The sequence below is a fragment of the Equus asinus genome, chromosome 3 (genome assembly GCF_041296235.1).
Source record: "Equus asinus isolate D_3611 breed Donkey chromosome 3, EquAss-T2T_v2, whole genome shotgun sequence".
NCBI lineage: Eukaryota > Metazoa > Chordata > Mammalia > Perissodactyla > Equidae > Equus > Equus asinus.
This window is the reverse complement of record NC_091792.1, coordinates 84,033,426-84,105,514: the sequence shown is the minus strand read 5'-3', so window position 1 is coordinate 84,105,514 and position 72,089 is coordinate 84,033,426. Positions and strand designations below refer to the sequence as shown.

The 72,089-nt window shown below is 37.6% G+C and overlaps 2 long non-coding RNA genes across 2 annotated transcripts; both read right to left on the bottom strand.

The window, feature by feature from the left end:
* Positions 1-33,913: 33,913 nt before the first annotated feature.
* LOC139044980 (uncharacterized) lies at positions 33,914-44,800 on the bottom strand. Its single transcript, XR_011502467.1, has 3 exons — positions 44,710-44,800; positions 40,274-40,427; positions 33,914-37,911 (listed from the first exon to the last, which is right to left on the bottom strand). It is a non-coding gene; the product is annotated as an uncharacterized lncRNA (long non-coding RNA).
* Positions 44,801-66,270: 21,470 nt separating this feature from the next.
* Positions 66,271-69,518, bottom strand: LOC123284381 (uncharacterized). Its single transcript, XR_006525249.2, has 3 exons — positions 69,371-69,518; positions 67,217-67,324; positions 66,271-66,409 (listed from the first exon to the last, which is right to left on the bottom strand). It is a non-coding gene; the product is annotated as an uncharacterized lncRNA (long non-coding RNA).
* Positions 69,519-72,089: the final 2,571 nt, after the last annotated feature.

The following is a 72,089-nucleotide window of genomic DNA, read 5'->3' as shown; positions in this document are numbered from 1 at the left end:
TCCCAGTTTACTAATTCTCTGTTCAACTGTGCTTATGCTGCTGTCATACAAATCCATTGTTTCGTTTTTAATTACTCTTATTTTCATTTTTTGGGTATACAATTTTTCTCCTTGATAAATTCACTTTATTTTTCAAATGTATTAAAATACATATTTTACATTTATTTTGTACTCAATAACCCCAGTTTTTGATATCATTTAACTGTTGGCTTTGTTGTCTGTTTTATCTGCTGGTTATTTTTTCTGGTGCTTTGTTTCCTTGTGTGAATTTTGGTTAACTGTTTACCATGATCTTGTCATTTTCTTTGGGATTTTATTGCCATTTTTATTAATTTCTATGGAATTCTATCTATAAGAACTATCTGAAATAAAGGGAGGTTTTACTAGAGATGATTTTGTTTGCTTCTGATACTCATGGGCATTCATATTCTGGAAATATTTTAATGTAAATTTGTAGCTTGCTATTTTTTTGGATCATCCAAGTAGTATGAATATATCTGTACAAGAGCCTACTTTTGTTATGTTTTCTGGTTATTTTGTTATGTTTTCTCAGGAAAAAATGTTTTTGCTCTCTGGTCAGTGTTAATATTCAAGATAACATTTTTTTTTAACGCTAAGGGTTGTGGAGAGTACTCTAGCTCATGCTTACACTGAGGATTGCCAGGTTATGGGGATTTCCTGTTAGACTTCTCACTTCAAGCAAGAACTTAAAGGCATCTGGTAAATACCTTTAAGCTTTAGTGCTTAAAGTGCTTCATGGTCTCTTTTTGTTTGGTATTCACCTTTAATTTTTAAAAAGAATAGAAATACACCTTTCTATCTCACCAGTTCATGGATACATCGAGAATATTTTTAGTATATATTTTATGTGTTATGAGCCGTTTGTAGTGGAAGAGTTAAAATAGTGCTCTATTATCCAATGTTATCAGAAACAGAAGTCCTTTCATCTGCTGTCTTCTAAAATTTTGTTGAAGTCTCTTGTCCACACATAGTCGTCATCTCATTTTTCTCATTCACTTTTTCTTTGCTTTATTACGATGTGAGTGATTTCGTCTGCCATTTTGAAGGAGAGCCCATATTAAGGTTCTACGGCTTATTAGCTCTGGCCTCATAGCCGCTAATCTGCTTCTCAGCCGTAAATTCTGAATCTAAACCGTGATATGTCCTCTAAGTATTCTTTTCCTGACCTGGGCTTAGAAAATGATTACTCTAGTCCTCTGTTTTTCTATGCTTACATTTTCCCAATTACTTTTTTAAAAAGTGATACTTGGTGAATAAATGATGAAAAACCTGAATGAACAAATACATGCATGAATAAAACTCAGAGCTTATTTCTTGAGAATGAGCTTCCCTCCTACTTACTTCTTCTGTTTTTCTCAATTCATAATGCTAGGTTTTGACCACAATTTGGGAGCCTGACTTCAAGTCCCTGTCGATATATTTACAGTCATGCATTGCTTAACGACAGGAATACATCCTGAGAAATGTGTCATTAGTTGATCTTGTCACTGAGCACCGTAGAGTGCACTTACACTCTATACATGATGGCACAGCCTACCACACAGCTGGGCCGTAGGGTGCAGCATGTTACTGGACTGAATACTGCAGACAACTGTAACACAATAGTAAGTACTTGTGTGTCTAAACATATCTAAGTATAGAAAAGGTAGAGTAAAAATACAGTATAAAAGATAAGAAAATGGCACACCTGTATAGGGCAGTTACCACGAATGGAGCTTGCAGACTGGAAGTTGCTCTGGGGGAGCCAGTGAGTGAGTGGTGAGTGATGTGAAAGCCTAGGACATTACTGGACACTACTGTAGACTTTATCTACACTGCGCACTTGGGCTACACTAAATTCATTAAAAAAAATTCTTTCTTCAATAATAAATTAACTCTAGCTTACTGTAAATTTTCTATTCATATACTTTTTAATTTTTAAACTTTTTGACTCTTTTGTAATGGCGCTTAGCTTAAAACACAAACACGTTGTACAGCTGTACAACAACATTTTCTTGATTTATATCTTCGTTCTGTAAGCTTTTTTCTATTTTTAAAATTCTCCTTTTTTTCTTTTTACTTTTTAAACTTTTTGTTAAATACTAAGATACAAACACACATTAGCCTGGGCCTGCACAGGGTCAGGACCATCAATATCACTTGTCCTCCACCTCCACATCTTGTCCCACTAGAATGTATTCAGGGACAATAACACACATGGAGCCATCATCTCTTCTGATAACAATGCCTTCTTCTGGAACACCTCCTGAAGGACCTTCCTGAGGCTCTCCTTGAGGAGGTGTCACTCTTTTCAGAAACATGTCCATGGTGGTTTGCTTGGTTTGTCTCGCTTTTCCATCTTAGATTTGCTTGTAAGCAGATAATGCACCATGAAAATTCCTCTCTATTAATGAAAACCTTTCAGTGTTGGGGTCCATGTTTTCAAACTTTTCAAGGAATTTGTTGAGGTCTGCAAAAGATTCTGCTAAACCCTTCACTGTGATTTTCTTGGGGGTTCTTCTTTTTCTTCGTCTGCAGTTTCCTTTTCTCTTGCCTCTTCTTTAGCTATGCGTTCCTGTTGCAGTTCCAACAACTCCTCATTAGTCAGTTTCTAAAGAACCACCGCTACCAGCTCCTTAATGTCATCTTCATCCACACTCAGGTTAAAGTTGCTTGCCATCTCAACCACACCCTTGTTGATTTCTGCAACTTCCTCATCCTTGGCAAATCCTTTGAAGTCATGGACAAACCTTTTGAGTGTCTTCTTGCAGATGCCATTCATACACTCCTTGGTGACATCACCTCAACTCCAAGCAAGGTTCTTGATACAGTGATAGATGTTATAATCCTCCCAGAATTGCATCAGTGTCTTCCTCAGTTGCAGCGATAGCCTGAACAAAGGTCCTCCTCGGGTAATAGGCCTAAAAAGCAGCTATAACTCCCTGATCCATTGACTGGACCAAGGAGATGGTGTTTAGAGGGAGAAACATTGATTAGGTATTGAAATGAGCATCACTAATAAAAGGAGGATGTCTGGGAGCGTTATCAACAATAAACAAAATCTTGAAATGTATGTTCATCTCCAAACAGTACTTCTCCATTTGGCTGATGTAGCAATTCAGGAGGGTGTCTCAGAAGAGAAGCTGGGTCATCCATGACTTCTTACTACTCCTTTAGCAAACTGACAGTGTGTGCTTATTGATGTGCTTGAAGGCCCTGGGGTTCTCACTGTGCCACATCACAAAGGGTTTCAATTTGTAGCCTGCAACATTGCCTCCAAGCAGGACTTTTATCTTGTTCTTAAAACCTTTGAAACCTGGCATTGACTTGGCCTCCTTATGGTTGGAAGTTTTTTCAGGCATCCATTTCCAGAATAGGGAGGTTTCATCCATATTGAATATTTGCTCTGGCAAGTAATTTTCCTCCACAATAAGCTCATCTAGAGTTTGCAAAAATTCTCCAGCTGCCTTCACATCAGCACTTGCAGACTCAACTCTCACTCTCACATTTTGTCATGAATAATGATTCTTGAATTTTTTTAAACCACCAGAGATGGCAGTAAATTCAACAGCTTAGTCAGGTCCAGCTTTTATCTTTCAATAAATGCAAACAAACTTTTTGCTTTGGCATGATCATCATGATGCTGAGAGGGATATGCTTCTGTGTCTGGTCTTAAATCCAGGTCATTAGAAGTTTCTCCAGGTCTGATAGAGGCCCTTCTTGATTTTTTGTTAGTCTCATTGCATTCGGTGAAGCAGATCCTTTAACAGCTTCCATCGCTTTGTTCTTCTTCTTCAAGATCATAGCCATAGTGGAATGGGACATGCCGGATGGGTAAGCAGTAACCATCACTGATTTTCCACGTTCGTAGTCCTTAATCACTTTTAATTTTATTTCCAGGTCAATCACTCAATGTGGCCTCTTACTTGAAACATTAGCAGTGGATTTTGTATGGTTAGGGGCCACAATGAACAAAACAAGAGATTAAATCAAGCACAAGAGAAAATGATACGATCAAGAGATGCAGCAAACACGAGGTGTATGAGGCTGCTGCCAACATCACACAGTATATTGTTTTAAAGTTAAATTTTCTTTATAAGTAGAAAGAGTACCCTCTAACAATAAAAAGTATGGTAAAGTAAATGCATAAACCAGTAACTGGTCATTTGTTATCATTACCAAGTATTATGTACTGTACATAACTGTATGTGCTATACTTTTATATGACTGGCAACACAGTAGGTTTGTTTACACCAGCATCACCACAAACACATGAGTAATGCACTGTGCTATGACGTTAGGATGGCTATGACGTCACTAGGTGATAGCAATTTTTCAGCTCCGTTATATTCTTGTGGGACCACTGTTGTATATGCAGTGGTTTGACTGAAACGTCCTTATGTAGCACATGACTGTACCTGCCTGTCTAATGTGTTGCTCTGGGCCATAGACAGTCTCTCAATTTTCATTAATTCTGACAATTTGGATCAACAGGAGGAGCCTAAAATCCTTTTGATGACTATAAACTTTCTTTACTATCTAACTGAAAAATACTTTTTTCCCAATGCCAAAGTTTAAATAAACTTTTATGCTCTGGTTATTTCTTGAAGTTCCCTCATCACTCATTAAATTTTTCACTCATTTGTGTTGTTTTTTTTCACTCAGAAGAATATATTAATTACCTTCTATGAATGTGCTTTATGAAATGCCATAATTGCATGGAGAAACACATAGCCTTTATGGTCAAGTAGTGCAGAATAGATTTAGGAAGAATATAAGTACTACCAAGATATCCTCTCCAGACTTAAAAATCATACTTTGTTTGTTATACGTTTTGCGCTTTCATAAATTTTTATGAAGGATTATATCTCATTTTTACACGTCTTTGACTCAGAATCTTATAATGTAAAAAGTACATTGTTCAGTTCATAATTGAGTGAGTTCTTTGTCACTTAGAATTTATTTATGAAACAGCCCCAGGAGTCTGAAAAAACTGACAAGCTACTGCCCAACAGCGAACGCTTTCAGTACTTTCCCAAGATTGATCCATTTCATTGCTTTTGATCGTTTTCCATTTAAATCAGTTATCTATTCATTTATTAATATATTCACTCAAGAATTATGCTTTTAAAGGTCAGACTAGATATTCTTATTAAAAATAAAAAAGAATCAGACCCTGTCTTCAAACACTATAGGATTATTTAGAGATATAAAAACTTGTACACACAACCACCAGGCAAAGTAGAAAGCGATCTGTGGGAAGAGATCTATGAGTGGCTTAAGCTAAGTGCTACATGATTATAGAAGCATGAAGGAGGGAAGGAGGAAGTGACTTTGGTTGGTAGGACTAGGAGAAAAATAGCAAAGAAATTGACCTTTGACCTGACTATTTAAAAAAAGAAGCATTAAAGAAAGACAGACAACATAAACAATCACAGAAACTGGAATACACGATATAGATTTGGGGAGCAGATTGGCTGTGAAGTTGAGTAAATCGAGCAGAGCAATGTGAGATGAATCTGGGACGGTTCCTACCTGCCCGATGACAACACCCATGACTGCCACACTGAGGGAGAAACATAGCAAGTGGTTAGGAACATAAATTCTGAAGCCAGACCACGTGTTTGAAACTCAGTTCAGTTATAAACTCTCTCTATGACCTTGGGCAAGAGCCGTCAATTCACTGTGCCTCAATTTCTTCCTAATAGGAAGTATCTCATAGGGTTGTGTTTTAAAAGTTAAGTGATATAATATGTGCCAACTGCATATAACAGTACCTGAAATGTAGGAAGTGCTTGAGCTCAATAAATATTAGTTATTATGATTATGCAGGTAATACAGACCTTGATATTCATGAGCAAGTAAATCATACATATTTTGGTGTGGAAGTGAAATTTCAGAGACTGGGTAGAATAATTCTCCTAACATAAATAATTTCTTTGTTTTTTTCTAGTCCTATATAACATAAACAGATTCAAATGCAGCTATATATTAAGTGAAATTTAGATGTAAGTTATATTACTAAAAAAAAACTCATGAAGTATTGTTATTTTCAATTCCAAATCTTCACAAGAAATAGTAATGATATTTCCCTAGATTTGGTGTATGAATAAATTATATTTTTCTGTTTCTACTTTGCTTTCTCTTTTCTTGAAGACAGAGAGAATTCGAAGCATTCACAAAATTTAAATTTGCGGTGAATTCTTTTTAGAAGCCAATAAACATTTTTTTTTTTTAAAAATAGAATAACAGCAGTATGACTTTTACCAGAAAAAAAGCAGAATTACTGTTCATTTATGTTCTAGTGCTTTAAAAATATTATATTATGCTGAAATCGTATTCTGTCTTGACATATTATACTATGGTTTAATATTTCAATAGATAATTTGAAATAGGATGGATAATTTGAAGCATGTAAACATTTGACACATATTTCCACTGAGGTTAGGATATCATTTTTTCCAATTTAGACTTTAAAATATGAAATCATAATTTAATCAAAGGGTCTTAATATTATGAATGCAAGATTTTATATAGTTCAAAAGAAATATCAGTGTTCAATTTAATTTTCTTGTTTCTCTTTTCCATTTATCCTCCGAGTTTTCCTCATATTTCAGATTTGACCTCTAACAAAATATTCCCTTACCCCTTACTATTCACAATTTTTCTTTATCTACTCAAGAATCTAATTATTTTCTTTCCACACATATACTGAAAATTATGTATCTCCCTTATATTTTCATACTGTTAACAGTGAGGTGGAGAATCATGGCCTCTAGATATGGCAAAAATTTCGTGAATGTATACAGTGATTAACACAAGATGAGTCTGGTAACCATAGTATACTTCTTGGTTCAGCTTTCTTCAACCAGCCCATCAGTGAGTCCCATCACAAAACCTGTCCAATAAACCAGCTCCTTTTTATTCTTGTTCTCCTGATTATGGAAACTCTTCTTGATCTTCCCTGTATCCGTAAGCCCTCCACAGGCCATCTCTCAACCAGCCCCATTCCATAACTAATTTTGGATCTTTTTCCTAAATGTGACTGAACAGACTTGCCAAAACAATGTGTGTCCTACACAGCTTTGGAAGGCGTGGGCACCTAAGAGTTGAAAGCTGAGTAAATCAAAATCTTCATTCATAGGACAACATCCTCCCTTGTCTTTAGAAGGCTTCTTTCCTTGCCAGTTTATTTATATTCTTTTTATGCCCATTCACCACTCTCTTTCTCTGATAATTTTAATATATACCTTTTGATTATAAGTGTTCTTTAAATTGCAGATTGTTTTGTCTGCATATTTTTTTCATAATGGCTTGCGTATAAACCGTATTGTTTCTTATTTCTTCATTCAATATTATCTTTAAAAACCTATCATTATTGTTGAGTGTACAAGGGGCCCATGGCTTACAATTGATGTTGCTGTGTGCTTTCCACACTCCATGGTATGTATGTATATATAAAAATTATATATACACACATATATATTTATATGTGTATGTGTGTGTGTGTGTGTATATATATATATGGTATAAATTTGGTGTTATGCCCACGCACACACACTTTTTAACCTATACATTTTTCTTTTCCCCTTAGCTTTAAATGTTATATTTATTTATTTATTTTCATTTCATTTATTTATTTTTGTTTTAAGGAAGATTAGCCCTGAGATAACATTGACTATCAATCCTCCTCTTTTTGCTAAGGAAGATTGGCCCTGAGCTATCCATGCCCATCATCCTCTATTTTCTATGTGCGATGCCTGCCACAGCATGACTTCATAACCGATGCATAGATCCACACCCAGGATCTGAACTGGGGGACTCGAGGCCACCAAAGAGGAGCATGTGAACTTAACCTCTACACCACCAGGCTGGCCCCTTTAAATGTGATATTTAAATGGCAAGTCTATAAAGTTTCCCTACCCCATTGAAACAGAATTTATGGTTCCCTCTTTTGTGTTATATTAAAACGTTGTACATTTTAGCTTACGGTTATTGTTTGTCTAATTCTATAAAATGTATGCATGTGATTAGAAAAAATGAACTATCATTCCCCCATTACTATAAAATACAAAATTCAGTATCCTGGCATACTGTTAGGAGCTCAGTGAGTCTGTTGTAAGTAAGAGGTACTTTCAAACTGCAGGCTAGCTTATTATAGCTAAAGAGACATTCAAAATTAAAATGTTCAGAGGTGGGAGGGTGTCAAGATAGCAGCATAGGCTGACTCTGAACTCACCTCCTCCTATGAACAAATCCAAGTTACAAGTATTTTTGGAACAATCACTCCTGAAAGAGAACTGAAACTGGATAAAAATAACCCTGCAACAAGGGACACTCCTGACCAAGGCAGAAGAGGCAGAAATTCTTCTCTGGAGAGAAAAAAGCTACATTTGTGAAGCATAGAGCTTCCTGACCCACCAGCCAGGAACAATCCTAAGGTACACAGCCTTCCCTGGAGGAATGTTGGACCTGAACAAGGGCATGTTGCCACTATAAGCATCCTTCGGACTCAGCATAATTGAGAGGAATCTCATAATATCTGGCTTTGCTGGATATTAACTACAATGGGGAATACCCCCAGAAAAGCTATAAGACATAAGTGGAAAAAAGCCAGTTTTTAAAGGGTCCACACACAAATTCATCCATTTCAGAAAGCAGCCTAAATTCACCAGAAAGAAAGGTGCACAGGGACCAGCCTGGTGGCACAGCAGTTGGGTTCTCACATCTGCTTCAGTGTCCTGAGGTTCACCAGTTCGAATCATGGGTGCGGACATGCCACTGCTTGTCAAGGCATGTTGTGGCAGGCGTGCCACATAAAATAGAGGAAGATGGGCATGCATGATAGCTCAGGGCCAGTCTTTCTCAGCAAAAGGAGGAGTATTGGCGGCAGATGTTAGCTCAGGGCTAATCAACCTCAAAAAAAAGAAAGAAAAGTGCACAATCCTTCGGTAAAAAGAGACTCATCAGTAGGCTTCTGGGTGCATCTCAGTGAGAGATGAGACTTCTCCAGGGACTGAGACATTGGTGGCAGCCACTATTGTGACCTAGTATAGGTGTGCTGACACAGAGGCAGGCAGATGCCATTGGAGATTTTCCTCTAGCCTGTTAGCCTAGGGTGTGCCCCAGCCACTAGAGCACCAATTAAATCCAGCTCAGCCAGGGTAGGCAGTCTGCCCTAGGGACTGATCACACCCAACAGCAAGCCCTTGAGCAACTTGTGAACTTGCATAGGCTGGGTGCCTGGATCCTCTGCAGGCAGGCGAGTGTGTCCACCTCTGTGGGGCAGGGCCTGCATAAGGAGCAAGTGGAGAGTGCGAGGTGTTGGTGGAGTGTGTGGGGCCCTCTGCAGGGGGTGACTGGGTCCACTCCAGAAGATTAGGCCATGTGCATGAGCCAGTTCTGTGTTGATGGTGGGTGTGGACGTGTGGGCCATGGGGCTATCAGAGGCAGAAGAGCTGTGCTCCTCAAACAGCCACATAGGGGATCGGCCCACTTTCCAAAACCTGAAAAAATTGGGTACTCCTGTGCCTGGGGCCAGACCTACTTAGCTGCAATCCTGAGAGAGCTGACAACAGCCTTGCAGGCTGGAGGCCTACAGCAATTGTAAGACACAGAGCCTCACAAACAGCCACACTGGGGGCTTACTTAACAGAAAAACTGCAACATGAATGTGCTATTTGACCTTGCAGCCAACTGTGCTGGGGTTTCACAAACCCAATAAACTGACTGAAGTGTCCATAGCAGCCACACACAGCCAAGCACTACAACTAGCTGATCAGGGGGACAGCCTAGACTCCCTGGGCACCTGCAGCAAGAACAGCCCTGCCACCACAGAAGGACATATGTAGCCCACACAGGGGTCACTCCTGGTGTGAACTGGTGATGAGGGGGAAGCATACTACTGGGCCTCAAAAGGTGTCTCCTACATAGGGCCACTTGTCCAAGATCAGGAGATGTAGCTGGCTCACCTAATACATAGATATAAACACAGAGAAAGAGGAAAAGTGAGGAGGCAAAGAAATATGTTCCAAGCCAGAGAACAGGACAAAATCCCAGAAAAAGAACTAAATGAAACAGAAATAAACAGTCTATCTGACAAAGAGTTCAAGCAAACAGTCATAAGGATGCTCACTGATCTTGGGAGAAGAATGGATGAACACAGGGAGAACATCAACAAAGAATTGAAAACATAAAAAAGAACCAATCAGAAATGAAGAATACAATACTGGAAATGAAAAATTCACTAGAGGGACTCAATAGCAGAGTAGATGATACAGAAGAACTGATCAGCGGGCTGGCAAAAGACTAGAGGAAATCACCCAAGCTGAACAGATAAAAGAGAAAAGAATATGAAAGAAAGAGAACAGTCTAGGGAACTCTGGGAAAACATAAAGCACACTGACATTAGTGTTATAGGTGTCCCAGAAGGAGAAGAGAGAGACAAAGGGGCAGAGAATCTATTTGAAGAAATAGTAGCTGAAAAGTTTCCTAACCTAAGGAAGGAAACAGATATGCAGGTACAGGAAACATAGAGAGCACCAAACAAGGTGAACACCAACCGGCCCAGACCAAGACACATTATAATTAAAATGTCCAAAATTAAAGATAAAGAGAAAATACTAAAAGTGGCAAGAGAAAGGCAACAAGTTACATACAAAGGAAACACCATAAGGCTATCAGCTGACTTCTCAGCAGAAACATTACAGAATAGAAGGGAGTGGCATTATATATTTAAAGTGCTGAAAGGAAAAAAACCTACAGCCAAGCATATTGTACCCGGCAAGGTTATCATTCAGAATGGAAAGAGAGATAAAGAGTTTCCTAGACAAGCAAAAATTAAAGGAGTTTATCACCAAGAAACCAGTTTTACAAGAAATGCTAAAGGGACTTATTTAAGCAGGAAAGAGAAGACCACAAATAGAAATAAGAAAATTATTATTTAAAAAGGAAATAAAATCATAAAATCACTGGTAAAATAAAAAATACAGTAAACATAACATATCAACCACCTTTCAAGATAATATGAAGGTCAAATGGCAAACGTATTAAAATTACCTTTTTCAGTGATAAGATGGTAATGGATACACACACAAAAAATAAGAGGTTAGATATGATATCAAAAACATAAAATGTGGGAGGAGAAGAGTAAAAGAGAAGAGCTTTTACAAATAGGTGCAACCAAAGAGACCACCAACTCAATACAGGTTGCTGTATACCTAGATTATTATATATGAACCTCATGTTAATCACAAACCAGAAACCTATAATAAATACACAAAAAATTAAGAGAAGGGAACCCAAACATAATACTAAAGAAAGACATCAAACCACAAGGGGAGAGAGCAAAAGAAGAAGAAACGAACAGAGAAGAACTACTACAACACCCAGAAAAAAGTAACCAAATGGCAATAAGTACATACTTAGCAATAGCTGCTTTAAATGTCAATGGACTAAATGCTCCAATCAAAATGCATAGGGTGGCCAATTGCAAAAACAAAACAAGACACATATATATGCTGCATACAGGATGCACACCTCAGACCTAAAGACACTCACAAACTGAACATTAAGGGATGGAACAAGATACTCCATGCAAATGGCAAAGAAAAGAAAGCTGAGGTAGCAATACTTAGACAAAATAGAGTTTAAAACAAATACTGTAACAAGAGACAAAGAAGAGTGCTATATAATGATAAAGGGGACAATCCAACAAGAGGATATAATACTTATAAATATTGATCCACCAAGCATAAGAGCATCTAAATATATAAAGCAATTATTAACAGACATAAAATGAGAAACAGACATAACATAATAGTAATAGGGGACTTTAACACTCCACTTTCACCAATGGATAGATCATCCATAAAGAAAGTCAATAAGGAAACATGGGCCTTAAACAGCACATTAGACTGGATGGTCTTAGTAGATATATATAGAATATTCCAACCAAAAACTGCAAAATACACATTCTTTTCAAAAGATCATGGAACATTTTCCAGGATTAATCACATATTAGGATATAAAACAAGTCTCAGTAAAATTAAGAAGATTGAAATCATATGAGATACCTTTTATGACCACAAAGGTATGAAACTAGAAATCAACTACAGAGAGAAAATTGGAAAAGCCACAAATATGTGGAGATTAGACAAAATGCTACTGAAGAATGATTGGGTCAATGAATAAATCAAAGGAGAAATCAAAAATACCTGGAGACAAATGAAAATGAAAATATGACGTAACGAAATCTATGGTATACAGAAAAAGCCTTTCTAAAAGGGACGTTTATAGCAATACAGGCCTACCTCAACAAACAAGAGAAATCCCAAATAAAAAATCTAATAGTGCACCTAATTGAACTGGAAAAAGTATAAAGTAAGCCCAAAATCAGTAGAAAGAAGGAAACAATAAAAATCCAAGAAGAAATTAATGATATAGAGACTACAAAAACAATAGAAAATAATCAGTGAAACCAAGAGATGGTTCTTTGAAAAGATAACCAAAATTGACAAACCCTTAGCTAGACTCACCAAGAGAAAAAGAAGACTCAAATAAATAAAATCAGAAATGAAAGATGAGAAATTATAACAGAAGCCTTAGAAACACAAAAGGTTATAAGATAATACTATGATAAGCTATAGGCCAACAAATTGGATAATCTAAAAGAAATAGATAAATTCTTAGAATCATACAACCTCCCAAAACTGATTCAAGAAGAAACAGAGAATGTGAACAGACCGATCACCAATCAGAAAGGAGATCAAAACAGCAATCAAAAACCTCCCAAAAAATGAACGTCCAGGACCAGACGGGTTCCCTGGTGAATTCTACCAAACATTTAAAGAAGACTTAATACCTATCCTTCTCAAACTCTTCCAAAAAATTTAAGAGAAAAGGAAGCTTTCTAACTCATTCTACAAAACCAACATTATCCTGATACCAAAACAAGACAAAGATAACACAAAAAAAGAAAATTACAGGCCAATATCACTGATGAACATTGATGCAAAACTCCTCAACAAAATATCATCAAATCAAAAACAACAATAGTAGATTAAAAAGATGATGCATCATGATCAAGTGGGATTTATTCTAGGGATGCAGAGATGGGTCAACATCCCCAAATCAGTTGACGTGATACACCACATTAACAAAATGAAAAATAAAAATCATATCATTATCTCAATAGATGCAGAGAAAGCATTTTAGAAGATACAACAACCATTCTGAGAAAAACTCTGAATAAAATGGGTATAGAAGGAATGTACCTAAATGTAATAAAGGCCATAAATGACAAACCCACTGCTAATATCATTCTGAAAGAAAAACTGAAAGCTATCCCTCTGAGAAAAGGAACCAGACAAAGATGTGCACTGTCACCACTCTTATTTAACATAGTATTGGAAGTCTTAGCCAGAGAAAAGAGGCAAGAAAAAGAAATAAAAGGGATCCAAATTGGATAGGAAGAAGTGCAACTGTCATTATTTGCTGATGACTTGATTTTATATATAGAAAACCCTAAATAATCCACTAAAAAACTTAGAAATAATAAATGAATATGGTCAGTTGAAAGATGCAAAATCAACATACAAAAATCAGTTGTGTTTCTATACGCTAACAATGAAGTAGCAGAAAGAGAAATTAAGAATACAATCCCATTTTTAATTGCAACAAAAAGAATAAACTATCTATGAATAAAGCTAACCAAAGAGGTGAAAGATCTGTATACTGAAAGCCACAAAATAATGTTGAAAGAAATTGAAGAAGACGCAAAGAAATGGAAAGATATTCCATGCTCTTGGATTGGAAGAATCAACATAGTTAAAGTGTCCATACTTCCTAAAGCAATCTACAGATTCAGTGCAATCCCTATCAAAGTTCCAACAACATTTTTCACAGAAATAGAATAAAGAATCCTAAAATTTATAGGGAACAACAAAAGACCCTGAATAGCCAGAGGATTCCTGAAAAAAAAGAACAAAGCTGGAGGTATCACACTCCCTGATTTTAAAATAAACTACAAAGCTATAGTCACCAAAACAGTATGGTACTGGCACAAAACCAGACACAGAGATTCATGGAACAGTATTGAGAGCCCAGAAATAAACCCACACATTTATGAACAGCTAATTTTCGACAAGGGAGCCAAGAACATGCAATGGAAAAATGAAAGTCTCTTCAATAAATGGTGTTGGAAAACTGGACAGCCACATGCAAAAGAATGTAAGCAGACCACTATCTCACACCGTAGACAAAAATCAACTCACACTCAAAATGGATTGAAGACTTCAATGTAAGACCTGGAACTATTAAACTTCTAGAAGAAGACAGGGGCAGTACACCCCGATATCATTCTGAGCAGCGTATTTTCAAGTACTATGGCAAGGGAAACAATAGTAAAATAACCAATGGGACTACATGAAACTAAAAAGCTTCTGCACAGCAAAGAAAACCATCAAGATCAAGAAAAGACAACCTAGGCAAAATGGTGGGGTGAGCTGACCTGGGATTCTCTCCCCTCCAAACTACAACAAAGGATTGGAAAAAAACTGAATTTCAGCTAATAAACCTAATGCCAGACCGTCAGAGACCTACTGCACCAATAAGACGGAGGACAGAGATGCTGCAGCAGGCCTCGGAGGAGCTGGAAGGGGGTAGGAGAGAACTTCGCTCCCTCCCATAGAGACTGGGATCAGTGCCGTGGGTGCAGAAAGGAGGCAGGGAGGGGCCACACGACTGGGGGATCATCCAGGACTCCCACTACCAGTACAGTGGAAACCCGCTGATGGGGGAAAGCTTACGTGCGCAAGTACCCAATAAAGCCAGGGCCCTGGGAGTCCAGGGAACAGAGCTGATCTGAATCCAGATTGGCAGGCAAGAGAAACCGCCCCTCCCCCCCAGCAAACCGCGCTGGGCGCTGCCATATTGCCTGAAGGTGGAGAGCTCAGAACGTGTGGCTCTCGACCCCCATCTAGTGGTGACAGGCTGTAACTGCCACTGAATTCTATCATCATGTGACAAAGCCCCTCCTCTACCATCCAGCAATTTATAAAAGCTCCAGACAAGAAGGAAAACAATTAAAACACAGAATTAAGTCCTGAGGATGTGGAAATAGGTAAACTAAGAAAATGAGTTCAGAGTAGCTATAATCAAAAAACTCAATGAGGTAGAGAGAAAGACAAAGAAACAAGCCAATGAGTTCTGGAGTTACTTCACAAAAGAGATGGAAATTATAAAGAAGAATTAAATAGAATTACTAGAGATGAAAAACACAATGGACCAGATAAAACAGAATATGGATTACCTGAATGCCCGTGTAGACACCATAGAGGAGCAAATTAGCATAATCAATGATAGGCAGGCTGAATGGCTCCAGACAGAGGAAGAAAGAGAACCAATAATTTAAAAAAATGAGGAAAATCTCCGAGAGATTGCGGATTCAATGAGGAGAAAGAATTTAAGGAACATAGGAATTCCCGAGAATGTGGAAAAGGAAAATGGAGCAGAAAGTGTGCTTAAGGAAATTGTAGAAGAGAACTTCCCAAATCTAGGGATTGAGGGAGAAATGTGTGTAGAGGAAGTTTTCGGATCTAGATTTGTCAATGTAAAAAGACCTACTGCAAGGCATATAGCAGTACAAATGGCAAAAATAAAAGACAAAGAAAGAATACTCAGGGCAGCAAGACAGAAGAAAATAACCTACAAAGGAACTCTTATCAGAATTTCAGTGGATTTCTCTACAGAAACCTTACAAGCTAGGAGAAAATGGAGTGACATATTCAAAACTTTAAAGGATAAAAATCTTCAGCCAAGAATACTCTATCCAGCAAGAATATCCTTCAGATATGAGGGAGAAATTAAATCTTTTCCAGACAAACAAAAGTTAAGGGAATTTGTAACCAAAAGTCCTCCACTACAAGAAATCCTCAAGAAGGCTCTTATACCTGAAAAAAGAAAAAAGGGAGAAAGGGGTCACAAACCACATAGTAGGGAGACAGATAGATAGAACCAGAACAGGATAGCAAATATTCAACTATAGCATTAGGATAAAGGTAAGGAAACTACCAAAGCAAAGACGATCTTATCACTCTAACTACAAACTCATAACACAAGTTGGAATAAGAAATGAAAATAATAATTTAGGAGGAGAAGAGCAAAGGGACTAAATTAGTCTAGGCCAAGTAAATAAGAGACCACCAGAGAATAGACTATATTATACACGAGATTCTAAATACAAACTTCAGGGTAGCCACTAAACTAAAAAACAGAACAGAGTCACAAAACATAAATAAGGAAAAATCTAAGAAACCCAGCATAAGAAATTGCAGTATTCAATGGGTTGGCTAAATCACACAGGACGAGAAACAAAGGTAATGTAGGAAATCCAGATAACGAGCAAGAGATTGACAGGATTAAGTCCACATGCATCAGTAATTACTCTCAATGTAAACGGATTGGACTCTCCAATAAAAAGACACAGAGTGGCAAAATGGATTAAAGAACAAGATCCAACAATTTGTTGCCTCCAGGAAACACACCTCAGCCCCAAGGACAAACAAAAGCTCAGAGTGAAGAGGCAGAGGACAATACTTCAAGCTAATAGCAAGCAAAAAGAAAAGCAGGTATTGCAATTCTTATATCAGACAAAGCGGATTTCAAAATAAGACATGTAAAGAGAAACACAGAGGAACAATATATAATGATCAAAGGGACACTTCATCAAAAAGAAATAATGCTTATAAATATCTATGCACCCAACATAAGAGCACCAAGGTTAATAAAGCAACTATTAACAGGCCTAAAGGAAGATGTTAAAAACAACACAATAATAGTAGGGGACCTCAACACCCTACTCACATCAATGGATAGATCATCCAGACAGAAAATCAACAAGGAAATAGTGGAGCTAAACAAAAAACTAAAACAATTGGACTTAATAGACATATATGGATCATTAATCCTAAAACAGCAGAATACACATTCTTCTCAAGTGCACATGGAACATTCTCAAGGATAGACCATATGTTGGGAAACAAGGCAAGCCTCTACAAATTTAAAAGGATTGAAATAATAACAAGCATCTTCCCCAATCATAATGCTATAAGGCTAGAAATTAATTACAAGAAATAAGCTAAGAAAGGCACAAAGATGTGGAGACTAAACAATACGCTACTGAACAAGCAATGGATCATTGAAGAAATTAAAGAAGAAATCAAAAAATACCTGGAAACAAATGAAAATGATAATGTGCCATACCAACTCATATGGGATACAGCAAAGCTGTATTAAGAGGAAAATTCATCGCAATACAGGCACATCTTAACAAACAAGAAAAATCCCAAATAAGCAATCTTAAACTACACCGAACTCAACTAGAGAAAGAAGAACAAATAAAGCCCAAAGTCAGCAGAAAGAGAGAAATAATAAAAATCAGAGCAGAAATAAATACCATTGAAACGAAAACAGCGGTATAAAGGGTCAATGAAACAAAGAGCTGGTTCTTTGAGAAGATAAATAAAATTGACAAACCACTAGCCAGACTTACAAAGAACAAAAGGGAGAAAGATCAAATACACAAAGTCAGAAATGAAAGAGGAGAAATAACAACAGACTCTGCAGAAATACAATGGATTATAAGAGAATACTACGAAAAACTATATGCCAACACAATGGATAACCTAGAGGAAATGGATAAATTCTTGGACTCCTACAACCTCCCAAAGCTCACTCAAGAAGAAGCAGACAATTTCAACAGACCAATCACAAGGAAAGAGATTGAAACAGCAATCAAAAACATCCCAAAGAATAAAACCCCAGGACCAGATGGCTTTCCTGGGGAATTCTACCAATTTTCAGAGAGGATTTAATACCTATCCTTTTCAAGCTATTTCAAAAACTTAGGGAGGATGGAACACTTCCTAACACATTCTATGAGGCCAACATCACACTGTTACCAAAGCCTGACAAAGACACCAGGAAAAAAGAGAATTATAGGCCAATATAGCTGATGGACATCAATGCAAAAATTCTAAACAAAATTTTGGCAACCAGAATTCAGCAATTCATCAAAAAGATCATACATCATGATCAGGTGGGATTCATACCAGGGACACAGGGATGGTTCAACATCCGCAAATCAATCAACGTGATGCACCACATCAACAAACTGAGGAATAAAAACCACATGATCATCTCAATAGATGCATAGAAAGCATTTGACAAGATCCAACAGCCGTTTATGATAAAAACTCTGAACAAAATGGGCATAGAAGGGAACTACCTCAACATAATAAAGGCCATATATGACAAACCCACAGCCAACATCATACTCAATGGGCAAAAACTGAGTGCCATCCCCCTGAAAACAGGAATGAGACAAGGATGCCTTCTATCACCACTCTTATTAAACATAGTACTGGAGGTTCTGGCCAGAGCAATCAGGCAAGAAAAAGGAATAAAAGGAATCCAAATAGGGAGAGAAGAAGTGAAACTCTCTCTGTTTGCAGATGACATGATCTTATATATAGAAAACCCCAAAGAATCCATTGGAAAACTGTTAGAAGTAATCAACAACTACAGCACAGTTGCAGGGCATAAAATCAATTTGCATAAATCAGTAGCATTTCTATATTCTAATAACGAACTAACAGAAAAAGAACTCAAGAACACAATACCATTCACAATCGCAACAAAAAGAATAAAATACCTCCGGGAAAATTTAACTAAGGAAGTGAAGGACCCATATAATGAAAATTACAAGGCCTTTCTGAGAGAATTGGATGATGACATAAGGAGATGGAAAGACATTCCATGTACACGGATTGGAAGAATTAACATAGTTAAAATGTCCGTTCTACCTACAGCAATCTACAGATTCAATGCCATCCCAATCAGAATCCCAATGACATTCTTTACAGAATTAGAACAAAGAATCCTAAAATTCAGATGGGGCAAAAAAGACCCTGAATTGCTAAAGCTATCCTGGGTAAAAAGAACAAAATGGGAGGCATCGCAATCCCTGACTTCAAAACATACTACAAAGCTACAGTAATCAAAACAGCATGGTACTGGTACAATGACAGGTGCACAGATCAATGGAACAGAATCGAAAGCCCAGAAATAAAACCACACATCTATGGACAGCTTATCTTCGACAAAGGAGCTGAGGGCATACAATGGAGAAAAGAAAGTCTTTTCAACAAATGGTGCTGGGAAAACTGGAAAGCCATTTGTAAAAGAAAGAAAATTGACCATTCTTTCTCACCATTCACCAAAATAAACTCAAAATGGATCAAAGACCTAAAGATGAGACCTGAAACCATAAGGCTTCTAGAAGAAAACGTAGGCAGTACACTCTTTGACATCAGTATTAAAGGGATCTTTTTGGACACCATGTCTTCTCAGAGAAGGGAAACAATAGAAAGAATAAACAAATGGGACTTCATCAGACTAAAGAGCTTCTTCAGGGCAAAGGAAAACAGGATTGAAACAAAAAAACAACCCACTAACTGGGAAAAAATATTTGCAAGTCATATATCTGACAAAGGCTTAACATCCATAACATATAAAGAACTCTCACAACTCAACAACAAAAAATCAAACAACCCGATCAAAAAATGGGCTGGAGACATGAACAAACATTTCTCCAAAGAAGATATACGGATGGCCAATAGGCACATGAAAAGATGTTCATCATCGCTGATCATCAGGGAAATGCAAATCAAAACTACACTAAGAGAACACCTTACACCCATTAGAATGACAAAAACATCTAAAACTAATAGTAACAAATGTTGGAGAGGTTGTGGAGAAAAAGGAACCGTCATACACTGCTGGTGGGAATGCAAACTGGCGCAGCCACTATGGAAAACAGTATGTAGATTCCTCAAAAATTTAAAAATAGAACTACCATATGATCCAGCCATTCCACTACTGGGTACCTATCCAAAGAGCTTGAAGTCAGCAATTCCACAAGTCCTATGCATTAGGACACATCATTGCAGCATTATTCACAATAGCCAAGACCTGGAAGCAACCTAGGTAGCCATCAAGGGACGAATGGATAAAGAAGCTGTGGTATATATACACAATGGACCACTACTCAGCCATAAGAAATGATGAAATCTGTGACAACATGGATGGACCTTGAGGGTATTATGCTAAGAGAGATAAGGCAGAAGGAGAAAGTCAAATATGATCTCACATATAAGTAGAAGACAAAAACAACCATAAGCAAATACATAGCAATAGAGATTGGTTTGATGGTTACCAGAGGGGAAGTGTGGAGGAAGGAGGGTGAAAGGGATAATTAGGCATGTGTGTGTGTGGTGATGGATGGCAATCAGTCTTTGAGTGGTGAACATGTGATCTACACAGAAATTGAAATATATAACAATCTACACCTAAAAGGTACATAATGTTATAAACCATTGTTACCACAATAAAAAAAGTATAAAAAAATTTAAAAAATAAATTTATTTAAAAAAATAAATAAAATGTTCAATTATCTTATTCTAAATGCACCTAAGGAGACGTAGGTTAAGAGTGTATGGAGGGTGGGCCAGATGAGGATGGTATCAGTGAAAACAAAAATAACATGACTGTTCGAAATTAATTATAGGCCTTTCTCATTTGGAGATGGAGTCAGCGTTGAAAATTATAGGACGATTTCACTATGTACTTCTACATTAAGAGTCAACTCTCAGGATTAATATTTATCCTCCAGAGATGTTTTAATCAGAATATAGTAGGCTGTGTTCTAGTGACAAATAACCCCAAATGATCAGTGACTCACCTACGTACACAAAAGTGTATTTCTTGTTCATCTTCAGTACTCTCAGTATCAGAGTGAACCTTCAGGTCAACTTTTCTCCGTGCTGTTGGCTCAGCATTGCAGGCTGCTTTGACTTGAGGCCATTTTCACATCAATATGTGCTATGAGCATGGGTGCTGGAAAAGAGATCGCTGGAGATCTGAGTTCTGGCAATTAAATGCTTCTACCTGGAAAGGACACAAATATTTGCTCTCATTTCATTGCCTAAAACAAGTCCATTGGTCATGTCTAATTTCAAGAGGGACCAGGAAGTGCAGGCTTGCTGTGTGCCTAGAAATAAAGGGATAGTAATTGCCCCACCATGAGAGAAGTGGGATGTGTGTGTGTTTGTGTGGGTATCTGTGTGTGTGTGTATAGAGAGACAGAAAGAGAGAGAGGGAGAGACAGAGACACAACAGACATGACAAAATACAGAAACACGGGAGTTACATTTGGCATTTACCCGAGATTTTAAAAAGGACTATTTGATGTCAAAGGCCTCTTGGCTTAAGTTGTGTATTTTGTGGATGTTTATATCTCTCTTGCTCTTGAGAATTTCTCAGTACTGAGGAACTTGTTTTCCTTTGTTTCCTCAGTGCCTAACACAGTCCAGCCACATCTCTTCTTAATTCCCAAAAATCTTGAGGCTTGTACTGGTTAAAACTTGAAATTGGTATTAAAGAATGCGCATAGGAAGAGGATTTAAAAAGCAGCTTCTCGGCCTAGATAAGGCTCTTCACTCTTTGGAGCTAAGTTCGGTCTTTTATAAGATAAGAAATAAAGGCTCCTTTACAGACTGCCACATTATGATATTAGAGTCTCGGTGTGCTAATTCTTTGCTGTAAGAACTCACACTTGGTTCACTGCAGACCACAGGAAGTGCGATGATTTTATCCACATGGTTTTCCAAAGGTGCTCCTGAGCAACCTGCCTGTGACATTCGAGAGTCGAACAGACAAGCATAGTTAAAGCAGTGAGACTGTATTTCTCATAAGTTGAAATATATTTTTAGCAAAAGTGCTGTTTTTTGTACTCTTTATGTCATATAAACCGTAATGCAGAGCTCTCCAACTCTGTTTAAAGTCATGACATGCATAGTAAGTAGTAACAGGGACAATGGGTAAATACGTCTAGTGGTAACCCCCCCGGGGGCTCTAGCCACCCTCGACCCTGCCAGGTAGCACTGAGGGGCTCTGTTGATGTGCCTGTAATTCAGCTGAAGTTCTGTCTCAAAGGATCCAGTCTTGAAAAAAGCTAGTGATGGGTTTGCCTACTTTATACTTTAGTCAATCATTGGGAAAGATTTACTGAGGGACCTGTCTGTATCAAGCACTGTGCTAGCCACTGGGTACAAACAGTGGAGATTAACACTAGAGGTAGTTCTTGTCTTTAAATTGAGCTTCAGGAGAAAGTGAACTTGAAACTTTGAATCTGCACTTGGAATTTACAGCCATTTGTAGCCATCTCTGAAAAGTGAGGTTACTTCTTGAGTCACCTCGGAATTGCCAATTTCCATGGCAGGTCTGGGTTATTTTGGGTTTGCAAATACTTCAGACAGATTTTTTTTTATATGACTCCCATAATTCTTAGCTGTTAGCATGATCTCCCCATAGTTGTGACGCAATTTAAAATAGGTCCTTTGAGACTTTTCAAAAGAGAGAATTACCAACGTTAAAACAGGAGAAGTTCTTAAACTCTCAATATTTTCTCATAAATTCTTAATCTGTGAGGGTCTCACATGTCCCGTATTTTTTTGGCTTTTTTTTCCATTTTATTTTCAGCCATAAAATAAGTGCATATTGTATTTATTTTTGCATCATAGTGAAGCTGAAAACGTACAAGCTAAGTTGAAAAGACACAACTTTCTCCCTACTCTCAGTTGGTCATTTTGTGGTATTACAGTAAAAACCTTGGAATGACTGGCCTTCCAAAAACAACCCTTTCTTAGAGGATAAAAGAATGTTCTGGTCTATATCCATTCTAAGTATTTGAAGTAACTCCAGCTTATAAAGGCAACAAGGTACAGCGAAACTTTCTCAATGTTTATAATTAATAAGCATTAATATGTATAAGCATCACTTCAGGAGTTTGTGAAAAATGCAAATCCTCAGTCTTTATCTCAGGGATTCTGTTTTAAGACGACAGCTGTCAAACCCAAAAAATGATATTTTTTACTTTTTTGTGTGTGTGTGTGTGAGGAAGATTGGCCCTGAGCTAACAACTGTTGCCAATCCTCCTCTTTTTGCTTGAGGAAGATTGTCACTGAGCTAACATCTGTGCCAGTCCTCCTCTATTTTATGTGAGATGCCACTGCAGCATGGCCTGACGAACAGCGCCAGGTCTGCACCCGGGATCCAAACCTGCAAACCCCAGGCCACCAAGGCAGAGCATGCAAGCTTAACTACTAGGACACTGGGCTGGCCCCAAACGATATTTTTTATAAGACCTCTACATGATTATTATGGAAGGGATCCTGGGGCTCAAATTTGCAGAACACTAGTGTTATAGAAAGAGAATTGGTTTAAGTGTCAGGAGGACCTGGATTTGAATTCTGCCTCCATCCCAAATACTATAGGTTTGTTACATGTTGCTATTTACCAATAATTGCTAATTGCCAACTTAAAAAAAAAAATACGCATGCATTACTTCACAGATTCTGTGGGTCAGGCATTGGGACCTTCTTGTCTGGGTCCTCTACTTATGGTTTCACAAAACTAGAATCAAGGTGGTGAGCAAAGCAGGGCTCTCGTCCAGAGGCTCAACTGGGAAACAGTCTAATTCCAGGTTCCCTCAGTTTTTTTGCAGAAATCATGTCTGTGCCGTTGTGAGACTGAGAACTTCAGTTTTTTGCTGCCAGTTAGCCAGAGGTCACTCCTAGAGACAGCACCCTGTTCCTAGAGGCCACCCACAGTTCTTAGAGAGTGCACACACTTCTTAGAGGCCACCCACAGTCCCTAGAGGTCACCCATGGTTCCTAGAGGCCACCCACAGTTCCTAGAGGCCTCCCACAGTTCCTAGAGACCAACCACAGTTACTAGAGGCCGCCCACAGTTCCTAGAGACCAACCACAGTTCCTGGAGGCCAACCACAGTTCCTGGGGGCCAACCACAGTTCCTGGAGGCTGTTCACTGTGCCTGGACACAGGGATCCTCCAATGTGGCTCCTTACTTCAGCAAGCCAGCCAGGTGAGTTTCTAGTCACAATCCTCTAGCCAGATAGCTTTACATAATGTACCACAAGCACAGAAGCAACGTCTCAGCACACTTGCAATATTCTGTTAGTTGGAAAAAGCGAGAGGCTCTACTCATTCCCCAGATGAAGGGATTATACCAGGGTGTGAGCATCAGGAGGTGGTGATCATGGGAAGCCACCTGAGAATGTGTCAGCTACAGTGTGACCTTAGGCAAATTGTTTGGTATTACGGATTCTTAACTCCCTCATCTAAAAATGGACTTATTAACACATGCCTTGAAGAGGTACCACATGTAAAGGCCTTGGCATGTAGTAGCTATTTTCTTAGTACCTTTGACATAGAAGAACTACAAAAAAAGAACCACAGGGCTTTCATGGCATATTTGCAAAGTCCCTTGCAATTCTGTGCTTTAGTGTTCAAAAATGATGTTTACTCTTTTATTGACTATGACAGATCTCTGGAGCCTAACATACGGTCTACATCATGGCAGACATTCAATAAGTGTTAGCTCAATATTCATAGTATTCTAGTAAAGGCCCCTTTCTTTTATTTCTTCAAACGGCTTTATTTTAGGATATCCTTTCCAAAGACAGATGAGAGGATGACCTCTTAGCTATGTTTTAGTGAAGAATAATTTCATTTTTGGAGTGAAAACTATGAATGCATCCAGTGCAAATAAAAGCAAAGACTCCCAAAAGACCATATAGGAAGTGTTTCCCTGGGGAAAAGAGCGAACCGAAGGTTCTGTGCCCCAGAGCAGCGACTGCTTCAGCTGGAGCTCACCACTGTGACCTGCCGTAACACCGCTGTGGTGACAGGCGCCCACGGCAGAGGGCAAGCAGTTAGTGGTGCTCCGAGCATGTTACTTTCTGCTCATGTTCCGAGACTTCGCATTCCCCCCGCTGGCTGTTCTCTCAGCACTTTTACTCCACTTTTCTAACATATCAAAAAAAGTGTGTAGAGATCTGCAGATAGTTATTTGAATGTGGAAAAACTGAAGAAAAATTACTACCAATAATCCTCTTCTATTGTCTATGCATCCTGTTTCATTAATTATTCTATCAATATTTGTTTTTTCTGTTGGAGTCTTTTTTTTTTTAGAGAATTTAGTAGGTAGAGATATGAGAATTAGAATGTTTAATGTGTACAGATCTTTCCACCTCTTTCGTTAGTGCAAACTGGTGCAGCCACTATGGAAAGCAGTTTGGAGTATCCTCAGAAAATTAAGGATGGATCTACCATATGATCCAGCTATTCCACTGCTGGGTATTTATCCAAAGAACTTGAAAACACAAAGGCATAAAGATGCTCGCACCCCTATGTTCATTGCGGCATTATACACAATAGCCAAGACTTGGAAGCAACCTAGGTGCCCATCAAGGGACGAATGGATAAAGAAGATGTGGTATATATACACAATGGACTACTACTCAGCCATAAGAAATGACGAAATCCAGCCATTTGTGACAACATTGATGGACCTTGAGGGTATTATGCTGAGTGAAATAAGTCAGAGGGAGAAAGTCAAATACCATATGATCTCACTCGTAAGTAGAAGATAAAAACGACAAAAAAAACCCCCACATAGCATTGGAGATTGAACTGGTGGTTACCACTGGGGAAGGGGGGAGGGGGGAGGGCAAAAGGGGTGATTAGGGTCACATGTGAGGGGATGCACTATAATTAGTGTTCGGGTGGTGAACATGATGTAATGTATCCAGAATTTGAAATATGATGTACATTCGAAGAAAATAAAAATTAAAAAAAAAGAATGTTTAATGTGGTAGTAAATACTATAGATGAGAAATAAAATATTCTCTTCTTATCCTATCAATGTATACAAGTAACAGCATGATAAATCTTTAGAAAAACGCAAGGGAAAGGATAACAAGAGATTTACTTTTAGAGCAGATAAACCCACAAATTCTAAAAAAAAATTTTTTTTCTTAATGTGCCATCATTTCTTAAGTTAACCAATTCAGTCTCTGACCCCTCTGTGTATACTGGGCAAATCTTTCTTCTTTACTTCAGTTGTTTTAGCCAGTAAGCACCAAATTATGTTTAAATAACTGACTCAATTTGGTACGTTTTTTCATCATGCTGTGCATTACAATTTTGGAAATATTTTTGCCAGCAGCCAAGAGTCTTTTTCTTAACCACGCATTTCTAGATTACCCAGTACATGGGTAGATTTTGGAAATTGGTACTGCTAAGCAAAAATAAAGTATATTCTATTTAAAAAGTATTTCCTAAAAAATCGGACACTAGATCAGTAGGTAGGTAGGCAGGCAGGCAGGTAGATAGGTAATATGCTGTGCAAAACCCTGTAAAATGGTATAATAAAAGGTTAAATCTAAACCAAATATGAAAGATCATTAGCTCAAACTCTGAGGTGCTGAGTGCTGTGTGAAAGCATGGAGCTGGGAGTGGACTACCCAGCCCCGTTGCTCCTGGTCCAGTGTTCCTCATACCGAGGCGTGCTGACTCCATGTAGGTTTGAAAAATGGAGCTCAGAGAAGTGGGTAATAAAAATTCATAACCTTTTCCCACATTATCCACGCTCTCCTTTTTATGCTTAGCAATCAGGATTTTTCATGCCTTTCTAAATATTCTTATAAAATACTCAGAATAGTCCAAGCAACTGCCAAAAGGGTAGATTGAATGGATAGAAACATCTACGCCTTCACGCCTCGCAATCCGGGGGGAATAAAAAGGGAAATAATTTAAAAGTAAATACAAAGCTCTTGGGGATTAGCTCAGATAATTTTTCTAAATTTATGAAAGAAATAAAATTACAGCTGCCTAACTTCACATTTCTTTTAGTCACACGTGTAAATGACTTCAAAACAGTGTAGTTTTCTAAGGTAAAAAATTAATGTAGCTCTTTGGAGTTTCTAATCCCTTGATTTATAGGAGAGGAAATTCATACTCAGTGTGTTCTCTCAATATGTGCTCTAATGTGTGTGCTACATACATTTTCTGCAGCATCTCAGTAGAATGTTCTGCCCGAAGCTCTATGCTCTCCCCTAATAAAAATGAACCACATTACATTCAGTGAAGAATATAAAAGAAGGATCTTTCAGGAATCAGAACAAGCAATTTATCAGTTTCCCCCTCAAAGTAAACCATGAAGCCCTGTGGGTCAGATTGGGGCCAGTCATGGTACCTCGGCACGTTCAGTTTAAAAGACCTGGCTTCTAGGTGTCATTAGGAGACTGTTCAAGGTTTCTAGTACATAAACTCTCAAAATTTAATTACAGGCCTGGATAAGGCAGTAACAGTTTCAAACTCCCTAGTATTTATTTAGCTAGCCAGCCCTGTAGCAATGTATTTTCACTCATTCATTTTCAGAATGAGATGAGCGTGGTAAGCTCTGCATCTGATATATAGCTTCTAATACAATGCCAGTTGGTTTAGACTTTATTAGTTAGACCCTCAGTTGAGTCTGTCATATATTGAAACAGATACACAGTGGGCTTAGCTTTAGGAAATTTTAAACTCTGTCTCTTTCGGGAAATGTTATCCATAAAAAGCTAATTGCACCAGGATTTGCTGAGTGGTGGTGTCTTCTGGCGGAGATGAAGAGCTCTGTATCCTATTGTCTGCTGTTCTGCAGTGCTGTGGGCTCGGATGTCATTGGTAGGCTATTTCCTCTGGGGAGCCTTCGAAAGCTGGCAGTCCACCTCCTGTTGCTCCCTCTATGGGTTGTAAATGAAAAGATAATTTGCAAGGTGATGACTTTTTTAAACGTAAGTGTACAGTAATGCAGCCTGCAGGATTAGCATCAGTCAGACTAAGATATCACAGACAACGGATCTAATATCCTTTAATCTGACAATCTGTGCACTGGTTAGAAATATTTTCTATACACAGAAAGTCTCCTGAAATGATGCTGTGCATTGTATATTACATGGCAAGTGTTTAATTAGAAGTTAAAAATAGCAAAAAATAATAAATGAAAAAATAATCCTAACTTTTAGTACTGTAATTGTTCCAGGTTCCTTTTACCAGAATGAAGCCAATCAAGTATTTTTCTAATCTTAGCTATTTCTAGTCAAACTTATATAATTTACACAAAGAAAAGTACATGGTATTATAAACATTTATAGAAGCATTTTCCTGCTCACCAGGAGTCTGAACGATATAAGTGAGATTGTAGATTACACATCCTTTTGTGAGTTTTTAAGCACCTCGATTTACATAAGAAAGCATATATTTTAAATTACAGCAACTGCTTTTCCCATATTCTGTCTCAGTAATACATCAACTTGGCAGTCAGGCAGGGATAAGAAGACTGACTTATCAGTGTCACACAAATTGCTCCATAGACTTGCTTACCCTCTGCAGAGTATGTAGTCTATAGTACAGCATATGTAGCCTAGCAGTTAAATGCGGTAAATTTGCGAAGAAACCCATGCAGGACAGCATTTAGTAAAAGCTTGGATCAGACAGACCTGAGTGTAAATCCTGGATCTGTGTGACCTTGGGCTAAAATCCTAACTGCCTAAACCTCAGTATGTACAGTAGTGAAAGGGATACTAATTATACTTAAACTAGCGGTGATTGGAAAATTCAAAAGAAACAATATACACGGGGGCTCAGTCATTTACTCAGTAAATGGTAGCTGATTATTGTGTTATTTATAATAGTATTGTTAATATTAACCGTAGTAGTCATATTAAGTAGTAATTAAGTCAGGAGTTAAGAGGAGACTCTACTAACTTCTCGAGGAAGGTTTCCCAGGAAGAATGTGATTTAGATTATTGAGGAGAAGTAGAAGTTTGCTAATTTAGGACACACTGTAAGAACATTGCAGGCAGAGCAGAAAGTTGGACAAAAGTATACAATAGTCTAGAGCTGCATATTTAGACACTAGTCAGAAGTGCAGTCTAGGGAGAATACAAGATGGAGATGCAAAAGGGTTAGCTATGTGAAAGATTTGGAAGACTTTTCCTCGCTAAGCTAAGAAGTTAGAAGTTACTCTGACAATGAATGGGGACCAACAAAGATTTTAAGCAGCACTATGGCACAGTCAAATCTACACGCCTTCTGGCCTTTTCCTAGGAGAGTGGAGATGGGTCCCTATCCTCACAACTGTCTCTGCAAGCCCTCATGCTAAAATGCAGTTTAGTTCATTTCACGAGTATTTTTTGAGCGAAAAATGCGCCAGACGCCTTTCTAAATTTTGTGGATAGGAGAATAAGAAATTAAGGTATTTTGTGCTCTTGCTTGGGCTCAATGATTTTATGGAAATGAGAACTTAATTTATCTACTGAGAAATGGTGAGGATTGAGAATGTTCGAGGTGAAGGGTAAAAAGGATTTTCTTGGTTTTGTTTTGTTTTCTTTTAATAGACATTAAAACTGGAAAGGGACAAGTAAAATTAAAGTTCCCTCAATGCAGACTAAGTTAGGTTGGAGACCACTGTGGTGTGGGCCTCTACTCTGCAGGAGCAGCAGTGCAGTGAGAGAAGAGAGAGCGAATGACTGATCCAGTTTGGGGGCTGGCTGGGCAACAGTATGACAGTAAAATAAATTGAAGAATCGGGGGAGAGAGTAGTTCAGATAATCAAATTACGGTAAACATAGAGTAATGACAGAAGCAAGGCCAGGAAGAAAATGAAAAGATCAGATAAATGGATATTGCTTAGAGTTCAATGAGCAGATTTAATAGGAATGAGAAAATGGAAGATATAAGACTGGGCTTAGAGAGCAGGATGCGGGAATATAAAAGATCTGTTACGTGGGATTCTCTAGACAGAATAAAGGCCCCCAAAGATGTCCACATTATGGTCCCCAAGACCAGTGGATATTTTACGTGGCAAAAGGGACTTTGTGAATATAATTAAGTTAAGGATCTTGAGATGGGAAGATTATCCTGTATTATCCACGTGGACCAATATAATCCCAAGAGTCCTTACAAGAGGGAGATAAAGTTCCAAGTCAGTACGGTCATGCACTGCATAACAACGTTTCAGTCAACAATGGACCGCACTTACAGTGGTGGTCCCACACGATTAATACTATATAGCCCAGGTGTGTAATAGGCTACACCATGTAGGTGTGTGTAGATGTACTCTATGATGTTTGCACAATGATGAAACCCCCTAACAATGCATTTCTCAGAACATATCCCCATCATTAAGCAACACACGAGTATAGTAGGAGATGTGCCAAAGGAAACAAAGGGTTGGAGTGATGTGAGGATAAGACCATGCGCCAACAATTGCAAGCAGCCTCTAGAAACTGGAAGAGAGAAGGAACAAATTCTCCTTGGGAGCCTTCAGAAGGAACAAGCTCTGCCGACATCTCAATTTTAGTCCCATAAGACTCATTTGGGACTTCTGACTCCCAAAACTAAAGGAGAATAAATTTGTGTTGTTTTAAGCCACTAAGTTTGTCATAATTTCTTATAGCACTAAAGGAAAGTAGTACAGAGGACTCTGAGTGACAAGGCTTAAGATCTGGGTGAGCAAATTTGGAGTTGAATGATAAGACTTGAAATTGAGAGGTTTACTGAGTGATCCAGGGAAACAGAGGAAAATGTGATCTTGCTGTGAAACTTCCATAAATAAGCAGAGATGCTATCTCTACTATAAAGCTCGAGCAAAACTGTTTTTTCCTTCTCTATGCTCCTAAAACATTTTGATTATCATTGTATGTATTGGATAGGTAGAGATGCCGTAACAAAGTACCACAGTGGGTTAAACAACAGGGGTTTATTTCTTCACAGTTCCAGAAGCAAGAAGTCCAAAATCAAGGTGTTGGCAGGGTGAATTCTTCTATGGGCCTCCCTCCTTGGTTTGTTGATGGCTGTCTTCTTCCCGTGTCTCCATATAGTCTTCCTTTTGTGTGTATCTGTGTCCTAATCTTCTCTTTTTATAAGGACACCTGTCATATTGGATTAGGACCCACCCGTATGACCTTGTTTTACCTTATTTACCTCTTTAAAGGCTTTTTCTCCAAATACAGTCACTTTCTGAGGTACCAGGGTTTGGGACCTGACCATATGGGGGGGGGGTACTATTCAGCCCTTAACGCTGTACTATAACATTTATTACAGCAGTCTGACTGTATTTTGAGTTTATTTTTTTCTCTTATGGGATCCTAAGCTTCTAGAGAACAGAGATACCCTCTTACTCAAATTGATATCTTCACAATGTCTATCACTGTTTTTCGCCTATTATAGATGCTTAATACATAAGCAAGTAAGTTATCACTTTGACAATCCAGCTTTCAAATGTCTAGAACTAATTCTCTAATAAAGGTAATAATCCCCTTAGGATTAAGGGCTAATAATTTTTTCACATTCCCATACATCAATTCTATCTGGGAACCTTCCCCTTTCTCCACGATAGCGTATAGAGGATAGATGATAATGTAATATGCTCTTTCTAAGTGACATACACGTAGTCCTATCTCAATTGGAGAACATCTCAACAAGCAACTTAAAATTGAATATATAGCTGCTCTTCATTTCCTTATAAACTGTATCATTCAATTCATTTTAATAAAAATTCATTCTATTCTGCTATATATCCAATACTATGCCAAAAATAAAATTTTATATAAATGAGACATGCAATATGGTAATATTGCTAGTGGGGGAGAATATTACAACTCTACTTTCCAGATATTTGTCCATAAAATATTTAGGAAAATGACAGTGATGAAAATTGTTATGCAAACTGTAGTTGTATTCACTCACTTATACATTCATTCATCCAATACAGATGGAAGATTTATTATGGGCACTGTGGAACAAAGTAGACCGATGAAGCTTAAGTAAACAAGTAATAAAGAAAAACTTTAATGAAATATTTGAACAAATAATGTTTGGTTGTAATTTGTAGTAAGTGTTACAAAGGAGACGTAAGGTACTATGGTACTTAAAATGGGAATTTTACCTAACTAGAGTGAACAGGGAAAGTTTTATCTAGGAAGTTTGCCTTCTCGTGGAAGATCTTAAGCAAGAGGAGGAGTCACTAAGTGAAGAGAGGAGGGAAGTTCATTTCAGCAAGAGGACAGTACGTGCAAAGGCCCTGTGGTAAGACAGAGCTTGAACATCTAGGGGCTGAAAGAGATGAGAACAGTAGGAACAGAGAGAACGAGGAGAAATATGAGGGATAGGCTATGGAAGGCTCAAGAAGACATGTTAAAGGCTTTTATATTTTTCCTGAGAAAAATGAGAAGTCATAGCTGGGTTTTAAGTAGAAGGTGCCATGACTGGATCAGTTTTTGAAACACTACTTCACTTGAGGATTGGAGGATGACTTTGAGAGAGACCAGAATGGGTACAGGAGGTCAGTTGCAAGACAGTTGCAGAGATCTGGAAGAATGAAGATGGCAACTTGTATTAGGGGGTAAACTGAAGAAATGTGGAAAGATTTTCAAGATATTGCACACAGTTTCAGAAAGACAAAAGGTGATATTAATATTACATGTGTGAATGCCATTTTATACATATTTAAGCATATTTATATGCTTATTTCTCAAATCTCCTTAACAGTGGAGAAAAATAAACATGCAAGCTTGGTAGGAGGGTAGGTGATTGAGACAAAGAGAGGAAGGTGACAGAAGGGAATTTCAGTGCCAGGAGAGGCCTTCCTCACTATTGCTTTTGAATATTTTATCTTAAACATTCATGCAGGTTTTGAATTTCATACTGTAATACATTTGTATAGGTTTTAATATAAAATTACTTCATTTTTCTTGCCAAAATCTTTCAGTGAAATCCTTGCTATTGGAAGGTGCACCATCTTTATTCTAAGAATTCTGCACCTCCTGATTACTGCTTTTTCTTCCTGGGAATCCTTGTTCCTCATGTTGAGAAGCCAAGTCTTACCTTGTCATTCAACCCTCCCAGCCATCCACTGAAGGCAGGCTGAGTCACTGCCATTTTGAAGACCAGGAAGCTGAGGCTTAGAGTGACCGTGACACCCCCACGGTTGATCTCTGGAGATGGACAGAGCTAAAACTTCAACCATCATAAATACAGTCAAGTGTCTGTTTGTCAGATCTTAATGGCAAGGCTGAAACACATCAGAGGTTAGTTAATTTATGCCATCACAGTATCAGGAAAATTAAAATGTAATAAAACTCAATTGACTTCAAGTGAGAAGTCCATACAGACTTTAAAATATAAATAGGCATTGCCAAGAGAAAGCTGAGAAGGTCTATTTCAAAATGTAGTTATTACACAGAATCAATTGCAATTTTAATAGAAATCATACTTTATCACAGGCAACATAAGGACTATGAGCTGCTACATTAAGGTAAAGCAGAAATAGTAGCATCATAGAAAATAAACTAAAAGAGCTCATTCTTGGGAATTATCAGGGACCTTGATAATTCTTTGACACAATTTTTTTATTTACTCATTTCATATAACTCCAAATAGTGTAAATGGTGAGCAAGACATGAAAGCTTCCTCTATCAATTGGAAATAAAAAATAGTTTTGCAAAATATCCAGGCTAGAGATCACTGTGGAAAAATGAGTAGTAGGTAGCAGCAAGCTCTAAAAGCTACAGTTAGAAACTTGCTACTCTCTCTTTGGCTACAGAGAAAAGTCTACTTTCTGGAGTCACAATTGTTTATACACAATAGGTATTTGCATAAAAATAACCAGCATTTTCAGGATGGTGGATTTGCTGACTTCTCAAAGCATAGAATTTGATTATGAGTAATTGCAAGTAGTATGTAGACATTTAATAGTTGATGCCAGAAATGAAACGTAAGGACAAATTCTCTTTTATTTTCTCTCCAACGTACTCTTCAAATCCCATTGTTGCATATGCCACCTCGCCGGGCTCTCTCCCCAGCCAGAAGAAAGTGAAGCAAAATTGAAGCTTTACTGACCTTGAAAGGTGTGCCATTGAACAAATAAAGTAAAGCCATATTATGGTTACTGAATATATTTCCTTTAATTATTTCCTGAAACAAAGAACCAAATAGACTACCATGTCAAGCATGGATAAAATTAAAACAAAGTGTGAAAACAGAACAATAAAATTAAAGTGACAAAACAAGAAAGAGTTAGTTGCTACATAAAAGCAAAACTTCTGTATTTCATTGCCCAGAAAGAACCAAAACAATTTCTAAAATCTGGTATCCAAGTTGTCTGAATGCCAAATGAATACTATTTAGTTTATAGTGTATCCCAGAGGAAGAGAAGACATGAGTGAGAAAATCACCAGCCTTAGGAAAACTAAGGCATTTCATGTCCTGATGGAATTTATAGAGCTTCCGTCGTTTTTGCCATTTCAGTAGAAAATGATTACTCCATGGTCTTACTTGGAAGTATCTACAGTTTTTTAAGTAGCGTAGTAGCAGGTCATTGACAGAGACAGAGACTCAGACATCAAGAAAGATTATAGTTCTAGTATGAGTGTATTTTTAACACCTCTTGAAGTAAATCTCAGAGGCAGAGAATGATGAGGAGTGTCCAATGGCAGGGTGGCTAAGAGCCTGATCTTTAAAGCTGGACTGTAGACTAAACTCCCAGCCTTGCCTTTTAATAGCTACGTGACCTTGAGCCAATCACTTAATTTTTCAATGTCTCAACTTTTTCATCTGTAGAATGAAGAAATAATAGTAGCCACTTCCCTTTTATTATTGGAATAACTGAGTGAAAGGGAACTCTTCAAATAGTCTCTAATGTATTTTAAAAAGTACAAAGGAGTTTGCAATTGTGACATAGTAAACAAACAAACAAACAAAACACCATTATCAATAAATAGACGCACACTTTTAAATTATTTTGTGCCGAGCCCTGTGCTTGTGATTTCTGGCACATCAATTTACTACTTAAAACACTACTACAAAGTACATATTAAGTTACTTGCATATGAATGATGGAAAAAGCATAGATGTCGCATAGTTTGTGGAGCCCTTCATGACTTTCTATGACGAGTTTGGTTGCCTCTCCTTTGTTTTTCTATAGTACACTCTGCGGCTCCATATTTTTCGATTGTCGTGCAGCACTGCAATTGCCTGTTTAATTGTCTGTCTTCCACACCACACTCTAAGTTCTGTGAAGGCAGGGTCTGTGTTTTGCTCACTCACATATCTTGAGTGCTTGGTAGAGTGTCTGTCGTTAGTAATGGGTCAATAAATATATGTTTGTTAACTATTCGATGAAATTCTCTGGAACACATTCTGTAGTTCGAGCGGCTGAAAACTCATTTTTAATCATCCTTTTCCTTGTCCACTTTGCTATTGATACTAAAAAATCCTTTCACTTGTCCAGCCTTCCCTTGAAGCTAGGAGTGACCACGTGACACAGTTCTGTCCAATCTTCTATAAATGGGTCAACTACATGAGCGAGGGATGGTGGTATGGGAAGCTTTTGTTTTTCTCCTAAAAAGGAGATAAAGATAACAGGCCCTGTTCCTTTCTCTTCTCTTTGTTTGTTTGTTTAATATACATATGTTTAGTAAATAGGAGTTGTAGAGCTGCAGCAATCATCTTATGACCACAAAGTGATAACCACAGTGGTACAGGCTGAGTTGTGTCCCCCCACCAAAATTCATATGCTGCTGTCCTAACGTCCAGTACCTCAGAAGGTGACAGTAATGGAGACAGAATCTTTACAGAGATAATTGAATTACAGTGAAGTCATTGAGGTGGGCCCCAATCCAGTATGACCGCTGTCTTTATAAGAATAGGAGACTGGGACACACACACACACACACACACACAGAGGGAAGAGCATACAAAGACCCAGGGGGAAAACGACCATCCACAAGCCCAGGAGAGAGGCTTCAAAAGAAACCAACTCTGTGCCGACAACTTGACCTCAGACTTCTAGCTTCTAGAACTATGAGAAAATCAATTTTTGTTGTTTCAGCCACTCAGTCTGTGGTACTTTGTTATGGCAGCCCTAACAAACTAATAAACACATGGACACAAGCCAACACATAAGGATGACAAAACAGGCAGATAAAAAGGCCTGGGTAGGTAAAACAACACCATTAACTGCCAAGCTCCAGACTTATGTGGGATAAATAACCTCCACTGGTTGGAGCCATTTTAAGTCAGAGTTTCTGTTAACGTCAGTTGCTACCTAGAGCACTCTTCCTTTGTCTTTCACTTCCTAGTGAGTTTGACCTGATTTGTAGCTTGGCGTGAGAAGTATCCTGTTACTAAAACCTGGACTGGTGTGCTTACCTGTCTGGCTAGGTGAAGTAAACCAGCCAGAGTTGGGTCAGAAAATTCCAATGGCAACTGTAAAACCAGCATAAGGATAATGACTAATTTAAAATACACTTCAGTAGATTTCTTTTTTGGAATGAGTCTGTTAACAACCGACATTCTCTGTGGGAATGTGATTAAATGGGTCTTTATCTGTAAATATCCCAACATTTCAGCATTTCTTATAGCTTTTGATAAAGAGTATCTGTCTGTCATTAAACAAAGCCAACAGTCTGAGCAAGGATTTTCACGGACGTACCTGAAAATATAAGAGGCAGAGAAAAAAGAAACTCTACAGGGCAAAAGTGTAATAAGGGTCGAGAGGAGACTGAAATTAGAATGATGAGCAAAAACACCAAATATACCTAAATTCTACTAATTTTTTTACCGCTAAAATTTTTAATAATGCTACTACTATCGCGTTCCAGGGATTTTTATCACCCTATTTCCCACCCGCAAACAACTGGGTCTTTATTACTTTCAGGCAGGTTGGAAATCCAACTCCAAATTTCCTCCTGAAGTTCCTCTCTCCATGACCATCCTTGGTACTAGGTTTCTAAGCGTAGATTTCTTAGCAAATATCTCCTGAGGCAAAGCTTCACGTCAATGCTGCGTGGAATGTACACAGTGCACTCACAGGGAAACAAGAGCCAGGGTGACGGGGAGTGAGGTGGTGAAGGGGGCAAGTGAACTGAAAGTCCTATGTTACTGAACTGTCCCAGCTTCTCAGGACGTGCAGTCGGCTGCTTGGTCTTGTGAAATATCTGCAGAGGGGCCGCGTGACAAGCACCATCCCAAAACTCTCAGGAGAGGAAGGGAAAGCAGGCATTCAGTGTGCTTTTTCCAGTCTTTTGTCTTTCTTTGGTCCAAGATCATTTCACGTGATATTTCCTTTTTCACTCTTCTGCATTTTGCTAATTGGCCCCTTTGGGTCGCTACTGGGAACCTGGCACTTTCAGGAGTCCTGTTGGGTCACACTGAAGGGTTGGAGCTGCTCATCTCATACCACAAGTGTGCACTAGAACTCTTGCTGAAACCCGCCTCTCACTCTAGAGGTGGTAAGATAATTTGAAATGTTAGAAAATGTGGCAAATGCAGTGGTTACAGAGCTCGCCTTTAAACCCATGGGAACAATGACAGCCATCATTCGGGCTACTCCCATGGCCCAGGGCTGGAGTGGAGCTGAGCAGATCTGGAAGGCTCAGAAACTGGCCTGAATACAATTCAACTTTCAGTTCTTTATCTGTGAGCATACACTTTCCTTTTTGGTTAATTGTGCAACATCGTTACACTAACAGATTTACTTGCTTGAGTACAAACAGAATCATATTCTATATATGCACTATTATCATTCTTACAACAATGTACATGTATGACATTAACATGAGCTTTAATGTTTGCTTTAATTTCATCATAACTTTATGCTTCAAAACCACTTTTGAACCATTTGTAAAGTAATCGTTAAATTCTTCCAGTTTTCATCCTTTTGGTTGCATGTTACGGTGGTACTTTTACTTCTTTGAGGTTAGAAATGTAAGCCAAAATGGTGGGTGTCACATCCAGGCAGAAGTAGAAGGCCCTGTGCGTGAGTAGCCATATACTCCTCCTTTGGTTCTGCTGGTCACGGAAGAGTGAGCTAAGCTGAAGCCTATGATGCTGAGTGACTACGTGAACAGAGCTCCCTGCCCACACCTCTGGAACAGGTAGCCTAGGAAAGAAAGGGAATTTTATTACGTTAATCTGCAAAGATTCAGGGATTGTTCACTACTGAAACCTGACCCAATCCATCGTAGTCCTAAAAGGAAGCCCCTCAAACTAGATGATTGAGGAGATTTAAATGAAGGGTGTATTTATGAAGTTGTGGTCATCAGAGGTTAGGGAAACTGATCAGGAATGATAGAGGAGCCTGGGGCTTATAACATTAGAGAGACGCCATGACCCCTATACCTGAAGGGGCAAGATGAGGGAGAGCTCATTACTGGAACCGGGAGAGTATCGTTATGTGGGAAAGCCCTGACAAAGGCTGTCGCCTTCAGTAGAGGAATCCAGCCAAACAATAGTGACCTGAAGGGGAAGAATCCAGGAGAATGAACACCCTATCACTGCTTTCCCTTCACCCTCCAATCTCCTTCCAATGACTTCTATTGGTGAACACTCTTGGAAGCTGGAAGACAACAGAACCCAGTGATGCAGATTATAACATCAAGTGCCCCACTCCTACCCCAGGGCACAAAGTAGTGAAGAGAAGTGTAAAGTGTAGATCTAATAGGGCAAATGGAAATATCCGTCAATGTAATCTATCCTGATTGATACTGGATACTGCTGTGACAACAGAGCTAAAACATGTGCTGTTGATACAAGGCCTAGACAACAAGTAGGGAGACAACTGATATAGGAGCCTAAAAGGATGGTCCACATTACACAGGGTCAAAACATTTGGTAACATTTCCACCTTTGCTTGGAAGACAATTCACGTACCTCATGAATTTGTAGTCCTAGGAGAAGTGGTAGGAAAATAGAATGTTAATGATATGTGGTGGTTGTTATTGGCTATATCTGGCAAGACATCAGAAGGAAAAAGTGAGCTCAAGGAAATAGATTTTCAAAGAAATAGGAAAAGTCTACAAATACAAGGACTTGTTGATTTGGAAGTAGAACTGCTTCTCAACTCTAAAAAGTAAAAAGTAAAATGGAGAAATGCTTTGCATTAAAAAGGCCAATTAAAACTCAGACTCTTGGCAGCATCAAATCAATGGCATGGCCATCAAGCTCATTATTAAACCTCTGAATGGTTTATAGCAACACATGGGGAAAAAATACTTTCAATTAGTCAAAATCGCTCCAGGAAAATAGATTGAATGTTTGGATTTTCTACCCAAACCTGTTAGGATCATGGTACCTGAAATTAAGCCAAGGGACAGACTCACTGGGCTTTAGTCAATAAAATGTGGACAGATGGCACACATCCACTCTGCGAGAGCTTTTAGAGCCAGTGCATGAGTTGCCAGGTTCTCTTCCTTCTCTCATGGCACTCTAAGAAACAGGGATCAAGAGGAAGCCTCCGAAGGTCTTTAGCCCTGGTGACCATCGTGAGGGAGCCCCCTGCTGGTTTTTTAGACATGAAACGAGTATAAGACAACATTTGGCTCTATTTAGCCACTGAGTTTTGTGGTTACTTATTAGCATCTAATATATCTTGAATAATAAAAGTCAATAATCAACTTTTAGAATTGAAGATATTATGCAATATAGTAGTAACTATGGAAATGCAAACTGAACAAGTGAAATCATAACAGGCAAATAATATACAAATAGGAAAGCCATGAATAACTGCAGCCAAGATGAAATGACTAGTGTAACTTGTTAGGCTGACTTACAGACTTTCAGAGCGTAATGGTCAGTTAGAGCAAAAGAGAATCATTGCAAAGCTCATGGAGAATTTTACATGTTGATTTTATAAAATATATGAATAAACTGATTTTTTTCATCAAAAAGTACTAATCGGTCCATGTAATTTTAAATAATTTTCAGAGACATTGTTTTGATCTGTCCAGAAAATAATGAAGACCCAAGAATAGAGAACAATGGTGACATGGAAGTTTTAATTGATCTGGAATTTCAGAGCGAAATTCTTGGTACAGTAAAAGATATATTTGACTCTGTTCCAGGTTTTCCATTTGGCTGTTCCTGACTTGTGTCCTTTATGATAAAACTGTAATCATAAGTATAGTGATCTTTTTTTGTTCTGTGAGTTGTTCTAGTGGATAATAGAAACGGAAAGGGAGGTTGAAAGAACTCCCAAATTTGTAGCTGGCTGGGCAGAAGTGTCGATAAGCTGAGGACCCCATTTTTGCTGGTTCTCCCAATCTGCAGTGGGGGCAGACTTATGGGACTGAGTCCTTAACCTGTGGAGTCCTAACTCAGGGGAGTTAGTGTCAGAATTGAATTGATTTGTTGGACAACCAGTTGGTTGTTGGAGAACTGTTGGAAAAAGACTTAGCTCTAAACCCAGAAAATCGCAAGCAAAGTTTCATCTCAATCTTCCTTGAAACCAAAGGAAGTTGTAGTACCTGGAGTAGGAACTCCAAATGGGGACAAAGCGGTTGTCGGGAAACACACCATGTGCCTGGTGGAAAAATCAGATGCTGATTGGAATACAGAAAAGCATCCTTCTTCAGAGGCTGGGAAGTCTGAAGCAGATCAAATTTCCACACGTGGAAGAAGCTGGAAAAAAGATTATCAGAAGTAGCAATGAGTGAGTTTCTTATTTTCTTTCTTTTAATTTTGCATAGTATATATCTCTAAATGTGTTTGGGTCCTTTTATCCCTGTAGATCTTCCTTTACCTTTGACCACCTTTTGTTGTGTGGCTCTTCCTTCTAGATTCAACTGTTTCCATGATTATTTAACTCTTGGTTTCTTTTCATCCAAATTTCAGGGTACCAGTTTTGCCCTCCTTCAGAGCTTGCTCTCAGCCCCTGCCTTTTTCAGTTGAACATCTGCTTGTTCCATGTTCATACCCTTCAGTCGTGGAACTTAGCCATGCCCAGAGATTTCCTCAGGCCCGTCTGTTAGTTGGGAAATAATCAACATATCCTCCAAAGAACAGTAGCCTCAGAATGCTGGAAGTCCAGGGAAGCTTCAGGCAATTGGAGGTACCAAAAATTCAATATCAAGCAGAGCACAGCACTAAGGAATCACACGGAGACTGTGGATTTTGAAAGAAAATATCTGTGCATTCAACAAATCTCCACTTCCAACTCTCCAGGGATTAGGGATTATAGAAAGCAAGATGTAGCCCCAAAGGAGGATCAAGGGATGAAATGAGCTAAGAGAGGACACATATTTAAATCCTCAGTGAGAACCTGGCTATTAATCAAGACATCACTCAATACTACTGGGAAGGATCCATAAGCCCCTTCAGGCACTCTTTCTCACCTGGAGCTACCAGACTAACTCCTTTGGCTGATGTATACCATAAGGAAGGAAATGCATCCCATTTTCATTTCAAAGTTACAGAAAACCCTGTTAAAACTGTCCAAAGGAAAATGTTAATTTATTGCTTTACAAAACTAAGTCCAGGAAAAGATCTGGTCAACTGTAGCTTGATATGAAGAGCTAATGGGTATTTAGACCTGGTCTGTTTCCACTTGTTGACTCTTCTCTCCTCCATTTTGACTTAATTGCAAACTCCTCTTAGTAGACAGATTGCTACCATAAGGCCTATGGCTTTATTCTTCCAGGGTCAAGTCCAGTGTGAAAGAGTAGGATCTTTTATCTCAAAAGTCTGACTAATACCTCAACATCCCAGTAGGTTACATTCCTATCTCCAAATTAATCAATGTAGATAAGGGAAAAATGGTATGTTTAGAGATGCCGAGACATCTGACAGACAAAAGATTAGAGCTACTGGTCCCATTTTATGACCGTCACACTAGCCTCCTATATCCTTGACCGCCATTAGAAAGGTCAAGAAGACAAAATAGTGGTGAAAACAGTTTTCCTCTAGCATTGGATAGGACATAAATTAGAGTTTGTAGCGTTCTACAATTGCATGAAGGATTAAGCACTTTCGTCTACCTAAAAGGTGCTGAACAGTAGACCAACATTTGTGGATAATATGGTTGAAAAAGTAAAGATCAGAACTAGGAAGCTCAACAGTTCTCCTTTAGGCCCAATATAGCCAATAGAGTTCAGGATGCAGTCTTGCCTATATCCATGCTGGGGAGCCCAATACCTGGGCCGGGCACTGCTCATCTATAGTGTAGTGCATGATATGATTGTGAAGGGATAATACACAGAAGAGATAGAGCTGGACAAACTTCTCACCCTTCACTCTCAATCTCCCTGAGCTTGCACAGCTTGGGCCAGTGCCTTCCTGAATTTATTGTTATAAAGCTAAAATGAAATCAGTTACCCTGCACTGTCTACCACCCTGTAATAATGTCTCTGTGAATCAGGTTAATAAGTTCTTGCACTAGGTGTAGCATCTATCCTTCCCTCTCCATCTGACAAAGACACGTACCTAGAGGGGTCGGATGTACTCAGAGATAATTTTGGGGAAAGGAGAAATAACTAGTATCTATTAAGCCCTTACCATGTGTAAGACTTTTATTATTCACTTTACATAAGTTATCTCTTGTAATTCTTCCAACAGACTGAAAAAAATTATATTTTTTTGGCTTGGACAACTCAAGTAATTTGCCTAAATTTACACAGCACAAAGTAATGTTTCAGCTTAATTTCAGGGCATTCGGTTTCCACATGTTATTTCTTCCCTTATTCCCTCCACTCCTCCCTACTTACCTCCCATCTTTCTATTTTCTTTCTACCTTTTTTTTAATATATGTTCACTTTAGAATTTTAAAAATAAAAACCTAAAACATTTCAGATCTATTTTAAGGTGTCTCTGGAATCTTCTTCAGATTCATTTCCTGTCCTATCTTCACAATGGCAACCACTATAACAAATTCGATGGGTAACCTTCCAATGAACTTTTACTGACTCTAAGTTTCCACATACAATATGCAGTGTTTACAGCTTAATAAACAAATTTCATAAATGGTATGAAAGTTTACTTGTTGTTGTATAAGTTGTTTTGCTCATTCAATATGATATTTTGATATGTTGATACATGAATATTTGGCTTATTCTGTTTTAATTGATATATAGCATTTGAAGATAAATATGTGATCATTCATTTATCCATTCTCTTGTGATGGGTATTTAGTTTGCTGTTAAGATAATACTATAATTATCACATATAGGTATATAATGGCAGCATTCTATCTGCCTGTCTATCTACCTATCTGTCTCCTTTGTCATATTCGTTTTCTATTTCTGCCATAATAAATTACCACGAACTTAGTGGCTTAAAACAACAGAGATTTATTGCCTTATAATTTGTGTGTGTGTTTCTAGCATAACAACGTATCTGGAACAGTTTTCCTTCATTCTATATATTCTTCTAAGAATGAACTTCTGCTCTTCTATTTAGTAGATGTATGTTACCATTTACCTTATTGTCTTATTGTTGGACACAGATTTTTACCACTACTTTGCTACTTTTGGTTGACATGTTTTAAGTTATCTGCCCATCTTTTGAAACTTTTCTCCCTCAGTCTTAATTGCTCACTATTTTATTTTGGTTGTAGTGTCCTCTCTCTGTTAAACAGCATATGCTCAATATATGTTGTAAATGAATTCATGGGTAGTTAGGGTGGGACCATGTAACCATGTTTTATTTCATAGCCCTGTCTTATTTGCCGTAGCTCATTGGACAGAGGGTAGGCATTCAGTCCAAGTGAGCCAATGAGAATCCCTTCCCTAGAAATGTGGACTTGAAGCCAAAAGAGTGTAGTCTCAGAGGTGGCTTGTTTCTTGAACAGAGATATAGAGACAGGTTTTGTGATGTGAACATCTTCCACCTGGTAGACTATAAAGCAGACAGTCTGCAGAGAACCGTGAAGCAGAAATGCTAAGTTAAAAAGGGAAGAAGAGATGGAGAAAGTAGTAAAGATAAGTGCCTTGATGTTTTTTAAAACAGTTTTTATTATACTTATAAAAAATTAAAAATGTACTTTTTCATTAGCAATGGTTCTCAATTTTTAATGTGCCTCAGACTCACCAAAGGTGTCTGTTAAATTCCAGGTGCTTTTGTCCAGCACTGAAGGATTTGCCCCAGTGTGTTTTCAGTGGGCCTGGGAATTCACATATTTATTAAGTATTCCAGTTAATTGCAGTGCAGATGGTATGAGGACCACTGCTGGGGAAGCGCTGCATTGTGTCAAGGTCCCTCTTTACTACTTCCTCTGGACGCCTTTCTTCCAGGATTCTTTCCCCACATCATTATCATCTAACTGCTTCCCAAGAACCAAATCTCCTTTTTAAGCACTATATACATTTACTTCATATGATATTATTTGAAGGAAGCACAAAATTCTCTCTCTGCTCTCCTCTATCTAGTCACCTATCAAAGATATATCTAAATCCCTAAAAGATAAAGTAATACTGGAATATATTTTATTTAAATTGGAGCTACTTATTCAAGCAAAGGGCTACGTATTTCAAAAATGATTGCTCTCCAAAAAGAAAAAAATAAAATAACTTTTTTTTCATCTTTATTAGATATTTCCCCTGAAGACGGAAGGAAACACTGTGAAACTACCTTTAAAGAATCACATATTTAAACTCCTCATTGTAAAAGGCAAATGCACAGAACAAGTACACACAAAATTCTTGGCACTGCAATTTATAAAGTTTCATGACTTTGTGCTTATTCTAGAAGATAACTTTGATGCCTTTAGGAAGTACTAATTGCCTGATGCCATTAGGATATGATGGCAAGGCAATAGAATTAACCCAAATTTCAATCTAAAAAGCAGAATATTTTTATTTTATTAGCAGGTAAATCCTAGTAATGGAATATGTTCAGCCTCCTAAACATGCTGGGATATTTAATTTCACTTACAAGATTGCAAAGGAAGTTAATGAGGAAGCATAATTACCTGATCTGTGTTTATATTCTCTTCTTTTCATTTTCATTAGCTCCTTCATGTCTTATTCTCCAGGATAGATGCTAGTCTGCCTAACTGTTCTACTTTATTATAACCCTCATGTGCCATAAATAAACATGTTACACAAGAAGGAGAATTATTTATTCTTCTCTCTGAACCATTCAACTTCCTTCTGTGACAGGCAACAAAGTCAAGCCAAATGAATGTTGGGAGGCACTATGAATTCATCAGACAAAACACACATTAAGGCCGGATATTATAAACTAGAACTGTATTAACATTTTGGTCATTAAACCTGCTTAATTAAATTTAATTGTGTTTCCTACACATTACAGCAATTGCACACTAACCGCGTTGCCTTTCCTGTCCTAGAAAAGAAAGCTTCATTCCAGGATAAGTCAACAGTTTAGACTTTCAAATGTATCTCTGAGATGAATTAGATCATCCTCCATTACCAAGGAAAGAAATAAGGAAGATCAGTATGTCTGTTCGATAGTGCTGGACTAAAGGTTGCTACAAGATGTTAAGGAGTTTCCTATAGACCACTATTAATTAGTTATTACCACGTAAGTGCTGCTATCTCTCAGTCTTGTATTATTTTTCTATAAAGTAAATGATACCACTCAAGAATAGTCCAATTAAACCAATCAAACAAGAAATATACATTCAAAGATTAGGCAACAAAAATCTGAATTTACAAATTTAGGTAAGTGCTTTGCATTTTATTTTGGTCTGGGCCTGGTAGTTATAAGTGTGTTTAATATAGTGGACATCGTGTGTTGGAGAAAGGCAAAGATAATTCAGACACACAGTTCACTACAAAATGGGAACTGAAACATACAAATCAACTGCATTTTGTGATTTTATAGGAGGGAAAGAACTACTTTCTCTCTGAGGATTTAAGAAGACATCACTGAAAGGGTAAAATATTTGCTGGACTTTTGAGGATGGTTATGATTTGTTCAGGAAGAGAAAAGGATAGTTCAGATGGAAGGAACCCCATGAGCCATGACACAGAAATAAAAAGAAGAGTCTGACTGAATTTGATTGAAGTAAAGAATTCACGACAGAAAGTACTAAAAAATAATTTGTTTATTTTTTTTTGGTGAGGAAGATTGGCCCTGAGCTAACATCTGTGCCAATCTTCCTCTATTCTCTATGTGGGACGCTGCCATTGTATGGTTTAATGAGCAGTGTATAGGGCCGCACCCGGAATCCAAAGCTGCAAACCCTGGGCCGCTGGATCGGAGCGTGCGAACTTAACTGCTACACCACCAGGCTGGCCTCTAAAACGTAAATTTTTAAAGAAGCAGTTGTAGGGAAATCATTAAATGTCAGACAGAGGCTCAAACTGTTGTAGAGAATAAGGAACCCCTGGAGTTTGTGAGCAGTGGACAGAAGGGGCCACACTGAGCCAGAGTCTCTCACTTTGCATGTCATGTACTCCAACCTCTTTTCAAGACTGTGCTGGTCAGTCACATCTTCTTATGATCATGGTCAAAGCAAAACCACAGTGGGGGCTTGACTCAGCCTTCCAGCTGTCTTTAGTCTAGACGTAAATTTAGGACAAGGATACGCTTGAAGGGTAGCAGACCCTGGCAGCTGTATCCTTAACCCGGAATTCCCTGGTCTGTGTGGCAAAAGCGAAGTGCTAAATATGCAGTCAGGACCAAGGGGTTACATAGCTTATTTGAGGGCAGTGATTGGGGTGTAGCTATGTAACACTGTGTGCTTAGAGTAACTTTGAGTAATGACAATTCTTGGCTTTAGTATGAGGAGCTATTTTTTCAATGGGATATCAGCTGTCACTCTTGTTAGCTTAAAAAATATATGGTGATTTTATTATTGCTCTGAATCAGGCAGAAGCACAATTATATCAGTGTTTATTTCCTTACCATTCAGTTTGCCTTTATGTACTGGAAATATATCAGTTGTGTGCAGTATAAATAATGCTGTTTCTCCAACAGGACAGGTCATAAATGAAACGTACTGGCTATTCACAATGTGCACTGGTTGCTTACAGTTCCATTTGTGGAAAAATGTGTGCCTTCTGTCTGTGACAACTCCATTGATTTATTCATGAAGCACTTTTGTTTGAGTGTGAAAAGTTACAGGCACACCCACCAGCATCATAGGCTTTCCTTTGGTTGTATGTCAACCATTCAGTGTAAGATATAACTTGGCACAATGAGTCAGCCTGAAGGGAGCATAACTTACCAAATATGGAGAAAGATAAATCTGGCTCCTCAGGTATTACCATAGTGAGATTAATATGCAAAATTTCTTTAGCTCATTTGCATGTTTTATTACCAGCTTTTAGCTTACCTATATAATTCAAAATGGACACATCTTTAGGATTAATAAACTTAAAGTATTATTAATAAACTTAAAGTATCATAATTTTCTTTCTGGGACATTTCTAAAGAAAAAGATGTTGTGATCCTTCAAAAAGTGAATGATAACACCGTTGATTTTACAATAGGATTCCCAGAAATGTATTTAAAAACAATTTCCTTTCAGGTAGTAGACATCAGAAGTGGTGTGTGGAGTATGAGATGTAAAGTCTATTGGTTCAAGGTACCGTAATCTGCTTTGGTGTGTAGACCAGGGTTTCTCAACTTCAGCACTATTGACATTTGGGGTCAGAAAAGTCTTTGTTGTTGAGGGCTGTCCTGTGCATTGCAGAATGTTCAGCAGCATCTCTGACCTCTACCTACTAGATTCCAGTAGCCCCACTCAGGTTGTGAAAGCAAAACTATTTCCAGACAGTACCAAATGTCTCCTATTTGAGAACCAGAGTATATGCCAATGCGTTAGTTATCAACGGCTGTGTGTAACAAATTATCCTCAAAATTAGCTGCTTAAAAAAACACATTATTTCACAATTTCTGTGGCTCAAGAATCCAGGTATGGCATACCTTCGCATTTCTGGAGGGCTGAAAGGAAAGTAAGAAAAAAAAGACTAAAGTATATGTTACATATTTTTAAAATCTTAGAAATTAGAAAATGTAATGAAGAAATTTAGCCTTTATGTTTCAGCTTTTAAGTATCAGTGCGTAGTTCCTGCTTTGAAGGCAGTATTTTCCCATATAGATACTATCACTTTAATTAGACCGGGTGTTTTTATTGTTTCTCAAATGTTTCTATCCTGTCACCACTGTCTTCATGGGGGTCTGCAAACTCTGTTTCCCAAGGTAGTTTTCCAGTTGGCTAACCCTTTGAATATCATCAATAGGAGACACTACCGGGAGACAAGAGACAAATAAGGAAGAAAGGAACAAACGTAGTCGTCTCTCTCTCTCTCTTTCTTTCTCTCTAGCTCTATTTCTTCTCCTTCTGGCATTGCTTCTGGAGCATTAGCCACCAAAGGTGGGGGCCTGTCCTCTGCTCCAGGTTCTGGCACTAACAACACTACTTCCCTGTGTTCCCCAGCCTTCTCACAGTTTCTATATTCTGAGTTAACATGTATTCCAGTTTTCTGGTTTTTCCATTTTCAAAAACCCACACTACCAATTCTTTGTGTTAAATCTTTTCTATCTGAAATACCTAGAGCGGTTTCTGTTTTCCTGATTACGCTCTCTGTACAAACATAGGTTTAAATATTGTCCTTGGCCACTAACTAGATGGATAATCCTGGATATGTTATTTAAATATTCTGAGCTTCATGGTTATCTCTGATAAGAAGATGGAATGAATAATATCCACATTGCAGGTTTACTGGGAATTTTGATAAGATGGTAAATTTAATGCACATGGCACATAGTAGATATTCAAAAGCTGTTATTATTCGGAAGTGTCTTTATAATAGATGCTTCTATAGCACTTTCTTTTGTGTCTAATAGATTGATACTGCATATGATAAAGTTAACTGAATTAACACTTTGTGTGAAATGACGAAGAGTTAGCTCAGTTGATTAAACACTGGCTTAGAAATTATTACTCTCACTTTGAAATTTGATTTGATCGGTGCATTTCACCTTGACATATTATACATGTAAAGATCAGGTTGAATGATGCCAAGTCTATCCTGTGTCACATCTGTAGGCTGCGATCTCCCTTTGGAGATCTATATCAGGACGTGGTCTGGATATGAGCCGGAGTGAGCAGTCCTGGACAGCCCTTCCCAGTGTGTGGCATATGGAATAGATTTGTTTTTCAAAGAAAAAATATATAACAAATATATATACCAAAATACATGCACAGCCTATCTTTTTTTTTTAAACGTTTTTTGGTAATAACTATAGATTCACAGGAAGTTGTAAAAGTAATACAGAGAGGTCCTGTGTACCCTTCACCCTATTTTCCCTAACAGCTACATTTTATATAACTTTAGCACAATATCAAAATCAAGAAATTAAGATTGGTATAACGTATGCGTATAGTTTCACGACATTTTATTGCATGTGGAGATTCTGGTAGCAACCACCAAAATCAAGATACAGAAGTTTCATCACCACTGAGAAACCATATCTTCCTCTAAGTCCCTTCACCCTTTTCAGTTGATAATAGCATTGTCTTAAATATTTCCTGTACGTGGAGAACCACACCAAACAAATGTAATCATTTTCGCTTCAACCAAAAGACACAATTTAGAAACTCTTGAGGAGAAGGAACATTTCTTGTATTTGCCATTTTTTTTCTCTTTCAGCTGTTCTTTCTTCGTGCTCCAAGATTTGTTGGTATTTTTTTAATGGTACTCATTCTGTTTCAAGAATTTCTTTTAGCCGTTCTTTTAAGGCAGATGTGCTAGTGGCAAATTCTCATAGTTCTATTTCACTTGAAAATGTTTTATTTTCCCGTCATTCCTCAGCACTGTTTTGCTGGATATAGAAGTCTGGAGCATTCTAAATTTTTTTCTACTATATATAAGGTATCATTTCTTTTGTGCTTCTTTCAAGATTTTTTCTGTGTCTTTAGTTTTCATAAATTTATTATAATTTATTTTACATGACTTTCTTTGGGTTTATCCTGTTTGTGATTCGCTAGACTTCTTAAAGCTGTAGGTTTATCCTTTTTGCCAAATTTGGAAAATTTTCAGCCATTATTTCTTTGAATAATTTTTCAGCCACATTCGTTTTCTACTCCCTTTCTGGGACTCTAATGATATGAAAATCAGATGTTTTCTTATGGTCCCACATGTTCCAGAGGTGTTTATTTTGGTTTTCAGTTCGTTCTTTCTCCCTTGTTCATACTAAGTAATTGCTATCATTTTATCTTCAAGTTCACTGATTCATTTCTCTGCCTTTTACATTATGCTGTTGAGCTCATTCATTGAGGAATTTTTGTTACTTTTTTGTTGTTGTAACATTTCCATTTGTTTATTCCTTATATGTTTTATTTCTTTGTTTATACTTTCTATTTTTTTAATGTGTTTAAAGCAAGTTCATAATTGCTCTTTGGAGCCTATTTATGATGCCTGCTTTAAAATCTTCATCAGATGATTCCAGCATCTCTGTCTTCTCAGTGTTGACATTCAAGCTGATATTTTCCTGGTTCTTGGAATGACAAGTGAGTTTTGATTGTATTCTGGACATTTTTGGGATTATATTTTTAGACTCTGGATCTTATTTGAATCTCCTGCTTATCAGGTCTCCTCTGACACTGTGCCAACAGGGCAAGGGGGTATGGCCTGGCCTAGGAGAGGAAGTCTAGGTTCCCCATGGGGGCTACACTGACACCATGAGGGTGGGGGCTCATTACCCCCAGGCAGGTAGGAAAGTCTCAGCAGCCCTCTCAGTCGTCTCTGACCCCACCCTGGTTGGGGAGGGGGAGGAGGGAGAGCCGTGTGAGAGGCGGTCTCATTACAGATGGTGATGGCGCACATTTACAATCCCCACTCAGCTTCTGCTGACAGGGGTGAGTTGGGGCGTGGCTTTTATCCATGGTTTTGACTGGGATTGGAGAATTACTGCCAAAAAGTTTTCTTTTTTCATAGTTTGACCTTTGTCTGGTCTTTTGGCTAGAACAAGACAATTTTTCATTGTTTTTTATTTGTTTGCATTTTGATATGATCCTTTGGTGTTTCCAAGTTGCGGGCTTCTTCAGTTCCCAGTTCTAGATAAATGAGCTAAAAGAAAACCCTGAGGACTCTCACCAAGTCTTCTTCAGGCCCCTAGGTTTCTAGTTGGTCTGCCTTCTTCTCTCTATCTTTCAAAGTTCTCTTATGTCTTTTATACATAACCTCCAGAGTTCTTAGTTGTTCTTATCAAGAACAATAAGAAAAAGTGAATCTATTCCATTTTGGTCCAGTATAGGAAGTCCCTAGTGATTTTGGTTGCTTTTAAAGGTATAATCTATTTCTAATAAATACTTCATTTATCAAAAATTTTAAAGGTATTATTTCAATATAAAAAAGTAGTGAGTATTGGAATTTCAATAATAAAATTTAGTTGTGATGTAAGTAAAGAATAAAAAGTAAGCATTGCAGGACAAATCCAGCATTTAAGGCTTCCAGTTTCTGCTCAGGAATAATGACCTCGCTTCTCCTATCCCCAATGGCAATGTCAGAGCCCAGGGTTTCTGACAGCTTCTTATCAACTTTGTCACCTTTATCAGGCATTGGTATGATGAAATAGTATCCAGGAGCTTTCTTTTCCAGTCCCTGAGGTACAGAGTTAGCTCTAGATTACTTGTACATTATAGCTGATAGTAAATGCATGCTGTGAATGCTGTTCTATCAAATGAGTTACAAAAGTGTACATTTGAAAACTCATTGTGTTGGAGATATGACTCCAAACACTAAATGTACACACATTCTTGTAACTCACATGTTCTTACACACATACATGCAAACTTACAAACATTTTGTAAGGACTTTGTTCTGATTAATATATCTTTGCTGCATAGATTTTACTGTTGTTCCTTATACTCACGATTCAAAGATAATTGACAGGTCATAGTCAAGCAATACGGTGTAACGTACAATATACAAGAGTTAAAGTTTACTTGTTCATTCCTATTCATTTATTCAGTAAATATTTATTAAGCAGTAACTAAATGTGAGACACTGAGGATATAATGTTAATAAAGCATTTTATCTTCCTTCCAGGCATCAGGAGTGTGAACTTCATTTGGAGAGACAAAGAAATACTTATGAAAGCATGTCAAAGGGTATATCCAGGAAAAAAAGTTACAAGAACAGCATTTCCAGCAATCTATAATCTCATTTTGACATTTCCTCAAGCCGTTTCCTAGAATCATTTATTCCTTCATTACGCCTGGCTTATTCTCTCTCTAAAACTTCTATTCACATGCCAAATGTCAAGTATAAAGGTAAGTTTTCAAAGAAAATAAACTCTTAGAAAAGTAATTGATTAAGAACTTTTGCCCACAGAATTCTGATTGTTGGGTTTTATACTTCAAAAATATCCATTTAAAACTATCTTTGAAAAAGACTTAAATTTCCCATTAAATAGTCCATTTCCCAGACTAATTGAAGAGGTCAAGCTTAGTTCACAATCTATTAGCAAATTAAATGATGTAATGTGCTGATAATCTTTGATCCATCCTAGACAGAACCAGAAGTCATGGTAGACATGGTTCCTGGCCTTGGGAAAACTCTGGACATTGGCATGTGACAGCACATACTCACCAGGCCTTCACGCTGCCACCACTGTGATCCACTATGGAACAGGGCGGGTTGAATACCACCAGCAATTCCGCTTCATAGTTGTATGACTTTGAGCAAGGTGCTTAGCCTCCCTAAGCTGTTTCTCTGACAGCTCCAAATGCAATTGTGGTGAATATTAAATGCTATGGAATAGAGACCGTCGCCTGTGTCCCTCCCACTGATATTATTGCCATCCAGATCTCTTCCAGACCCCAAGTGAGAACTCAGAGAGAGGACATGCTCAGGAAGGGGTGGGGATAATAGCCAGAGGACAGGGTGTTCTGTCATCTCAGATCACACATGAGGATGAAAGTAGAAGAAGAGGATCGTATTTTAGTGAATACTGGAGTCATGTGATCCAGTTTGCATGAATAAGCAGAGGATGGCATGGGGTTCAAGTCTAGACAATAAACCAGACCCAGCCTCCTGGTAATGTTGTTAATGTGAAGTCTAAGGAGGGAATTAAGAGTATGGCCTTAAAAGAAAGATATGTACAACTTTATTAGGTAAACCTAGACCACAATTGGGCTCAAGAAGATTGTTATCCTAGGCTTACTCTAAAGTTTATTTAAACCGTAATCTATGCCTCTAGGTACTATTAAAGGAATATATTCATTATTTACTATTCTTTCTCTTTCCAGTGCAAGACAAGGTTTGTGATACAGGTAAAACTGAAATATATGTGAAACCAATGTACCAATGGCCTAGATTAGTTTTACTACTATATTCTTGTAAACATTTACTTTGGTGCTAAAATTTATTTCACAGGGGTATTCTAGACACAATTGAGATGAAATTTGTTAAAAGCTTTCAATATGTTGAAGAAGTTCATAACATACAGTAGATACATGGCAATACAAAAGAAGAAATTTTTTACCAATTTTGTTTTACAATGTCTCAATTTCTGATAATTAGTAGGACAAGAGTGAGTCAAAAAAAAGCTTTTTAAATGTCCTAACATGTGGCATAGTTTTCTAATACCTGATATAGATCTCTTTAGATTTGGATGTCTAGTGTGTGTAGCAGTATTTGGAAATCCAAGACAAACACAAAGGCCAGGGGCTGGCCCAGTGGTGTAGTGGTTAGGTTCCTGCTCTCTGCTTTGGTGGCCTCAGTTCACAGGTTCAGATCCCGGGCACAGATCTACACACTGCTCATTAAGCCATGCTGTGGCAGGCATCCCACATATAAAATAGAGGAAGGCGGGCATAGATGTTAGCTCAGGGCCAGTTTTCCTCAGCAAAGAGAGGAGGATTGGTGGCAGATGTTAGCTCAGGGCTAATCTTCCTCACCAAAAATAAACCACACAAAGGTCAGAGTAGTGTTACAAATCTCAGCATCTTTAAATGATGAGACATGAGCCAGTGGATTAGAGAGGGCGGACGTCATTATACTGTGATCAAATGCCTCAAGGTCGATTTAAATGACCAATCATGTTGTGTTCAAATGGGTCAGGCAGATTTAAGTGGTATGAATGAGGCAAATTCAGCATTACGTTTAAAATCACTCTGATGCATTGTTCCTGACCCCCTTCAGTCTGTCCTTTCTCTGTTTAGTTGCTGTGGGACATACTTTAGATCATAAAGTCCTTTTCACTTTTCCCAAGGCTCACGTTTCTGCAGATGCTTTTCAATAAATTCAGTGTATTGCTTGAGAAAGCTAAATTTGCCATATTAACCTTGCTCCATATTTAAATACTTACACAAATAAAGTTATGAAAATGATTCATTACATCATTTTGGCATTTTCAACCGAGCTCAGGAAACTAGGGATAGACAGTTCTGCAATGTTGAAGAGCAATTAGGATCATTTTAACTGGAAGGAAATCACAGTTAGAGTATCCTATTTCTCTAAAGTGGTTCCCCATTAAAGGGAGGGGGAAAAAAAACCTGACATCGCCTAGTAAAAGTCATTAAAGAAATATAATACCACTGCAAATAGAAAAGATCCTGCCAGAAAGAAAGTAGTGTGACAAATGGTATTGCAACTGAAGTTAGCAGTGAAGACCCACAGCATTCTGAACAGTAAACCAAATTGTCTGAAATATTGGAATGTAGAGCCTTTTATCAAATATATTCTAGCTCCTTTAATACCCACAATTGGTCACTGTGAACAACCAAGCCAACATTGGAGGCATTGATGGAAAAAGCATTTTTAAAATCATTTATATTATAGATATCAAGTATTACCACATAATTTAGAAACTGTGTATTTCCTTGAACTTAATGAAGCTCATTAATTCTTCCCAACACAGTAAGTAGTTGCTAGCTAACGCGACAGTAAAAGTTCCCTTTCCAAGCCACTAGCTGAGCTATTGTATTGGCGAGTATATTTTATGAATTGGTTCAGCGCAAGACCTCTAGGTCTCAGTACGTAGGTACAGTAGAAAGTGTTGCTGCCCTATGAGTCAGTCTTGCTCTAGTTAAATATATACCCAGGGAAAGAAAACCATGCAGCATCTCAGAATCTGGGCGTAAAATCAATTTATGTTGAGAACCAAAATGTCTCCTTTATAAATATTTATAGGAAAGGATTTCAGATTATATGTTCGGCATTGAATGGTGCATATTATTCTTATTAATGTTTCATAAACATTTGTACAAAAAACAATATGCTTTACTTTGCTTCTAAGTATTAAGTAGAATTATTGCAGCATTTGCTTCCAATGGTTGAGTGCACAAGCTGGTCATGCCTTGTCGTAAATTTCGTGATGCATTAAGATGTCATTAAATGTACCTTCTGTGGTTGTCTCCTAATTTACATACCTTGTAAATCATCAGGTAAAAATCAAGTCAACTAGGGGATAATCTCCTATGCTCTTCCCTTCTGCCACAAACTGAGTGCAATGCATATCATTCTCCATTCCAGGCTCCTACCACCTCACGTGCCTCATCTCTGAGACTATGTCTCCAGACATTTGGAAATGTAGTTAATGCACACAATTATCAATGGTTTTTAAATGATTCCTGTAATCATATACAAACAAACTTGGAAAATAGGCTAGGAGATTATGGATGAAGTTAGCAAACCGGTTCAATTTGTCATCTCTGCTGTAAAGAGAGAGGGCCTTTGGGAGTCAGCAAGTAGAGAGAGTTGTAAGAAACCTGGATGATTAACATTGTCTCTTTTCTCTCAGTTCTGTTTTTAATGCCCTCACCATATGGTTCCTAGAACCATGAGTCTCAGCATTATAAAGGGCTTACAGCTCACCGGGTACAACTGCCACCCACTCTAATGGGCAGGATTCCCCTACGTTAGTGTCCATCTGTTGTCTGAACACTTTGAGCAATGGGGAACCCAAAATTTCGTAAGCAAGTCTGTTCAATTTGTCATTTAGATTGACTTGCTTTTCCATTCTAGAAGGAAAAAATTCATTAGCTTTCAATTTCTTGACTGCTCTTGTTTCGCAATCATAAAAGTGGCAATTTTTTCTTCAGTCTCAATAGCCAGAGAGGAATCTTCTCATGTTGAGAGCTACTGCTTTATTAAGGGACCATGCCACTGCAATAGCATTCCTCTGATTTCTGTTTCTTAAGGCATTTAGTTCAGAAACTGCTATGAAAACCAGCATAGTTTCAGACCAGCTGACTAAGTCAAAATTGTAACGATACTGGAAAATTGAGTGGAAAGAGCAAATTTTCATTTTTGCGAAACTGGACCTTGAACATTAATAATAATTTTTCTATTGCAGAGAAAGGTAAGATATCCTAGGAATTTTAATGGTGACCCCTGTGTTTTTTACTGAAGTTTGGATGAGATTAATATCCCACAGAAATCTAACATAAAAATTTGTTTTGAGAGTAGTGTCATTGAAAATGGATAAATGCACATGGTTTTTATATGGAAGACCCAGAAATAAAGGAGAATGATGGATATATTAGCATTCTCCAGAGAAATAGGATAGGATATAGAGGATATACATGGCTATATATAAGGTGAGATTTATTACAGGAATTGGCTCACACAGTTATGGAGGCCGAGAAGTTAACAATCTGCTAGAGAACCAGGAAGGCCGGTGGTATAATTCAGCCCAAGGTTGAAGGCCTGAGAAGTGCTGGTGGGTGGTGGGCGGATGGGGAAGAGGGGCGCTGATTTCGAGTTCTGGAATCCGAAGCCTGAGAAAGAGGGCAGGAGAAGATGTAAGTGCCAGCTCAAGAACAGAGAGAGAATTCACCCTTCCTCCTCCTTTTTGTTCCATTCGAGCCTTCAAGGGATTGGATGATACTGGCCCATGTTGGCTAAGGCGGGTCTTCTTTTCTCAGTCTACTGAATCAAATGCTAATCTCTTTTGGAAATGCCCTCAACAGGCACACCAAGAAATAATTTTTATCAGCTATCTGGTGATCCGTTAGCCCAGTCACGTTGGCACATAAAATTAACCATCACAGTGGGGAATGACAAAGGATGCATGAAATCATTACTGTGCAATACTTGAATCCAAGATGAACCATAATTTTTCCAGATTATATCAGGTTTTTTTCACTTTGAATTTGTTTCTTCCAAACAAAAGTTGTCTACAAATAAAACAACCTTTTATTTCAGGGTCAAATTTTCCCCTTATGTTATGTGATTTACAGGCTGCAACCACCGCTAACACTGAAGAGGTCACTTGCCATAGGCCTAATGCTAGAAGACGAACCTCTGGAGTTTTGGCTTAGAGAGGAAGACACAGGTACTTGTCATTTTTGCTCAAAGTACATACATCAATCTTTGCAACAGTGCGTCCTTGAACTGCTGTTGAGAGAAATGGTGAGAAATGGGAATTCCCTGCAGTATTGAATCCTGTTAAAGCACCAAGAGTTTCTTTTAGCTTTTGTCCCCCAGAAAAACACTAGTGTCCTGAGGAATCTAGGAGGGGAGGATGAAAAATACGGAGGTGGAGAGGACAGCGGTAGGAGAGCAGAGACAGTCTTTCCCTTTTAAAAATGTATTAAAATATTGTACAATGCTCCAATACACCGTTTTGCAACGTGTTTTCCCTTTGAGGCACTGGAGGCAATGCCGAGAACCAGGTCTCGGGAGAAAAGAGCAGGCGGCAGAAACGAAGCCAACTGTATGAGCTCTCTGACATTTTTCTCCTCTTCCATCTGTGAGGTTTCGATAGCCACACCGGGTCTAGGAAACTAATTTTAAATGTCCCTCTCATCAGAACACAATCATTTTTTCTATCAAATATAAAAGCAGATCCATTCTCAATAAGTGTATATACAAGATTAAGCCTGTGTTAAGTCAGCTTTTCAGAGGGAGTTATGATCTTGTTAATGTCAAGGAAAACAAGCGTACGCTTCCCACATGTTATGATTTAGAAAGTAAAATTCCCTTGTCTCTTAATCAGTGATAATTATTTAGAAGTCTCTGAAATGAGTTTACATACATTGTACAAGGCTGGAAAGCTAGTATGAAAAAATTTCACACAAAGAAAAGTTTTTCCCTTATTTTGAAGTCATATAAGTTTATACGTGGAAGATTTCACAGGACAAATAATAAAAACACTTGCAGATTATACTAGGCCTCTGATTTAACCCTAGCTTTACATAAATTTAAAGATAGAAGACATCTTTGAAATCACTCATCTTCTCCCTTGTCATCAAAAAAGAAAATCAAGGCTTAATTATGTCTGTCTTACCCAAGGGCAACTGGACACTTGGTAGAAGAAATGAAACTATACAGCTTCCAACTCCCAAATTCCACTCATTGTTTTTCCTTTACACAATATATTGAAAAGTGAGCAGCTTTGCATTTTTTTAATAACTTTAACCATGTGGAATCCTGGGTACCAGATATTATAATATTTCAACATAATAATGATATATGTCATGTTTTGCTTTCTATATACTATACTATACACTCTACTAAGCAATTTGTATCCATTTATTCTGATTTATTCAAGAAAAGTTTGACTGAATACAATTTAAACCCTTCACACAAGCTCAGAGAATGACTCATGAGTTTAAAGTTTTGAAGGAAATTTTCCAGAGTCTTAACTTTGGGATATCTGATAGTTAGAACATTGTAAGCTCCTGGTTCCATTTCTGCATTCTCCATTTCTCTTTCTCTTTTCATATAAAATCAATTTTACCCCGTGCTACCCATCTTTCTCTGCAAAATTCTTAGTCTCTGCTTTCCAAGAATTTGACAGGCCAAGAGACTTTGAGCAGCCACAGATCTGTCAACCTGCTGATGGCTTCAAAGACCAAATCCAAATTCCTGAGCTTCTCTCTTTCTCTCAGTTTTTAATTGATAAGTAAGAGATCTGCTCATCTTCCTCCCTTTCATTAAATTTGCATTAAATCCTACACAGTTCAATTGCTACAATTCTTCTAAACACACACACACACACTCTGCCTAACAAAATAGTCAGCCCCCTAGGTCAGGTATCATGTTTTATGCTTCTTTTATGTCTTCCAGAATCCTGGGCACACAGTTGGTGATGAATAAACAACACTCTGATTGGTCAAACTGTCCATGGTTGGCTTGAATTTTCATGCAATCTAAGACCATGTCCCTGAATTACTCCCTCAATGGTTTACTGTGTTTGATAGTTCGGTTTCTGAAGTAATGCAGAAGTATGTGACAAATTCCATTGTCTTTGCAGTTTAATATTCAAAGGGAAATTATTTGAAAAGCAGTTTGAAACAATGTTAAGAATCAATCCCTTTGCATCCAGACAGTATTATATAATGAAAAACAAACAAATAAATCATAGACCAATAGTCTAGATTCACTTCTCCCTCTGCTGGTACAACCATGGGGAAATTACTGAAACTCTCTGGTCTCAGTTTCCTCCTCCAGCACCCAAGTTGTAAAATGATGGAGATGGGAGGAGGTTTAGGTAGGCAAGAGACTTCCAACTGTGTCCTGTCCATTCTGAGCGTCCTGTGGAACTCAGAGCTTTCTGGGAGAACCCTGTGAGCTGCTCAGAGGAAAGTGGAGAAAATTGAGCAGGGTGGGCATTGTTATTCCCTTCAAACTTTAACCAAAGGAGCTCCAAGTTTCTTGGCTATTATCAGTTTTAGATACTGGAATTCTGTGATACGCTCTTCTTTGAAAAGTTATGTTGCCATTCTTTTTTAAACCACAGAACTAAATGATATTTCAACTCTCAAATTGTATGATATTGCGAGATGGTTATATATGGTCTCTCAGGGGTTAAAAGAATGGTCTGCTTCTCTTTACCTCTCACCTTCTCCAGCTGCTACGTGGAGTCCCACAGCCCACCTGGCTGCCAGGAGAAAGCCCACATCTTAAAGTCCTGACAGGTAACCCAGCAAAGACCCAGTGTTCAGCCTTGGCGAGGAAAGAGCAACCTGATGGCTCACCACTCACAGCTTTCTGGTATCTCTGCCACCAAATGCAACTAACATCAGATGCCACCTTCTCTGGCTTCATTTCTTTTATGGGCCAAAAACCCAGAAGCTGGAGAAAGAATAAAGAGAAAAGGCACAAATATTTATCAAAGGTCAAAATTACAGATTTGCGAATTACTTCTTACAGGGACAAATGTGACTCTAGGTTTTTAAAAACCTGGTTTTTTATGATTCGTTCTTTTCCTTGTCTGGAGGAAAGGTGGGGGGAGGTGAGACTGAGTATAGTAGTGGAAATTAGTAAATTATTAGCACTCTATCTTTAATTGAGCATCAATGAGGCATTTTTGCTGTCAAATATTGAATTAGACACAGTTGCTCTCCAGTGATGTCACTGTTTTGTTAGGGAATTTTCTATTACTATCCAAGCCTAATCAATTCCCATGCCAGAAGCAACCCAGAATCCACGAGGGGCAGTAGTGCCTGTTGGACGTTGTTTTGAGAAGCTTGGTGGGTGGTTTTCCAATGCAGGGTCTGTGTTTCTGTATAATAATCCAGGATCATCTCTGTTGCATAGGCAGTCCCTCTTGCCATAATTTCTTGGCAGAAATGTTTAAGAACCTCTTCATGAATAGTCCAGAAACCTATCTCTGAGCCAGTTGCTTTTAATCTGAGCTGTGGCAAATATTTTACTTGGGGAAAAGTGGTTATTAAATCACAAATTTGCATATATATTTCTATGATGATAGATCTGTTAGATCACACAAAAATGATTTTATTACACTCACACCCTCCCCCAAAGATTTTTGGCACTATGGTCTCAGACATGAAATTGTAGCCAACTCCGTGTTATGTTACTGGGTGTCTCTGTCAGTCAGGTGTCGTGTTTGGTTGCTCATAACTAAGACGAGCCTCTAGTAGCTACAGTGAACTAGTGTTTCTCTTCTCACAAAAGAACAAGTTCAGCAGCAGGTGTTACCCGATTGGTGAGGTGACTTCATAATGTCATTCAGAACCCAGGCCCTTTCTATTTTTCTACCACACATCCTTCTATGCCTGTCCACAGAGTGAGAAGATGGTAGCAGAGCTCCAAATTCCCCATACATGTTGCAGCAGGAAGAAGGGTGAAGGGGAGGAAAAGGCTCCTCCCAGCTAAGTTAACTCCATTAAGGAACCTCTCCAGAAGCCCCTCCAATAGCTTGTCTCTGTACCTCACCAGCCAGAACTTCTACACGTGACCACAACTAGTAAAGTAGGAGGCTGTGAACGTGTCTTTCAGCTGTGCTACAGGGCCACTTGAATAAAATGGGGGTGGGGCTGGGGAGTTTCTCTTCCTAGAAAGAAGGTGAGTAAGGAGAGCAAGGATACTGAGTAGTAACCAGCAATTTCCTGCACAGTGGCCCACAAATGACCAGGTGTTCTATTTAATTATTATTTTCTTAATGGCTTCATATTTCAATTGTGTCCAGTCCCTGAGTTATACTACTTCCTAACTGTGCATGCTCATGGACAGCATGGTTCATAGAATGCCAAATACAGGCTCAGTGATGAGTAGAAAGGATTACTAGTGGTTTCTTTTTAAAGGTGAATTGAGGTGAGTTTAATTTATTTGACAACATGGTATTAAAATAATTTAAAAGAATTCTGTAAACTTTGAAACCTTCTTTTAGCCAAGTTGATACAAGCAGATTCTGAAGAGATTGATAGCATAACATTAAAAATCTGAAAATAATACTGATGAATCATGGAGAAAATAATTAGCTTCCAGTTAGTGATTTTTATAAATAAATGTGGCATCTGTTATAGTATTTTATCCTTATATGATTCTTCATTAAATAATAAAAAGTGACTTTATTTCCATTCAATAAATGTAACAGATATAGTATAAATGTTGACTTCTCAAATGAAAACCACAAAATAGTAACTTCTTTAGTGAAATTCAAGGTCATTAAAAAACTGAAAGGTATCTGTAGATTAATTTAAAATAATCTGGAACCCCAGCCACTCTGGTGATTGATCCGTTCTACATGGTAATTAGAGAGTAACATCAGTGAACTAACGTCTGCTGTCATAAGAACGCTGAGCTGCTAGGAAGCGTTTTGTTGTTGCTGTTTTTGTGTTTGGCGATGATCCCCTGTAGCTGTATAGTGTAACTGAAACTCTTGTTGAATAGGAGACTCACTAGGCTCAGTAGATTGCATTATAGCAGCTTTTAGTATTTTTATTTATTTGTAACTATTTTGACACAGATCATGGTCTCAAAGCATTTTACACTTAAAAAAGTTGGTATATCTCAAAAAATAACCTAAAAGATTTTCACCCTGGTATGATTTTCACAACACAGCTGGAAATGACATGCAATACCAAAACTACATGCGTGGTTATATTTAATAAAATAGACAGTACTTTTAAATTTAGGGGAAAAAAAACAAACCACAAATTAAACACAAAACACAATGTTTTTTAAGTTAGCATTTCCAGCCTTTATAAATCTCATGAGAGAAAAGTGTGTTTCTATCCAATATTAGTGAGAGAAAACTTACTCCCTTTCAAATACTTCATAATCCCAACATCAAGAAAGGAAAAGTCAGTTTCACACCCTACTTTTTAAAGGCTTAGTCCACCATTAATTTTGAGCTATCACGGGGTCCCAAGTAGTGAAGATTACACTAACATAGACTAGAATGATATCACTTGGGGTTCAAGTCCCACCTATCTTCTGGATAAATTAGAGACCATCATGAAAATTTAGAATTAGAAGGTCAGTTGGCCCAATTTACCCCTCAATGAAGAAATGACCTCTATATCACTTTCAACAGATCGTCATCCAGTTTTGTGTTAATTTTAGAACTTAAGAATTTTTCTTTATATTTTATAAAAAGCTGTCATTTCTTAAAAAAAAAAAATTCCTTAGTTTGAGCTGACCACTCCCCCATGCTTCCACACACTGCCTTGGCTTTCCCCTGTAGAGCGACACAGAATCTTTCACAGGATGGTCTTTACACTTTGGAAAACAGTAAAACTACCTTTCGTATTTCTTTTCCTCCAGCTCCCTAAGCATCTCCAGCTCCCTCTGCTTCCCCTCATGTGAGAGAGCTCTGAGGCTAACTAGCTCTTTCTGATTTTCTGTCCTTCCCCAGCTTTTTTTCCCCTCACGTTCATATTAAACTGTGGCCCTATAACAAACATAGAAATCAAGATATGGCCAAGAACTTTCATCTCCCTTGCTTGAGATATTGTACTTCTACTAATTCAGCCTAAAATAGTTTATCTCTGTTTGCAGACATAGCTCACTGTTGTCTCAATATGAGCATATAGTCAATTAAAATCACTAAGTCATTCTTACTTAAAATTCAATTAAGCCAGTTCCTGCAAAAACACAATGAGGAACATTTTCAGCAGCCTTTCACATCCATATGTCTGTGGCCCTCACTTACTATCCCAGTCAAACAATTCTGTCAAAACAAGGGAAAAGTCAGGAAAAACAAAGCTATCTTTTTTATTCTCAGTGAACAGAGGCAAGGTCATAGCTACCAATATGTTCCTTTCTAAGTCCTAAAATGATTTTGTTTAATTTTGTTGAGTTTTCTGCCAAGATCTCTTGTCTATATTTTTAGAGATCAAGCTTCCACATGAAAGAAAGAAGGGAGGAAGGAAGGGAGGAAGAAACAAAGTGAGAAAAAGTGTAGATAACTTTCTTCTACCCCTTTTTAAATTATTTATAATTCAGTTATCACCAAAAGTGGGTCTGGAATAAAAACTTCAAGTTTTTTCTTGTTTCTTGAATGTAACTTATCTGGGCAAGAAATTTGAACTTATTTAATTAATCAGTTACTATTTACTAACTCACTTATGAAGCTCAATTTTTTTCTTAACTAAGTTTTGTTTATCCTTTTACCTTGAAAATCATTTGTTGGAAAAGTTTGGGCAAAGTTAAGTGTTTCTTTTTTTGCCTCTCACCAGTTCATTTTTGTATTACTTAGACAAAGTTCTTCACATTTTCAAAGTTTAGCATGCATAAATATAGCTAGTAAGCTGTTAAGAAAGTATGTTAGAGCCTAGCTCCAGATAATCTGACTCAGCCAGACTTGAGCGTGGCTCTAGAATCCACATTTTTATTGATGAGTCTTCATAATTTCTTGCATATAGTAAATGGATCATAATTTGAGAAATTTTTCCATATTTCTTTAACTTTGGAATTATTTAAAATCGTGTTATAAGAATTTACTTTTCATATTGCCTCACAGTTTTCCTGGGACATCTCCTTTAAGAGTGTCTGTTGCCATAAGTAAAGGAGGTCTCTGCCTGATGCACATAAAAAATAAAAACAATTATTACACCAACAGCTTTTGAGAAAAGAAAAGGCTTTATTGTGAGGGCGGCCAGCAAGAAGACAAGAGGCAACTCTCTCAAATCTGTCGCCTCAATCCAGGCCTTGGGGCAAAGGGGCAGGGTGGTGTGAAGTGTGGAAATAGGTGATTGGAGGTGAGGATGAGTGAAGTAATTGATGATCTGCTCTAGCGTGGTCAAGCTTCATGGATCTTCATAGGATGCGTGTTCACAAAATGATGCCATTAGCATGATCTGGGGGTGGAGTTTTCTGCCCCTGATGTCAAAAGGTTGCTTATCAGGCATTCAAGCAGGCCCCTTTGATGGGTTGGTGGTCTCAACCCTCAACCGGCCTCAACTGGACAAGGGATGGACACTCAGTTCCTGAAAAACAACTCTTAATTAATCGGTGGGCTCGTGGTGTGGTTACATATTGAGCTCTGAGAACATGCCTATTCTTTCTTGAAGTTTTTGAGATCAGTTGTCCCAAAGGCCAAACTGTGTATCTGACTACAAATTCATTTCTATGTCTATTATAAATTCCAAGATGATGTGAGCACTTTACTTATTTTCCTAGTATTGTAGTTACTTCTTTCAGTATAACATAATTAGTTGCTTATTAGGCCTGTTCCCTTCCTTAAAAGATGGATCATTATGAAAATAACTTAACAGATAACAGAATTAAAACAGATAATGCTTTTAAAAGTGTTTTGCAAACTACAAAGCAGATGTTTGCATTTAATCTTAAGTGATAGTCTAGACCTGGTGTCTTGGTCTGTTCAGGTTGCTATAAAAGACTGCCATACACTTGGCAGCTTATTAAAAACAGAGGTTTATTTCTCACAATTCTGGAAGTTGGGAATTCTGAGATCAAGTTTCCTGCAGATTTGGTGTCTGGTGAGAGCCCACTTCCTCCTTGTTGGATGGCTGTCTTCTTTCTGTTTGTTCCCCTGGTGGAAGGGGCCAGAGAGCTCTCTGGGCTCTTTTTTCATAAGGTCACTAATCCCATTCATGAGGGCTCCACCCTGTGACCTAATCACTTCCCAGAGGCCCCTCTTCCCAATACCATCACATTGGGAGTTAGGGTTTCAATACATGAATTTTAGGGAGACACAAACATTGAACCCATAACACCTAGGTACTTTACATACCTGGTAGCACTTTCAAGGTTAAGTCCCAATTGTCCTCACTTGCCAATTTAGTTTAGTTATGGTAAAAATATAACTTTTCACTACATTTTCCTGTATGCTGCCTCTGAGATGGTAATCATAACTACTGCGTTTTGAGCTGGGCATTGTTCTGAGGACTGTGGGTGTACAGAGGAACTGAATCCAGTCACAGTCCTATTAAGTGGGAACTATCAGTGTCCCTCTTTTAGAAATGAGGGAACCGAGACTCAGAGAAGTTAAGCAACCACATTGGGTCTGGGTCGCAGAGCTAAGAATTGAATGAGACTGGCTTTCAATACAGGCGGAAGGGCTATTGGGCCAGTGCTTCTGACCGCCACACTCTGTTGCTTGTCCGTGATCACAGGTGGAGTTGTGTAGTCAAGTGAAAGCTCCATAATGAATTGTTTCTATTGAATTACTATAATTTATCAAATTCAGCAGGTATCACTATGAGTTTTTACTTGCCAAGTAACTATTTAGGAATAGCCTAAATATTCATCTCTTACAGTAATCAGAGGTCAAGTATGTTTCAATGTAGGGAGGGAATAAGTATGTATTTATACATTTAGTGTCAAATCAGAGAGCAATATTTTTGTAAAAAATATGTCATGAGTTTTCTTCCTCCTCACCTTAGTTAGGTGATCAGAAGGAAGTAGTTGATTGAACAAAAACACAATAAGATGTTAATGACAAATAACCACTGGCCACCTGTCTCCTTTCCTTATATGCATTTGCATGTTCAAAGAGAAACTTGTTAGCCAAAGAAATGGCTGTCACTTTTCTAACACTTGCCTTTCATTTGTAAAGACAGGCTTATACCCTCATGTTACTTGTTTTTGACCTAGAGAAAAAGAATTATTACTTATTTAAAATTTGCTTGGCTCAAATTTAATATGGATTAATCCTCAAATATAAATCTAAATTACTGTTAATTTTATAAAGATACCTACCATAGGGAGAAATGACTGTTACAGGTGTTTATCTTCAGAAACAAATACAAATTCCAGCTCTAATCTCTTTTGAGATTCACTTGTCATCAACCAGAAGCGCTTCATTATGCAACATCATTTTGTTATAAACACCTCATTGTTCTGTCTTGTACCAGATGTGCTGAAGACAATGCTCTCACTCAAGGTAAATTACGTGAGAACGGAAAGGAAAGAAAATTCTTTCCTCTTTTATTAAGCTAGAATGCAAGCTATATCTTGACCTGTGCAAAATTAGTTAAAGGTGACTTGGGAATCTTAAAGATAAGTGTATTTTCCTGGAATACCAGTTTCCTGTTTTAAGAGAAAGAGAGGGAGAGAGAAAGAGAGAGAAATGAATTCTCACTTAGAATGCAATAGGATTCTGAAAATACACATGGCTAATTATATGCACACTAGACAGGGTTCTACTGGCCTGAAGGAAGAATTTTGTTTCCTTTATGAAAGTTCATTAAACTGCTGTTTACAATGTAGTGCACAAACATTTGGGAAAATAATGTAACACTTTAATATGATACGGCGGGAGAATGGATAACTACATGCAACTGGTAACTGTTCTAATAAATCTTATTTCAAAACGAGGTTTGTATATATATAACTGCTACTATCTGTGTAAAAATATCTGCTTTTATTCCCTGGTTGTGACTGCAGCTATACTGGGAGCTGGGGTTTCAGTCTGGTACCCGGAACTTATTGGGAGGAGGAGGCTGATCAAGGAATATGGTTACACACCCAGAGACAGGGAACCAGGCAAGGTTATTGGCTTAGAACATTGTTCATATGGATGGAGCATCCAATTCTCCAATTTATGGTTACGGGTATGAAAATGAGGTAGAATTTAAGGGCAAGATGCGTTAAGCCTTGATGGAAGAGGCATAGTAGCAATTGAGGTAGAAACAAAATCTAGGTTCTGAAACTAGACCAAAGTTAGCTCCTCCTAGTGGTTCTTCTCCAAAAGACGTTTGCAGCAAATTTCAGAATTGTTTTATTTGGGGCAGATTGAATGCACCGTAATCAGAACCATTGCAGAAGGAGTCCCTGCAAGTATGAATATACCAGAAACTATGAAAGCAGGATATGATCCTTTCACTGCTGTCTTACTTGTTTCCTTTGTTAATTTAGGAGATTGCAAGTCCTTTGGATCTCAGGCTCCTTTTCATCCAAATCCTCCTTCAGGGTCCTGCACCCTACAGGCTCAGGGTAGGAGTCCTAAAAGGAACAAGTTGGATACGTTTACCTGAATGTAGGAAACAATATGCAAAGCAAGAAGAATTTGGGAGCTCCTTCTCAGAGCCAATCTCTCAAGGCTTGAGGTTTCTTCCTAGTAAGCTATATTTTTCAAATACTAAATGTTCCCAAATGGCATACCTAAAGAGTGTAGAGTAATGTATGATGTGGATGATCATTGAGTAAATTTTGAATTTATATTTAAATGGGGTAGATGGCTAGTATGTGGTAATCTTGTTTAAGATTATAGTGGACAACTGTATCAAGTGATAATTAAAATAATTTGATTTGATTTTCAAAATTTGTGACACTTTTTTACAAAACAGCCATATATAATTTGGTTTGAAAAATTACTGTATTGTACAAGAAATATATATTTATATTTTATTTACTGTAGAATATGAATACTAATCAATAAAAAGAAAAAAGTAAAATAAGAATCACCTATAAGACTACAATCCAGAAATAACCAGAGGCTAATATTATATCTGGTTTAAAATGTGTATCCAGTTGTTCCTATGTTCTGTTAACATAAGCCTAGATCTATAAACTTAGTTTCATTTGTTCTAGTAAAATAGATTTCCACATTCTGAAAATGGAGTATGTTTTAGTGAGAGGCAAAGAGTAGGAAGGATAATGAAAATAATATTTAAATACATAAATAACCATATGTATAATATAATATGTATAATGTATAATATAAATACATACATAATCATATGTATATGTGAAAATCATATACATAATGTAATGTATACATATATGTAATCATAATCAAGTGAGCCCATCCTCATTATTTCCAGTCCTGTGTAGTCAATCAGGCCTGACCAAAGAAAAGATAAGGGAGTGTTTTACCTGTTTAGCCATAACGTCTAGTAAGTTTTGTTTGTCATATAATTTTCTCTAATGAATTTAGAAGAATTTATATCAAACTTTGGACAAAATACATTGAAGCAGTCATTTGTTTTATGTGGGCTTTCCAGTCCTGTTTTAAACTGTATTTATTTTTTCATATAACATTATTTTGCACGTAAACGTGCATTTCTTAAACTAATTCTATTTTACTTTACTTTGATTTTAAATATATGTATATTTAATATATTCATACAAGATGGGGGTAAACTTTGTTTTAATTTGTCTAGAATTTTGGGACAATTTATGTATAAGCAAAGTAAGACAATAATTATACAATTATCATATAAACAAGGGTGTGTAGAGAAAAAAATAATAAGCAACCAAAATTAGTTTAAAACATACTATCCATTAATCTGTGATTAAATGGATAATTATTTCATTTCTCCAATTGAGAAAGTAGTTACTCAAATGTAATGTAATGGTAAACAGTTAAAAATGACTTGGTTACACCAATTCGAAAAAGACAAGTAAACTAAATAGCTTGTATCTTAAGATATAAGATATTGTGATCCCTTATATCTTAACTGTTATATCTTGGTTGTTTTGTCTTAACAGTCAACTTTTGAGATATATAAAGTATGCAAGAGTGTTTCTGTATATTCAGTTTATTGAAACAAAAAAGAAATTGTAATTCAGTTCACCATCTATTTTGCAAATGGAAAGTATTGAGGGCAAAATATGGTCAATAGGTTTGTCGAAAACAAACTCCATAAAACTCTAAGCCAAATAGAGAGAATGTGCAGCCAGAGCCAAGGTTAGGTAAGACTGCTACTAACTAGTTTTAAAGTAAAATGGGTTTAATTGTATTAATAAGGATCAAATCCATTCCTGAATCACACAAATGTCACTTCATAACTTGAACGTAGGTTTCAGGAAAGAATGTGATTCTTTTAGATTTCCAGATTCACTTTTCAATAATCGAGAAAAATGAGATGCCTAGCAGTCGCTAAGAATGATAGCTAACATTGTCAAACAGTTTTTATGTGATGGGCCCTTTCTGAGTTATTTTCACATGCAGCAATTCATTCAATCCTCAAATCAAGCTTGGAGTTTGGTGCTATTCTTAACCTTACTTTAGAGTAATGAAAACGAAGCTGCAGAGAAGTCACTTACTCAAAGATGGAAGAGGCAGCAATGGGATTCGCAGTCAGAATGCTGAGCAGTCTCTTTTCCAGCCATCATGTGACACCGCCCCGGGGGAAAGCCTAACTGGCTCTGGGTGGCTGGTGAGGCGGAATCTACAAGGCTGAACTGCAAAACTCTGAAAAAAGCATGATAGAAAAAAGCGGACCGAACTTACAATCAAGTGAGAGCCAGATCTGTTTCTTATTCAGCTTAATGACCATTCACTCTTTTGAAGGCAAGCCTATCCCATACTTACACGTTACCAGGCTAACACCTGATTAATAGCTGTAGTTAGGTCACTAGCTGTCAAAAGAAACAAAACGCATTAACAATTACGTTTGCAAGAAATGCTTAACATAGCAAAATTTGCACAGAATGATGACTATAATTTATTGAGCATTTATTTTAAGTCACAGGCTGCTCATTACTTAATTTGATATCCATAATATCCCTATCATGTAGGAATTATTATTCCTAATATTAATCCTAATTTCCTAATAAGTAAATAGAAGTTCAGAGATGTTTAATAACTTGCTCAATTCCAAAGTAAGAAAATGATATTAGCATGACTTTCTGAATCTAATTCCAGTTGTTCTTATTTCTACAGTAAACTACATTCCAAAAATAGTTCATTGCTACCTGATAACTGCCATGTTTGTGTATTACTATAGCGATGTATACAGATGTTCATTTTGTCTTCTAGATTCACGATATAACTACTCAATCCCCTCATTTCACTCTAAATTATGTCAGTTATTTCATCTATGCCTCAAAACTTCTTGTTTCTGACCAAAAGATACCATAGTATCTATATTATCGTGTCATTAAAATATAAAAAAGACAACTGAGAAATTGAACTCACAATAAATGTTTTTCTTCTGTATGAAATCCACAGAATAGAAATTATAATATCTAGATACTTGATTTTTCTAATGCAGATAATCTGTGGCATGAAATAATGGCCCTAACTTATATGTAGCTCAGATAGTCATAGAGTCCTTAGAAGTATTACGGTAGTATTTACTGGAATTTTATTCCATTTTCCTTGCCTCCCTTTGGAGTTCAGTGGTAGCATCGATTATACTTTCTATCTCTTCCTCGAAATTTCAAAATGTTCTATCTGGATTCTGTAAGTATTTTTTGTACAATATGCCATTAAAATAGCAACAGAAAACCTTAATTTCAGTCCCTACGTTACACATTCAAACCTGTACTTAACATTGTAAGAATTCTGAAGTAGCGATACTACTTTTCAGAAATGTCAGTGAATCACCCCCGAAAACCCTCCCCTTTCTCTTCCTAAAACTATAATAAAATGCTAGTGTATGATGTTTAGTGAACTGAGTTAAATGATGAGCTGTATCGATTACAATAAAAAAAAAAACGCTTTCAGAGATAAATTAAATGATATTTCAACATGTTACACTAATGGAGAAAAGCATATGCCTCCTTGTTCATACATCTTCCTTGAAGTGCATTTTAAGGTCTCTTTGCCATTGGCGTCCACTAGCTGAAACATTAAGCTCATTTGGCTCCTTTAGTGAAAGATCCAGTTTGACCTAAGTGAGTGAAGGTAGAAAGTGCGAATGATTTAGGGGCTCTAATGCAGTGGTTAATGGCTCTGCTGGACTAGCACGCTTTATGTCCCCAGCGCATGCTTCCTGTTCATTCACTTTAATTACCCAGCATTTTAGGTATGGTTCTTTACATCCAACTTCCCTGTTGGTTTAGAGTTAATTACTCTTCATGATCCTAGCACTGGATCATTGAGGAAGAAGAAAGAAACCATTCTCTGAAGTCATGCATTTTCCCTGCTGATAGCAGGATTATTCCCTCCCTAGAGAATATTTCTAGTACTTTGTCCGTTTTGGTTACAGTTGTCTCCAGAGACATGATTTCTATCATTTTTTCCTGAAAGATCATTTGACCCATTATTAATATAATGGATTTTATGATTTTTTTCTTTCATGCACAAAACATACATTCCATTTTCTTAATTTCATCTAGTTTTCACTAGATAAGAGACCTCATAATGGCCTAAGTGATTTCTCTCCACTTTCTAACTACATTCCCCTACATAAGATAGGAATATAAAATGATCATAGTGCAATTTTATCTATAGCACATAATATTCAATTGATTTTTCACCTATTTTATTGTGAAAAGTGGAACTATAGCATAAGATATTTATCTTTCTAAGTACCATATAAGTTAAGTAACATCTGAGAGAAAAAATAAATGAAATGTTTTCTTGGATAATTGTAGTCTTCTAAAATTTAATTTTTAAAAGTTGGTAATACATTCATTTGGTATAAAATTCAGTAAGTACCAAAAGTTATACAACCAAAAGAAAAATCTCTCCTCCACTTTTTCCTCAAGCAACCCATTACACCAACCAGTTTCTCCATCAGTCTCCAAAGATATTCTTTCTTACTTATCATCTACACAAGCAAAATAAATGCATATATAAACACCAGAAATTACTGTATATAGTGAGAAATTATGAAACCCAACTTGATTATTCCACTTAATTTATCATACCGATCATTTCATAATATTACTGATAGAGCTGCCTCATCCTTTTTGAGGACTAGTAACAAACTTGTAGTAATGGAGGTGGCAAGAAATAGTCAGATTCTGAACTAATAATTGAAAAGAAGAACTTGTTAACAGGATTTTCTTAGTGTCAAGGGTGACTCCAAGTATT